Here is a 72,089-nt window from a genome sequence, read left to right as displayed (position 1 = left end):
CTGCCACAAGAAAGCAGCATCCATCATCAAAGACCCCCACCGCGCAGGCCATGCCCTCTTCTTGCTTCTGCCTTCAGGCAGGAGGTACAGAAGCCTTAAGGCCTACGCCACCAGGTTCAGGAATAGTTATTACCCTAAAACCATCAGGCTCGTGAACCAGTGTGGATAACTTCACTCACCTCAGCTCTAAAACAGTTCATGTTTTCAGTATTCTTTTATTTATTTGCAAATTTGTTCTCTTTTTGCACATTAGTTGTTTGCCAGTCTTTATTTATGTATACTTTTTTCATAATTCCTATGGTTTTTAAAAAATTTTCCTCTCAATGCCTGCAAGAAAATGAATCTCAAAGTAGTATATGGTGACATATATGTACAGTACTTTGATAATAATTTTACTTCATCTTTGACTTTGACTTGCCTTGGTCTTAAATTTAGATTTAGTACAGCTCCAGATAGGTGATAACAAGGGACATAAAGCACAGGTGGGTATAGTTTACAAGCAGCTGTACCATTGGGCAGAGAATTAGTTCAGAACTAAAATGAGTGCTGCAAAAATAATGAAATAGTTGTGTTGGGCTTCAATCTTCATAATGACTGGGCGTATCAAAATAGCAAGGTAGTTTTGGAAGTCAAGTTTGTGAACTGTAAGAAAAGACTTTCTCGGAGTAGTACACTACCAATCTAACAGCGAAGAGGCTATATAGATCATGTCTTCTGCAATGAGACAAGTTAATTAGTAAGGCATCCGCAAAGAAAAGTTAGAATAATTTGATAGCATCTTACATTGAGTTTAGAAGTTAAAGTCTTGGTCCTAGTCATTCTGAAAGTATGAGTGTGAACGATGGCATTGAGTTGCAAAAACATGATAACAGGAAAACAATGACAAATATGCCTTCAATTTCCTCAATAAATATGTAATCCATTAAAGAAATCAAAAAATAAATTCCATGGTTAACTAAAGAGTAGAAAAATGGTAATAGATTATTAAAAAAAGGATGATCTTTCTTCAAGACGGTACACCTGAGGAACAGGAAAGTTTCAGAACTGAGCATAGGATATTAAAAATTGCCAGAGACTCAATTTTCATAGATCATTAAAATGCTATGGACAACATTGAAAATCTTATGACTACATTCTTAGGAATCCTATGACTGACTGATTCTAAGCCTTGTGTAACTATCCACAGTCCCACCTCTGCCCCGGACTTGGGAATCTCAGTATTATGGGCAAAACATCAGAGAGTATAAGATTTAATAACAGAAGTAAAGTTTTAAGATGGCACTCTATATAAACTCTGATTAAAGTTGGATGAAGGTTTGAGTGATGTTGTCAGTATTATTTTTAAAATTCTATGGTGATGTAACATACCTTTAATGGGCTCTTCAGACATCCCTGAAAGATGAAAGAGCAGCGGGTATTACAGGAGAGCAAAATATCACCATTCCTCTACTTCCCACAATCTTAACTTCCACAAGGAGCTGAGGTCTGTCCTTTTAATTTCCTTGTTTCTCAAAATATATCTCAGATCACCCTTCTGATCGTGATTAATGGCCAATGAGTGAAAATAAAGGGCTGGTGACCACAATGAGATGGATGTGGGTTGAGGCTATTGATGTTAATGTCCCAGTACAGACTAGAGACGCTCCATCAAAACCTGCTAAAATAATGTAAAATCTTTGATTCTGCAGTGTAAGCGTTCTTCGCACAGAGACAGGAACCATTTATTAACTCCAGATTTATTTTTGGGTAAATTTTTTTTTAAGTAAAATCTAACCAGGATTTTATTTCCAAAGGAACAGTGGAGGGGGATGTTTACATTTAGCCTAGACCATAAGGCTTATGAACCAAAGTGGATATCTCCACTCAGTTTCACTCTTCCCATACTTGAAATTTTCTCACAACCTAGGGACTCACTTCCAAGAAATTTTCATCTCATGTTCTCAATACTTATTGCTTATTTATTTACAAACTCCATTTCCAGAAAAGTTGGGATATTTTCCAAAATGCAATAAAAGCAAAAATCTGTGATATGTTAATTCACGTGATCCTTTATTTAACTGACAAAAATACAAAGAAAAGATTTTCAATAGTTTTACTGACCAACATAATCGTATTTTGTAAATATTCCCAAATTTAGAATTTGATGGCTGCAACACACTCAACAAAAGTTGGGACAGAGTTAAAATAAGAACGAAAAGTTCACAGAATATTCAAGTAACACCGGTTTGGAAGACTCCACATTAAGCAGGTTAATTGGTAGCAGGTGAGGTATCATGACAGGGTATAAAAGTAGCGTCCATCAAAGGCTCAGTCTTTGCAAGCAAGGATGGGTCGTGGCTCACCCCTTTGTGCCAAATTTCGAGAGAGAATTGTTAGTCAGTTCAAAGGGAACATTTCTCAATGCAAGATTGCAGAGAATTTAGGTCTTTCAACATCTACAGTATGTAATATTGTGAAAAGATTCAGAGAATTCAGAGATATCTCAGTGCGTAAAGGGCAAGGTCGGAAACCACTGCTGAATGTGCGTGATCTTCGAGCCCTCAGGCGGCACTGCCTAAGAAACCGTCATGCTACTGTGACAATTATAGCCACCTGGGCTCGGAAGCACTTCGGAAAACCATTGTCACGCAACACAGTCCGTCACTACATCCAGAAATGCAACTTGAAACTGTATTGCGCAAGGAGGAAGCCATACATCAACTCTATGCAGAAATGCCGGTGAGTTCTCTGGGCCCGAGCTCATCTCAGATGGACCGAAAGACTGTGGAACCGTGTGCTGTGGTCAGATGAGTCCACATTTCAGCTAGTTTTCGGAAAAAATGGGTGTCGAGTTCTCCATGCCAAAGATGAAAATGACCATCCAGATTGTTATCAGCGAAAGGTGCAAAAGCCAGCATCTGTGATGGTATGGGGGTGCATCAGTGCCCAGGGCATGGGTGAGTTGCATGTATGTGAAGGTACCATTGACTCTGAGGCGTATATTAGGATTTTAGAGAGACATATGTTGCCATCAAGGCGACGTCTCTTCCTGGGACGTCCATGCTTATTTCAGTAGGACAATGCCAGATCACATTCTGCACAGTCTACAACAGCGTGGCTTTGTAGACACAGAGTGCGTGTGCTTGACTGGCCTGCTGCCAGTCCAGATCTATCTCCTATTGAAAATGCATGGCGCATCATGAAGAGAAGAATCAGATAACGGAGACCACGGACTGTTGAGCAGCTGAAGTCTTATATCAAGCAAGAATGGACAAAATTTCCAATTGCAAATCTACTACAATTAGTATCCTCAGTTCCAAAACGATTAAAAAGTGTTATTAAAAGGAAAGGTGATGTAACACAATGGTAAACATGCTTCTGTCCCAACTTTTGTTGAGTGTGTTGCAGCCATCAAATTCTAAATTTGTGTATGTTTACAAAATACAATTAAGTTGGTCAGTAAAACTATTGAAAATCTTTTCTTTGTACTTTTGTCAGTTAAATAAAGGTTCATGTGAATTAACATATCACAGATTTTTGTTTTTATTGCATTTTGGAAAATATCCCAACTTTTCTGGAAATGGGGTTTGTATTATTATTTCTTTCCTTTCGTATCTGAGTGGTCTGTTGTCTTTGGCACGCAAATTGGCGCAGTGTCTTACTGATTCTGTTTCAGTTATTATTCTATGAAATTATGAGTATGCCCGCCAGGAAATGAATCTTAGGGTCGTATATGGTGACATACATGCACTTTGATAATAAATTTACTTTGAACTTTGAACATTAATCTTTGACTGCCATCTTGAGTCCATCTTTTAGTCCCGTCATGTAGATTTTACATGGGGTACATTGGATATAGAACACAGAACACGGAATGCTACAGCACAGTACAGGCGCATTGGCCCACAATGTTGTGCCAACCTTTTAACCTCCTCTAAGATCAATCTAACCTGTCCTTCTTATGTCGCCCACCGTTTTCTATCATTCATTTTTCTACCTAAGCATTTCTTTAATATCCCAAATGTATCTGCCTCCACCACCACTTTCGGCAGCTCATTCCGTGCATCCACCAGTCTGTGTAAAAAAGCCAATATGTGGCAAAGAGTTAGGCCACTTGGCCTTCTTGGCCTATTCCAGTGTTTAAACTTCACTCATGTCTCCTTCCATGCAACCTCAATCAAACCCGTAAATGTGACTCTCTATCCCTTCTCCCAGATTTGCTTGTTCACTCTCCTCTCAAAGGCATCTCACTATTTGCTACAATCACATCCTGCAGTAGTAACACTCTTACTGCTCTTTGAATTAAGAAGTTCTTTCTGAAACCTTTATATACTTCTTGAGGCTGACCTTATATTGAAAAACTCTAATCATAGTCCTCCCCTCAAATGGAAACGTTCTTTCTGTGACCAATCTGCACTGTCACTAAGGTTCAATACAGCTTAACATAACTTCCTTACTGTTTTCACAAATTCAAGTTCAGTCTATTGTCATTCAACAAGGCACAAGTATACCACCAAACAACACAACGTTCCTCTGGACTAAGGTGCACAACACAGCACATATAACTCACACACTTAACACATAAAATAATATATATATAAATGAACAAAAATAAGGTGCATTTACGTTACAAGTCAAAAAGTAAAGAGTATAATGCTACTGTGGTGCTTCATAAGTGATGAGATCTGGGCAGTGGCAAGGAGTTCAATAGTCTTTTGGCCTGGAGGAAGAAAATGTATCCCATCCTAACAGTCCTTGGCCTAACGCTACGTACCTTCTGCCTGATGGTAAGGTGTCAAAGAGATTGTTGGATAGATGGGAGGGATCATTGACAATGCCAAGGGCCCTGCACATTCAGTGCCCCTGTTAGATATCTCTGATGGGTGGAAGAGAGACCCCAATGATCCCTCTCAGCAGTCCTTGCAATCCTTTGTAAGGGCTTGTGGTCAGATGCCTTGCAATTCCCACACGAGACACTGATATAACCATATAACAATTACAGCATGGAAACGGGCCATCTCGGCCCTTCTAGTCCATGCCGAACTCTTACTCTCACCTAGTCCCACCGACCTGCACTCAGCCCATAACCCTCCATTCCTTTCCTCTCCATATAGCTAACCAATTTAATTTTAAATGAGAACATCGAATCTGCCTCAACCACTTCTGCTGGAAGCTCATTCCACACAGCTACCACTCTCTGAGTAAAGAAGCTCCCCCTCTTGTTACCACTAAACTTTTGCCCTTTAAATCTCAACCCATGTCCTCTTGTTTGAATCTCCCCCACTCTCAATGGAAAAAGCCTATCCATGTCAACTCTATTTATCCCCCTCATAATTTTAAATACCTCTATCAAGTCCCCCCTCAATCTTCTGCACTCCAAAGAATAAAGACCCAACTTGTTCAACCTTTCTCTGTAACCTTAGGAGATGAAACCCAGGTGACATTCTAGATGCCTAGGACACTCTCAGTTGTGCTCCTGTAAAAATTGGTGAGAATGTGGGGGGGTCTCACTCACCTCAATCTCCTCAGGAAATGGCGATGCTGTCGCGTTTTTGTGACCAAAGAGGTGGTGTTGAGGTTGTCCTTTGTTTGCACTTGCAGAAGCTTGGTGCTCCTAACTCTCTCCATGGAGGGGCCGTGTATGTGCAGTGAGGAGTGGTCAGCCTGCACCTTCCTAAAGTCCACAATCATCTCTGTGGTCTTGTCCACGTTGAGACTCAAGTTGTTGTGCTCGCACCATTCTACCAGCTGCTCTGCCTCCTCTCCGTACACCGTCTCGTCGTTGTTGATGAGGCCAGCCACTGTCGGCCCATCAGGAAACCTGATGTTTCAGTTTAAACTGAATCGAACAGTCACTCGTGCATCAGCACTGGGCTGAGGCACGCAGCCCTAGGGAACATCAGTGCTCAGCGTGATGGAGCTGGAGATGTTTCCATCAAGGTATAAATCGTAGGGTTGGCTTTGCATGCCTAATAGGCTTGCCAACCCGTGGAGCAGTTTGTGTGACTGATACACTTGTGATCCAGATTTGCACCTTCCAAGTAATGAGTGATTGTCCTATTCCTCCTACTCAACAGGCTACTTCATACTTATTTGTGTTGAATGCCCTTTTCCAATTATTTGTGACTTGCCAAATTGATTAATGACCTCCTGTCATTATTTGCAGTTCACCTCAGTCATGGCTGCCCTCTCCAATTTGGTATCTTCGTCCAATTTAGAAGCTGAGATTTTGATTGCAGCTGCTGAATTGTTAACGCAAATTGTGGAAAAGCTGTGGACCCAGCACTGATCCTTGTGGAACATCACTAGTCATTTTCTTCCACTATGAATAGCCACTCTTCACTTCCAGTCTCTGTGCTGAAGCCAGCTGATGCCACATTCTCTGGTTTGACTCATTCATTTGACTGGGATTCCTTAGAGATACCTTATCAATGCTGACAGTTCCCTTCTGTAGCTTTTAGTTATATCAGAGACACCATGCCGTTCTGATGAAGAGTTCCAACCCCAAACATTGGCTGTTTTCCCCTCTCCATAGATGCTACCTGACCTGCTGAGTTCCTCCAGCATTTTGTGGTTTTTACCATGAGAGGGGATTTTGCTTGTTGCTATTGAATTTTAAAGGTGATAGCAAATTCTAAAACCAATGATCATGAACACTAATATGCAAAATGGGGAATTTGGCAGGAATTTCCTGACTTAGAGCGTAGTGAGAGCATGAAATCATTTTGTGCGGTGAAGGCAACGTTACGGTTGGCGGAATTTAAATAGGTAAATTAGGGAGAAAGAGTTGGATGTTACGTAGTGAGAGTAAATGTTTGTGGAGTACAACCCACTGGGGCTGAATGGGTTATTTCTGTCCACTTCTTACTCAGATGAGAGTTAATGGAGCTAAAACAATCTGATTAATTGTTCAGAAACAATCTGATTAACTGAAGTAAAGATTGGCTCAAAGCTTGGGGAATAAGTGGCCGAGTTTTCATCTCACAACCAACCATTGTAATATTAACAGGAATGAAAGTAATACAAGTCCCCAGGGCCCTGAGGGAAGGAAACAAAACCTTTTGATTAACAGAATGGCAGAACCCTGACTTGTGGTGTGCATGTAGAAAGAAGCCACGTATCGTTCAATTACAGATTTAGAAATTGCATCTTGACTTTTTTTAACGGCAGAACAGCCTGTTACTCAAACAGTGCTGAGACAGAACTTGAGGAAAACAAAACTCAGTAGATTTACTTTAAACCATGAGGCCATTAGCTACAGGAGCAGAATCAAGCCATTTGGCCATTGAGTCTGCTCCGCCATTTCATCATGGCGGATCCGGTTTTCCTCTCAGCCCCAATCTCCTGCCTTCTCCCTGTATCCATTCATGCCCTGACTAATTAAGAATCTATCAACCTCTGCCTTAAATACACATAAAGACTTAGCCTCCACAGCCACCTGTCACAAAGGATTCCACAGATTCAACACTCTCTGGATTAAGAAAATCCTCCTCATCTCTGTTCTAACATAACACCTCTCTATCCTGAGGCTGTGTCCTCTGGTCTTAGACTCTCCCACCATAATAAACATTCTCTCCACATCCACTCTATTGAAACCTTCCACAATTCGCTAGGTTTCAATGAGGTCACCCCTCATTCTTCTGAATTCCAATGACTACAGGCTCGGAGCCATCAAACACTCTTTATATGACAAGCCATTTCATCCTGGAATCATTTTCCTGAACCTCCTTAGAACCCTCTACAGTTTCAGCACATCCTTTCTAAGATAAGGGGCCCAAAACTGCTCACAATATTCCAAGTGAAGCCTCACCAGTGCTTTATAAAGTTTCAACATTACATCTTTGCTTTTATATTCTAGTCCTGTTGAGATGAATGCTAACATTGCACTTGCCTTCCTCAGTGTTGTATATGTGATGAAATGTACTTTGATAATAAATTTACTTTGAAGTTTTGAACTATGAACTTGGAACCAATGTCGGTGTCTTCTCAAAGGGCAGCAACCTCCACCATCGAGGGTGCAATAATTCTCAGTCAGGCCTGACCAGCAGGTCCAACTCTGGACTCCTAACACAGACAGTCTGCTCTAACCTTCATCAGGAGAATACAGTGAAAATGCATCAAAGATGATCTCAAAACCTCCTTGATGTAGTATCCTCACTGGCCCATGGGATCTGTAACCACTCAAAATGATGGAGCATCCAGGAAGCCAGTGAGAACCTCAGGTCAGGAGTACATGGAAGTCTGGTGAATATTACCGATAGAACAGAGCAGTTCCATCATCTGGTACCTACCCCAGCTGTAGCAGGGGTCTAGAAGTTCCCTATAGGCCTGACCAGCCACAGTGAAAGCAAATCATCCTCAATCCATAGGAACTGTCTAAGATGAAGAACAATTGATCAAATTGTGAAGTTGTGACCTGTGGGGAACCCAAACTCTGACCTGTTCGTAGTTTGGGTATTTATCATGAGTTATCCAGACTGACCTGGTCATATCCCGGGTATTTATTACTGATGACCCAGACTGGGACCTCATCATATCCTGGGTATTTATCACGGATTACCCAGATGCTGACCTGCTCATAGATCGGGTATTTATCACGGGTTACCCAGACTCTGACCCAGTCATAGGCCGGGTATTTATCATGGATTACCCACACTCTGACCTGGTCATATCCCGGGTATTTATCACAGATTACCCAGACACTGATCTGCTCATAGATCGGGTATTTATCACGGGTTACCCAGACTCTGATCTGCTCATATGCCAGGTATTTATATGGCAGATCCAATTGTGCCAATGCTGATTTCCCCCTCTGCTTCAGGGATGAGGGAGAGGAAATATCAGTCAGTAGTGAATTGATCCCATAGGAAAGTCCACTATCAACGTGATTTGTTCACAGAACTGCAACTTTCTCTGGTGTCACCCCAGATGCACAATGCTGGTATTCATCATTAGGCATAAAGGGACAAAGGACTCTTGAATTCCGACAATAATTAGAAAATTCAACAGAAAAGTGGAGATTATAGAGAAGAAATTTCTCATGAACAATCAGGTCTTAAATTTACTCCCATGTTTCTTCAGACTCCTCCCTATTAGTGACTCTGACTGACAGCACATCCTGTTTAATTTGACTCCTCTTATTTTAGGACATCAATGATACAAATAAGCATTTCAGGGGCTATAAAGCTGCAAGGAGTCTCTGAAGTGTATTTATAGCAGAGAATTAAAAGGAAAAGAATCCCGCTTCAGGCCTTTGTGTAATGAGTGTTGTACAGCTCTCTCACTAATAATGATCATCTTTCAGCCATAGACAGCCAGAATTAACCTAAGATGTAAACTTATACTATTTGCTCCATTCTCATGCCCTTCATTTTGCAGCTGATTTTCCTGGAACATGCAATCCCAGGGGATCACTAATGTCCAAGCCCCAACCTATGCAATGTAATGTGTAACTCCGACTCTAACAATCTACGTATAGGTAGCTCAGCAGAAATTCCTCTCTCCAGTATTCTGGAGGAGCTGCTAACCCTTGTATGACAAGTACGTTAAAGCAGAACATTACTCAGGAATAAAGAGCCAATCGTCAATATGAGATGGAAGAGTTCTATCTGATCAAGGAATTCTCATTCCTAAGGCCAGTGATGTTGTGGGGATGGAACTGGACTCTCTGACGGTGGTGTCTGAAGGGATGCTGTTCAAGTTGCATGCCATCTTGGACAATGTCTCCCATCCACTACATAATGTACTGGGTGGGCACAGGAGTACATTCAGCCAGAGACTCATTCCTCCAAGATGCAACACTGAGCGTCATAGGAAGTAATTCCTGCCTGTGGCCATCAAACTTTACAACTCCTCCCTTGGAGGGTCAGACACCTTGAGCCAATAGGCTGGTCCTGGACTTATTTCATAATTTACATATTACTATTTAACTATTTATCATTCTATTACTATTTATAATTTATGGTGCAACTGTAACGAAAACCAATTTCCCCCGGGATCAATAAAGTATGATTATGACTATGACTATGACTATGTCTTGGTTCAGCAATTGTAAAGGAGAACATTGGTAGGTTAGTCAATTTGAGAGGGAGAAGATAAAGTCAGAGGAATCTGTTTTAAGACAGCACTGCTGAAGGTGTATGACAACTTACTGGTAATTCAGAAAGCAAGAAATTTGACTAAAACAAATAATAACACTTTTCTGAAGTAAGTTGTGGTTGTAGCGATGTGCTACACACAGCGCTAGAATAATCACACGGAGTCGGTGAGTTGGAGTTGCGATGAAAGAGATTTATTCAAACTTCGCGGCCCGCTTTAAAGCCTTCCCGTTCCCGCCCTCCCTGGGCGGGACTACTGTGGGGAATGTATATTCCCAGACCCTTTCTGCGCGCGGGATTTTCCCCCTGCTGGTGAAGATGGCCTGGCGCTCTTTTTGCTGCCGGCCCTCTGCCTGCGCACGCTGTTGTGAGCCGGTTCGTGTGTGCCAGAAAGTGGGTCGCCACATAACCCTCCCCCCCCCAGAACCGGCAATACCTCCCCCAATGTCCACAGTCTGGATCGGCCTCTGTTTGGGGGGTCTGCCCCTGCGCCGCGGTGCCTGAGCCTGGACCGGCTGTGCCAAGTCCACATGGGCCGGTTTGAGTCTGTCCACCGTGAATACCTCCTCTCTCCCCCCAATGTCCAGCATGAACGTGGACCCGTTGTTCCTGATCACCTTAAACGGTCCCTCGTAGGGCCGCTGTAGCGGTGCCCGGTGTCCGCCCCGTCGTACAAAAAGAAACTTACAGTTCTGCAGGTCTTTGGGTACGCAGGTCAGGCTCTGTCCGTGCTGTGAAGTGGGGATGGGGGCCAGGTTACCGAGCCTCTCCTGTAGTCTGTCCAGGACCGCTGTGGGTTCTTCTTCTTGCCCCCTTGGGGCTGGTATGAACTCTCCTGGGACTACCAGGGGTGCGCCGTACACCAACTCGGCCGACGAGGTGTGTAGATCCTCCTTGGGCGCCGTGCGGATTCCGAGCAGGACCCAGGGAAGTTCGTCCACCCAGTTAGGCCCCTCCAGGCAGGCCATGAGAGCCGATATCAGGTGATGGTGGAAGCGCTCCACTAGTCCGTTCGACTGTGGGTGGTAGGCAGTTGTGTGGTGTAGCTGTGTTCCTAAAAGGCTGGCCATAGCCGACCACAGGCTGGAGGTGAACTGGGCGCCCCTATCAGAGGTAATGTGGGCCGGTACCCCAAAGCGTGCTACCCAGGTTGCGATCAGTGCTTGGGCGCAGGATTCGGAGGTGGTGTCGCTGAGCGGGACTGCCTCTGGCCATCTGGTGAACCGATCTATCATAGTTAGGAGGTACCGCGCTCCTCGTGACACTGGCAGGAGCCCCACGATATCCACATGGATGTGGTCGAACCTCCGGCGGGTGGGTTCGAACCGCTGTGGCGGAGCCTTGGTGTGCCGCTGCACCTTGGCCGTTTGGCACTGCATGCACGTTTTGGCCCATTCACTGACCTGTTTACGAAGTCCATGCCACACGAACCTGTTGGAGACCAGCCAGACGGTTGTCCTGATGGAGGGGTGCGCTAAGTTGTGAATGGACTTGAAAACCCGCCAGTGCCAGGCTGCTGGGATGACGGGGCGGGGTTGGCCGGTAGCTACGTCACACAGTAGGGTCCTCTCACCTAGGCCTACGGGGAGGTCTTGGAGCTGCAAACCGGAGACTGCAGTCCTGTAACTGGGGATCTCAGCGTCTGCCTGATGTGCCTCTGCCAGCGCTGCATAGTCCACCCCCTGGGACAGGGCCTGTATGGTCGGTCTGGATAGTGCGTCCGCCACGACGTTGTTCTTTCCAGAGACACGCCAGATGTCCTTCGTGTACTCGGAGATGTAGGACAGATTTCGCTGCTGGCGGGACGACCAGAGTTTGGACACCTTCGTGAACGCAAAGGTAAGCGGTTTGTGGTCTGTGAATGCGGTGAAGGGCCTACCTTCTAAGAAGTACCTGAAATGCCGGATTGCCAGGTACAGTGCCAATAGCTCCCGGTTGAAAGCACTGTATTTGAGTTCGGGTGGTCGTAGGTGTTTGCTGAAGAACGCCAGGGGTTGCCAGCGACCCTCGATGAGTTGTTCCAGCACTCCACCGACCGCTGTGTTGGATGCGTCCACCGTGAGGGCAGTAGGAACGTCTGTTCTGGGGTGCACTAGCATCGCGGCGTTTGCCAAGGCTTCTTTGGTTTTAACGAAAGCGGTTGCGGCCTCTTCATCCCAGGTAATGTCCTTGCCCTTACCCGACATCAGGGTGAACGGGGGCGCATGGTTCGGGCTGCTGAGGGGAGGAAACGGTGGTAAAAATTCACCATACCCACGAATTCCTGCAGGCCTTTGATTGTGTTGGGTCGGGGGAAGTGGCGGACCGCGTCTACCTTGGCAGGCAGCGGGGTTACCCTGTCTTTAGTAATCCTGTGGCCCAGGAAGTCGATGGTGTCGAGTCCGAACTGGCATTTGGCTGGATTGATTGTAAGGCCGAATTCACTCAGGCGGGAGTAGAGCTGGCGGAGGTGGGACAGATGCTCCTGCCGACTACTGCTGGCTATGAGGATGTTGTCAAATAGATGAATGCAAAGTCCAGGTCGCGTCCCACCGCGTCCATTAGCCACTGGAAAGTCTGTGCGGCATTCTTTAGACCAAACGGCATTCGGAGGAATTCGAAAAGTCCGAACGGGGTGATAAGTGCTGTTTTGGGGATGTCGTCCGGATGTACAGGGATTTGATGGTATCCCCGGACGAGGTCTACCTTGGAAAAGATCCTTGCGCCGTGTAGGTTTGCTGCAAAGTCTTGAATGTGTGGCACAGGGTAGCGGTCTGGCGTTGTAGCCTCGTTCAGTCTGCGGTAGTCACCGCATGGTCTCCAGCCCCCTGTTGCCTTGGGCACCATGTGAAGGGGGGAGGCCCATGGGCTGTCGGACCGTTGTATGATCCCTAATTCCTCCATCTTCTTGAACTCCTCCTTCGCCAGTCGGAGCTTGTCCGGGGGAAGCCTTCGAGCACGGGCGTGGAGGGGTGGTCCCTGGGTCGGGATGTGGTGCTGTACTCCGTGTCTGGGCATGGCTGCCGTGAACTGCGGTGTCAGTACTGATGGGAAATCCGCCAGGACCCTGGTGAATTCATCGTCGGACAGCGTGATGGAGTCCAGGTGTGGGGCTGGCAACTGTGCTTCACCCAGGGAGAACGTTTGAAAAGTCTTGGCGTGGACTAATCGCTTCCCTTGCAAGTCGACCAGCAGGCTGTGGGCTCATAGAAAATCTGCCCCCAGCAGTGGTTGGGCCACGGCGGCCAGTGTGAAGTCCCACGTGAACCGGCTGGAGCTGAACTGTAGCCACACCGTGCGGGTGCCGTAGGTTCGTATTGTGCTGCCATTAGCAGCCCTCAGGGTGGGTCCCGGTTCTCTGTTGCGGGTGTCGTAACTCGTTGGAGGTAAGACGCTGATCTCTGCTCCGGTGTCGACCAAAAAGCAGCGTCCCGACTGCTTGTCCCAGACGTACAGGAGGCTGTCCTGATGGCCAGCCGCCGTAGCCATCAGCGGCGGCTGGCCCTGGCGTTTCCCGGGAATTTGCAGGGTGGTCTGCAGCGGCGGGCCTCTGTGCCCCACTGCTGGTGGTAGAAACACCATTGTTCGTTGGGCTCCTCACTCCCGTCGCCGGGTTTTGTAGGCTCTGCTGCTGGGCCTGGTCTGGTCTGTCGTTGGGCACGTGGCTTGGTGATCTGTGTGACGGATGCCCCTCTCTCTTTCCTGGCATTCCACAGCACATCTACTCGGGCCGCCACCTCCCGGGGGTTGCTGAAATCTGCGTCGGACAGCAGCAGGCATATGTCCTCGGGCAGTTGCTCTAGGAACGCCTGCTCAAACATGAGGCAGGATTTGTGCCCTTCAGCCAGGCCAGCATCTCGTTCATTAATGCTGACGACGGCCTGTCTCCCAAACCATCCAGGTGCATTAAGCGGCGTGCTTGTTCACGCCGTGAGAGTCCGAAAGTCCTTATGAGCAGGGCTTTGAATGCTGTGTGTTTGCCGTCCTCCGGGGGCGACTGTATAAACTTCTCAACTTGTGCAGCAGTCTCCTGGTCGAGGGAGCTCAGCACGTAGTAGTAGCGAGTGGACTCCGAGGTTATCTGCCGAATGTGGAATTGTGCTTCTGCTTGTTCGAACCATAATTGGAGTCGCAGCGTCCAGAAGCTTGGCAGTTTTAATGAAACTGCGTGAACAGATGCAGCGTCGGTCATCTCTGGTCCAAATATTGTTTGGGCCGTCGGGGTCAACAATTGTAGCGATGTGCTACACACAGCGCTAGAATAACCACGCGGAGTCGGTGAGTTAGAGTTGTGATGAAAGAGATTTATTCAAACTTCGCGGCCCGCTTTAAAGCCTTCCCGTTCCCGCCCTCCCTGGGCGGGACTACTGTGGGGAATGTATATTCCCAAACCCTTTCTGCGCGCGGGATTTTCCCCCTGCTGGTGAAGATGGCTTGGCGCCCTTTTTGCTGCCGGCCCTCTGCCTGCGTGCGCTGTTGTGAGCCGGTTCGTGTGTGCCAGAAAGTGGGTCGCCACATGGTAAACTATCACCACAAACAATGAAGAGGCGAGCAATGGTGAAGCGAATTCGAGGAATGAGCCGTGTTGGTGCGTTGCAAAATTAACTTAGGTGGAGTTGGAGTGAGCGATTCAGAGAGGAGGAGTCGAGGCAGAGGAGTTTCGATGCTCACCCAACTAACCCAACTGTGAAGTTGGATCGCTCTAAGCACCGAGCTGATTTAGAGAGAATAGTTTTGGGCTGGGCGACGAAGCCTAGGCTCAGAGCAAATCGCTGGTGCGTTCTCGGCCTGGAGCGTTTTGCGAGGCATGATCCGCTGCTCGGACAATTTAAACGCCGACCCAGGTAGACTGGAAAGTCAGGGTGTCAGGACTGGAGGCAAGAGTCGGGCCGATTTTGCCCACTCTCCTGCAATGAACACCCCTCTCTCCACGACGCTGAGGCTGTGAGACTGCCCCAGCTACTGTGCTTTGTGTCTGTGAGCTTTGAGGCAATTTGCGCCCCCCCCCCCAATATAATAAAGCTTTATGTCTACTCCGGAAATTCGGATCTAAGGACTCAATTTGGTCTGGAATGCTGTTGCTTGCTTCTATTGTTTGCATGATTTGTGTTTTTTTCTTTTTCTCTGCACATTGGGTGTTGGACTCTTTCTTTAATTGGGTGCTTTCGGGTTTCATGCTTTATGACTGCCTGCAAGCAGACAAATCTCAAGGTCATATAATTTATATATTTTTTGACACTTTGAATCTTGAATCCTTGAGTAAAAGGAGTCACAGAAGTATGAGAGAGGAGCTGGCCAATGTTGATTGGAAGGGGTCACTAGCAGCATTACAGCAAGCAGAAATAGCTGGAACTTCTGGGAGCAATTCGGTAGGCGCAGGATAGATACATCCCGAAGAGGAAGAAGTATTCTAACAGCAGGATGACGCAACCGTGGCTGACAAGGGAAGTCAAAGTCAATATCAAAGCAAAAGAGAGAGCGTAGAGTATCATAGAGAAAAAAATTAGTGGAATTGTTAAAATTAAGATTGTTAGAAGTAAGTACATGTTCGGCACAACATTGTGGGGCCGAAGGGCCTGTATTGTGCTGTAGCTTTCCTATGTTTCTGTAAGATTGGTAAGCTTTTTAAACAATAGGCAACTTAAAAAGCCATAAGCAGTGAAAAGATGAGATATGAAGATAAGCTGGCCAATAACATCAAAGAGGATATCAAAAGTTTTTTTCCGGTATGTAAAGTGTAGAAGATAGCAAGAGCAGATTTTGGACCACTGTAAAATGATGCTGCAGAGGTGGTAATGGGGAACAAGGGAATGACGGAGAAACTGAGTAAGTATTTCGCATCAGTCTTCACTTTGGAAGACACCAGCAGTGTGTTGGATGTTTGATTCCTTAAAGGTTAATTTGCAGGTTGAGTCAGTGGTAAGGAAGGCAAATGCAAAGTTAGTGTACATTTCGAGAAGACTAGAATATAAAAACAAAAATGGTGAGGCCTCTCTTCAGAGTATTGTGAGCCGTTTTGAGCACTTTATCTAAGGATGCGCTGACGTTCAAGATTCAAGTACACTTATTATCAGCAAATGTATAAATTATACAACCTTGAGATTTGCTTGCTCATAGTTAGCCACAAAGCAAGAAACCCCAAAGAATCCAATTAAAGAAAAAAAGAATAAAAACAAAAATAAAAGGCCAACACCTGATGTGCAAGAGAAGGAAAAAATACACAAATCATGCAAACAATTGAAGTGAACAACATTCCGAAACAAAATTGAGTCCTTAGATCCGAACCCCAGAGGAACCCAGAGTAGGCCAAAAGCCTTGCTTTACAGTTCATCGTATTAGGCAGGCACAGAGCACAGCAGCTGGGCAGTCTTCATACCCTCAGTGCCATGAAGATGACCATCATGGAGAATGAGCGAAATCGGCTGTCGTCCTAGGTCCTGACATCCCATCTTTTAAGTATATCTGGGCCGGTGTTTAAAATGGAACAGCAACAGGCTCTGGTGCCCTGGAGACAGGAGTGAAGATCCTAGAGAGTGAACAAAATCGACTCTTTCCTCCAATCTGGGGCAGTGTTTAAATTGTCCAGACAGCGAATCGTACCTCGCACTAGGACCCGGGTGCAGCGAAAGGCTCTGGGCCTAGACCCTGTCACCCAGCGACTTGCTTCAGGCCCAGATTTCGTCACCCAACCCAAAGCCACTCTCAAGCTCATCAGATCAGCTCGGCACTCAGAGCACTTCAACCTCACAGCCGAACAGTTTTAGGGGCACCGAATCTCCCCTGCCCAGGCTCCGACTTCTCCTTTCGGCACCAGAGGGATCCAACCTCATTCCCAGGCCAGTTCAGGCCAGGCCAGGGTGTCGGAACTCCATCTGCAACAATTTTGCAACACACCATTTCGACCATATTAGCTCATCCCCCAAACGCACCTTGCCATCGCTCACCCCTTCATTGTTTGCGGCAATAGTTTAACACAATTTGTCTCAGAAAGTGTATTTTTAGTGATGCTTTTAGTCAGATTTCTTAGCTTTTAGACCACCAGAAAGCTGGTGCACATGTTCAGTAGTGCTATCTTAACCGGATATAGCCTTAATAAGATAAGACAGTGGAAAGAGTTCAAAGGAAGTTCACAGAAATGATTCTGGGAATGAAAGGCGTATCATATGATGGATTTGAGCCTGTATTCACTGGAATTTAGAACAATGGTGGCTGGCCGGGGGGGGAATCTCATTGAAACCTCTTGAATGTCGCAAATGGATTTAGGTTCATTCCCAAAAGCCTTATTTAGTGAAGCAAAGAGATCTGGGAGGTGTGTGGGTCTGGAAGAGGTTGTGGAGGTCAGTAGTCATTAGAGGCTTGGGTTGGATGTAGAAAACAATAACATCCTTTTGGTGGCGTGGTTCACATCAGTCAGCACAGGTTCACAGAGTAACTTGAGATACAAGAAGCAGACTTTCAGATGAGATAGAGGAGGCTGATCACTGAAAGAGTCAAACCAATGAGTAACAAAGGTGAGGACGAGGGTTTCAACAGCAGACAAGTTGAGGAAGTAGCTTGGCTATGGAGATGGAAGTAAACTGTCTTAATGGTGGAACAAATGGTCTGGGTCTGCTGTAGGCACTTCCTGGAATGGACATGGTGGCCACTGAGCTGAGTTGATGTAGACATGGGAGGAGGGTGTTTGGGGGCAAATCAAAGATAACAACTACTGGTTTCCTCATGTTTCACTGTCGTCGTCATGGCTATCCCTTGAGGTTGAGGATGATGGTCTTTGTTCTGAAGAAGTGGCCCACAGAACGAAGACGCCTGTGCGTGTATTTGTTTGATGTGTACTTGATGTTACACTCCAAGAAGCACACGATACTTCACAAATCAACCAACTGATTCCAATGGCATGGAAACCACGACAATTGGAGCTGATGGATTTGTTGTAGCCTTCATCTGCCTTCACAGCTGTTGAGTTCGAAGTAACTTCATCTGCCTGTTCCACCGTTGAGGTCTTGGTTGGATTGTTCTTTGTCAGGGACCTCACCCTCGACCTTACCACCATGGGTGACCCTACCAGGAACATAGCTCCAGACGGCATTGCTCTCGGGATCACAGGACCACACAAGCTTCTCCACCACCACAAGGTGACAATCCACGGAGAAGACGTTTCATTGTGAGAATCTGCTGATCATCCAACATATATCTGAGGCAGCAGAATGGTCCTGAAAGAACTGAGAGAGAGAGAGAGCTGAGTGTCATGCATGTCCTGTCGTAGTAATGTTCTATGATGATTGATAAAGCTGAGGGGACACGTGCCAATGAAAAACAGATTGGAGCTCACGAGAGATCCTTGGGGAGCTCTAACAGCAACAGCCCAAGACTGCACAGAGCTGCATCTTCAGCTTTGATTCAGAAATACATATGGACTCAAACAGAGGTGGTGCCACTCCAAATGAGCGTTGAAGGGGTGGCTGTCGGGGAGGATGTGGGGCCAGCTCTGTTGCAACTGGCGGAAAGGAGCATGAGAAGGGATAGTTTATCACCATCAAGCTGGTCCTTTGTGAGCTAGTATGGCGAGAAGTGGTCTCCACCACAAACTTCAGTCCTTCACCAAATATTGTGCTAAGGTCCATGCGTGGTGATTTGAATTCACACTCATCTGATTCCAGAGCAAGTGCTACACACTGAGTTATGGAAGAGAGTCAATAAAGGAGCCAGAGGATTCTTGGTTCTAATTGTGCCTGGCCAAATTAACGAATGAAAGGATTATGTTTACTGCAGGCTGTCTACCTGACACAAAGCACATCTACAGATTCCAGCGAGTCCAATGGACACTGAATGTGACAGGCTTCGACATCAGCCATCACATTATGTAACACTAAACTTCTACAGAGTAACAGCATTCACAGAACGGAAGGAATCTTGATTCAAAGTAACCAGAGCTCCAAATAAATCCCTTGACCTCCAAAAACCAGCTCCAAGTCCTCAAAAGACTTTTAAACTGTCCAGATTTAAACTTCCTCTCTAATCCTGTGGTTTTATTCGACATCCTTCAATTATTTCAGCTAATTACTGGGCTGGAAGTTAGAACGCAAGAACGAAGAGGAATGCACAATTCAGAAAGATGGGTTTCAGTGAACAATGTTATGTAGGAACTGGATGATTCGGCCTCTCAGAACTGTCCTGCCAACCAACCAGAACATGCTGATCTGCAATTCAAATTCATAACTGTTCATACGAAACAAATATCTATCAGTCTCAATCTTGACAGGTTTGGTTAATACTCTTCTCAACATTTTTTGAGGAAGGTTTTATCATTCCTTTTTGTTGGAAGACAGCTATGCTGAAAGGACGAGTCTAATTCCATGCATCCACTGTGAGTTCTGCAATGCCATCATGGAACACAGTGTTTCTCAACTAATCTCCTTTGTCCTCTATGCTTATAGAAATACAAAGCTAGGAGCTTATTTAGGATAGTGATATAAGAAGGATTGAAAAGTATAACTGATGTAGCCTTTGATCTTTTCTTTAAATCAGTAACTAGTTTATGACCTGATGGGTAGGACAGACAGGGTTCTTGGCTTTTATTGGAGTATAAATTTACAGTTCAAGATGTCATCTAGTGTCATGTCCATTGGCTATTGTATGATTGTATTTAGATACAAGTTACTTTTTAAGCTGAACCAAAAGTTGTGATCATCATGTAAGCATGTGCCATTTGGGACTTGTAACCCTGTTTGATTTTGTTTCTAGATCCCTGTTTGCTTAGTACTGAGGCTATCTTAGATTTTAATCATAAGGAACCAAACACAAGCCTTTAAAACACCGACCAAATCTCACTAGACCAATATTGGCTGTAGCAACACACGCAAAACACTGGAGGATCTCAGCATCTATGGAAAAAGTACAGTCGGTGTTTCTGGATGAGTCCTGCTGGAGGGTCTCGGTCCGAAAGGTCGACTGTACTTCTTTCCATAGATGCTGCCTGGCCTGCTGAGTTCCTCCAGCATTTTGCGTGCGTTGCTCGGATTTCCAGCATCTGCAGGATCTCTTGTTTACAATATTGGCTGCGGTCTCTTTAGCTACTTTGGACCTAAGTTCTGGAGCAACATGCCTAAATATCTTCTTTTTAAAAATCACTCTTCCAAACTCGTTTTTGAGTCCAGCTTTTCATTCCTGTAATTTACACACCATCCCATCATCTGTTCATTTTGCATGCTTTCCTTCCATTCCTGTAGATCATTGTAGAACCCCTGACATGATCTTCATCCTTGTTTTCAATCCCAAAATATCACAGGTGCTTCATCAATGTCTGCTGTTGAACTTGTGATCTTCTTGTCCTGATCCATTGGACCTAATCTGATATTTCCAGGTTTCTGCAGTGTAGCACAGCCCAAAATCAGAGTCCCGGCAAATGCTTGATCCTTTCCTCCCAGTTTCCTTTCACGGTACCTCTGGCAGCCATGTCCTCAGTGCCCTGACTCCAGGAATTACTTTAATAAATCTCTTCTCCTTCATCCCCTTTAAAGTATTTCTTTTTGGCCGGGGTTTTACTCAAGCCAATCAATTCGTTTGTTGGGTTCGTATGCCTAACCATTCTGAGGTATGACAGGAGACTTGATAAAAGTTTGTAAGATTATGAGAATCATCAATAGGTTAGACTGCTGGTATCTATCCCCAGGGTCAAAATACTAAAGGCATGCATTTAAGATGAGATGGGGAAAGTTCGAAGGAGCTGTGTGAGACAAGTTTTTTACATAGAGAGTAATGGTTGCCTGGAATGCACTGCCAAGGATGGTGGTAGAGGCAGGTATGAGGGAGGCATTTATGAAGCTCTCAGGCATGTTAATGTGCACAGAATAGAGGGATATGGATCATGTGCAGGCAGAAAGGGTGTTTTATTAGCTTAATTAGTTCGGCAAAACTCTGTGTGCAAAAGATCCTGCTCCCGTGCTGGACTGTTAATCAATGTTCTAGTAGAATATGAACATCACCCTCCACCAATGCCATTCTGTCGAGAGATCTCTGTTCTCTATGACCTCACAGATGGTTGCTGCTTTGAGTATATCCCTTCCTTGTTGCCAGTGTAGATTTAGAGGTTCTTTATTATATTGATGTCTAGCAAGAGAGAGAACAGTAAACAATACTCAACTAATGCCAACTGCAGACGCAGCAATGTAACCACGATCAAAGTTCAAAGTTCAAAGTAGACGTCCTGCCTCGTCCCTGTGCTGAAGACGCCGCGCCCCAGCGGCCTCAATGACTACAGACCTCGGACTTCAACTACTGCACAGAGTCTTGTCATCTTCAGAAGTTTTCTGATGACTCTGCCATAGTTGGATGCATCAGCAAGGGAGATGAGGCTGAGTACAGGGCTACGGTAGGAAACTTTGTCACATGGTGTGAGCAGAATTATCTGCAGCTTAATGTGAAAAAGACTAAGGAGCTGGTGGTAGATCTGAGGAGAGCTAAGGTACCGGTGACCCCTGTTTCCATCCAGGGGGTCAGTGTGGACATGGTGGAGGATTACAAATACCTGGGGATACGAATTTACAATAAACTGGACTGGTCAAAGAACACTGAGGCTGTCTACAAGAAGGGTCAGAGCCGTCTCTATTTCCTGAGGAGACTGAGGTCCTTTAACATCTGCCGGACGATGTTGAGGATGTTCTACGAGTCTGTGGTGGCCAGTGCTATCATGTTTGCTGGGGCAGCAGGCTGAGGGTAGCAGACACCAACAGGATCAACAAACTCATTCGTAAGCCCAGTGTTGTTGTGGGGATGAAACTGGACTCTCTCACGGTGGTGTCTGAAAAGAGGATGCTGTCTAAGTTGCATGCCATCTTGGTCAATGTCTCCCATCCACTACATAACGTACTGGGTGGGCACAGGAGTACATTCAGCCAGAGACTCATTCCTCCGAGATGCAGCACAGAGCGTCATAGGAAGTCATTCCTGCCTGTGGCCATCAAACTTTACAACTCCTCCCTTGGAGGGTCAGACACCCTGAGCCAATAGGCTGGTCCTGGACTTCTTTCATAATTTACTGGCATAATTTACATATTACTATTTAACTATTTATTACTATTTTTCTATTACTATTCTATTACTATTCTATTACTATTTATTATTTCTATGACTATTACTATTTACTATTTACTAATAATAATATTACTCACTATTTCTATTACTATTTATTATTTATGGTGCAATTGTAATGAAAACCAGTTTCCCCCGGGATCAATAAAGTATGACTATGACTATGTATGTATACATTATACAAATTTGAGATTCATCTCTTTAGAGGCAGCCACAAAGCAAAGAACTCCAAAAGAATCCACAAAAAAGGAGGAAGAATAAAAACAAACTGCGCAAACAATAAAAGTAAGGAAATAGCATTCATGACAAAAGTGAATTCACAGACACGAAGCCTGGAGCAGCTGGAGCAGGCCACAGTCGGAACCTCAGTTTAGTGCAGAGCTGAGTAAATGTCGCAGAGAAGTGAGCAGAACCAGTCTGACCCTCATCTCGTGTTCCAACGCCCGGCCTTTTCAATCCACCTGGCCTAGCGTTTAAATTTTTTAAACATTGGGCCTTTCCTCGCATTAGGGCTCAGGTCCTGTGGCATTGATATACTCCGGGCCTGGACCCTGCTGCCAAGATTTCGGCCTGTACCCAATCTTTCCAAATCAGACTGGCACTTAGATCGATCAAACCTCACTCTCGGTTTAGGTGATAAGCATAGTTCTTATATATATATACGCACACACAAACTATGTGCGACATTGATCTTCGTGATGGAGGAAATTGGACATCCAAGAGGAAATCCATGGGGGTTCACAAGGAGAGCGTGAAAACTCCACACACAAAGTGATAGGAGTCGGGACTGAACCTGAAGCTGTGAGGCAGAAGCCCAACCAAGTACATCACCGTACTGCCCAAATTTTAGTGTCCACAGGAACATTTCGTGCATACCGAAGTTCACAAATTGCGGTGAATGGGTATCTAATTTAGATGACAGAATGAGTGAGGAATGTTGTCAGGAACATCAGGAAAACTGTTTCTTCAGACTAAATTGCTTTGGTCTATTTTGTTTTTGGCGACTTAAAAAAAATTTCATTAATTGGATTCTTTCGGGTATCTTGGTTTATGGCTACCTGTAAGCAAACACATCTCAAAGTTGTATAATTTATACATCCATTGATAATAAATGTACTTTGAATCTTTGAATCGAATGTCTCATCCACAGATTGGGAATCAACCACTATCTCACTGCTGCCCAGCACAATCAGCCCAGAAGCTGTGCTCATATTTTGGAACGAGTTTGTAATCCACACCTCTGTGAGCGGGGAGCAAGTGAGTCAGGCCACCAGGACAAGTTGGTGGTATCTGCTCACTTCTCAGGGACTCATTACCAAAACCAGCTTGTAGTTGTTTCATGCAGAAAGTCTTTGGGCCTCCTCTGTGGTCTTCAGATCTTATAGTCTGGCTACTGGATTGCATCAACAGGAAAATGAGCCTATTTCTGACCTATCGAGCACTCAGCACTTGGTATAAATCAGGTCCTAGTGTTTTGCCAGCAGTAAAAAATTTCCAAGATGGTTTAGCTCTGGGGTAGATGGCAGGGGTCTATCAATTTATTTCCTTGAAAACTGATATACCAACGACATTAAGACATTGCCCAGCATGATGTTATACTTTGAGGCCAGGCATTGGGCTTGTCCATGTAGCCCCCACACGCAAATAATTGGCCAGGGAAAATGACCAGTACCTGATTTGAGACTTTTAAGCAAGATAATTGGAAGGTGAGATGAAAATAAAAAGAAGCAAATGTTTGTTTAATTTGAGATTTGATCTGGACTGTTTTCTTGTATTAAAAGAATTATGATCAATAATCTAAAAAAGTTTTTTTTATTAAAAGCATCATGCTGTTCTTCCTCCATGAACAAAGTACATAGGCGACAATTTCTCAGCCATTCCCCATTAAACTCCTAACTAAATATATCACAAAGATCTGGATTCCTTTTAGATGAAAGATCTCATTTGCTGGCACCAGTCCAAGCTGTTTAAAGTTGGTATAGACTGAATGAGTCTTAAGCTTATCCTGAGTCTGCGTTCATTCCAGCTCCCCCCCGCCCCACCTCCCTCTTCTCATCATCCACACCCAGCCTCCTTCACTGCAAGGCGTCATCATGCTTCATACTCCTATATTTCCAACCCAAATATATAAGAGACTGGCGGATACCAGAACCCCTCTCAGTTTCCACACAGACTGTTAGCAAAGTTGATCAAGTCTGGTTTGAAAGTTTGCTCTGCAATCTTGCCTTTCAAAAATCCCGAGTGTTTGGTCCATTTTCATTCTGAAGCTGAAAAAGCAGTTCTTTCGTACTAAAAAGGGCAAAAAACGTACAAAATGGGCTTCAGGCACTTGATTCTCCTAGCACTGACTGCTTTCCTCTGCATTTCTGCCCAGACAGGTAAGAAAATTTAGTTTTCGATTGTGGAAAGGTTTTAGTGACTGACTCTGATGTAGTTAATGTGGAAAATACTGTAATGTCAGACACAGAAGTATTTTAAGAATGTGTTTCATGACAAAAAAGGAAATTTGATTATGTTCAAGGTTTTACAAAACAGTTTCTTTGGATGATTATGATTATGAATGGTTCCATTCTCTTGTACAAAGAGATTTCCATTTTCTGTGAAATACTCTGCTGATGGAGTCTAGGCTTCAGTTTTACTTACAATGGAAAAGGTTGACAGAATATCAGGACTGGGAGGCTTTGTTGAAAAATCCTTACAGTGAGTGGGACATTTCTCATCATGTTTCTAATGGTGAATTTTACAGCAATTAGACCAGACTGCAAGGAGTAGGCACTATTCTCAGTGAAAAGTCTCCAAGTTAAATTGCAATATGAATCACAACTTTGAAATGACTTTGTGCACGCACATACATTGTCACAGTTTGGCTCACATTTTTATCCAGTTTCTGACAACCCCTTCTTTTCTGAAGTGACACTTATAGATGTAAATAGAAGCATTTAGGAATGCTAATATTAACAGACTAATATCGATGTTTACACCGCGATTAATAATTCGAAGAGCAAATATTATATACATGTCTCAATAGCTTGGATGTAAACTGAAAATGCTCTCATCTTTTTGGATAGAGCCACACGAAGCAGCCAAGTCTCGGGGTCATTTGGGTGTTTGTGACGTCCTTTTATTGATCACAGCTTGCTTTCATTTGCCCTCGGCGTTTCTGTCCATGTTTCTACTGGGAGGTCCATGTAAGTGGATGCTGAGGAGCAGTCACACTTGAATGGCCACTGAGATGTGAGCACCTCAGTGTCGAATTGTAGAACAGCACCTTCTGCAGAAGAGGAAGGAGAAATGGGAACTCCATTGTTAAGGGGGAATGATGTCTGGTAGGTGCAGGTCAGGGCTGAAGGTGGGCACAAGAATGTGAATATAACAGATATTTTCATTGGTCTGAATATCTCCTTCATCCATCTCAGAGTGAACTAGAAGGTATAGAATTAAATTTGGACTGCTGCCATTTTGTGTGGTAATGGTACATGATTCATGGCCCCACATTGAGATATTGGGCTTAGCCCTTCAGTCTGATGTGCCTGGTGAAGCTTGGGAGCTCATGGGCATAGAGAAGCCCAGGTTTGAATCCTCAGCTCGAGGGACAGGCCTGCCTGTGCCATGGTACAATTCTGGTGCAAGAGTCGGGAAGTGGGATGGGCCATGGACCAGAACTCTGAAGAGTGGATGTTAGTGTCTTAAAGGGGGGCACAGGCTGAGGGTGGCAGGCTCTGGGATTGGCATGGGCATGGGGTATTAATCACTGGGTGAGTGCTGGGGATTTCAAGGTCAGTGCCAGCAATAACCTGGGGCGGGGAGGCTGCGAGTCATAAGATCAGGTTGGAATAGGGAGGGGAAGGAGAGCAGTGGGGATAGGGAATGTCTAGGGAGCAAGGATGACAATTAAGTTCTTTAATATGGAGCATGTAGATATTATCCTACACCCAGCTCCACGTCCAGAGGGGTGCATGAGCTGCCACGATGTGAATCAGTCATGCAGTAGACCTCAGACGATCCGAAATCCCTCGTGCAGGGTTTAGGAATGAGCAAGGGGCACCTCTTGTTTGTCCTTGCTGATCATTGTGGGGGGCTAGAAATGAGCTCACATTTTCTGATCACCAAACCGATCAATGTGCATGGGCTGTTCTCCAGGCCAGGGTAAGCTGGTAGCCTCTCATCTTCGGGCCAGATCATTGCTCAAGGTACAGGCCAGGATATGAGCACAGAACATGGGATAGAACGTCAGGCTGTATTGAAGGATAGATTTTGGCCAGTTACATTGAGGTGTTGTTTATTTAATTTTTGAAATACAGCACAGAATTGGCTCTTCCAGCCACAGCACCAAGCAACCGCCAAACTAACCCTAGCCTAATCACAGGACAATTTACAATGACTAATTAACCTACCAACCGGTACGTCTTTGGACTGTGGGAGGAAACCGGAGCACCCGGAGGAAACCCTTACGGTTATGGGGTTAACGTACAAACTCCTTACAAACAGCAGCGGGAATTGAACCCGATCGATGGACATAAAAGATCCCACAGCACTGCTTAAGGAGAAAGGAATTCCTCTAACTTCTACTAAAACTCTCACAAATAAATTCATGGTCCTTTGTCTCAATTACTTGCAGACAGGCCTTTTCAATTACCTCTATGATGCTAACAATGGCATAATGAATTGAAAATTTTTAATGAAACATGAAATGGTTTGAGAAATCCCTTGGTATCCTGCTAGCCTGATGATGAACAGGAATGGAGCCTTAGATGTCCATCACACTTACTACCAAGTTTGGCTATTTAAGGAAAAGATGATAATGAAGGACGTCAGAGCAACAGATTGAGCACACCTCATTAAGATGTTCAGACTTGCCAGCCAAGATCACTGGATTTTGTTTAGAAGGAGAATACCTGTTGAATTTTCTCCCTTTTTTTGAAGGCAACCTTCTTTATGTTCCTCATGTATTTGTGCTCCAAAAAGAGATGGCTAAAGACTTCAGCTAAAGCCTTTCTAGCAGCTAATTGCTGATGGTATTGGGTCTGTACAATGTTTGCCGGCTTACAGGAGAGAGACAGATCAGCAGGTTGAGTGGTGTTTTAACAACAACCTTGCATTCAATGTTAATAAGACCAAGGAATTGATTGTGGATTTCACTAAGCAGAAGTTGAGGGAACACACACCAGTCCTTATTGAGGGATCAGCAGTGGAATGGGTGAACAGTATCAAGTTCCTGGGTATCGACATCACTGAAGATCTCTCCTGTGCTAACATATTGATGTAATTACAAAAGCCTTGGTAGGTCACCAAAGAGTCTTGCAAATTTCCACTGATGTGGTGTGGAGTTAGCATTCTAACTGGTTGCATCACCATCTGGCATGGAGCAGCCTCTGTACAGGATTGGAAAAGGCTACAGAAAGTTGTAAACTCAGCCAGCTCCATCTTGGGCACTAGCCTTTCCAGCATCGAGGACACCTTCAAAAGACAACGCCTCAAAATGGCAGCATCAGTCATTAAGGGCCCCTATCACCCAGGGCATGTCCTCTTCTCATTGCTACCATCAAAAAGGAGGTACAGGAGCCTGAAGACACACCCTCAACATTTCAGGAACAGCCTCTTCCCCTCCACTATCAGATTTCTGAATGGACAATGACTCCATGTACACTACCTCACTATGTTTTTGTTTTTTAAAAAATCTCTTTTGCATTACTTTTTTTATATCAATATATATTTCTTACTGTAATTTGTAGGTTTTTGAAAATTATTATGTATTGCAATGTACAGCTACCACAAAACAACACATTTCACAGCATATGCCAGTAGTATTTAACCTGATTCTGATTCTGACATCCTTGTGTTTCCACCAACTACGTTAATTTGAGTTGCATCAAAGTGACTGTCATACCGAATCTGGGAACAGAAGTGTGACTTGGTCTCAAATTGAATGGCTGATAATTTCTCAGAGTCTGCAGAGTATCCAAATAGAACTGAGGAAGCAGACTGTGAAGACGATGCAAAGAATCTGTAAAGGGGCTGAAAACAAATAATGTGAGTGACTATGAAGATGAGAATTATGAGGAACCATGAAGGTATTAAATTTGGCGGAAAAGGCAAACCAAATTTTATTTTAGTTGCTCAATGAATGGGAGGATAGCACAAGGAGATAAGGAACACAAACAAAATGCTGGAGGAGCTCAGCAGGTCAGGCAGCTTCTGTGGAAATGAACAGTTGACACTTTGAACCTAAACCCTTCTTCAGGAGGGAAGGAGGCCTGAATGCACATCAGAAGATCTCCTGCTTCAGTTGTACATGTCTTTGGTGAGAGTACTCTGCGAGCACTGTTGGAAAGTACTGAGCATTAAAACTGATATGTGGTGGCAGGTACTTTGGAAGTAGTGGATAATAGATTTACGGGATCGATTCCTGAGGTGATGCTTTAATCCTAAAGGGATAGCTGGAGTAATTGGCCTCGACTCAGTAGAATGTAGAAGAATGAGATATTATTGACAGATAAAAGATTCTGAAAAATGTGGACAGTTCATCGAGTCTAGAGTTTAGAACTAGGGGAAATGGCCTCAAGGTAAAGGGCTAACCATTTAAAATTAATGAGAAGTTCCTTTACTAAAGTGGCTATAAATCAGAATCAGAATCAGGTTTATTATCACCGGCATGTGACGTGAAATTTGTTAAAAGCAGCAGCTGTTCAATACAATACATAATCTAGCAGAGAAAAATAATAATAATAATAAATAAACAAGTAAGTAAATTACAGCATACATATATTGAACATATTTTAAAACTGTGCAAAAACAGAAATACTGTATATTAAAAAATTGTGAGGTATTTTCCAAAGATTCAATGTCTATTTAGGAATCGGATGGCAGAGGGAAAGAAGATGTTTCTGAATCACTGAGTGAGTGCCTTCAGGCTTCTGGACCTCCTACCTGATGGTAACAGTGAGAAAAGGGCATCAGAATTCTCTATCCTAGAGGGGTGTGAATCCTCAGACACTGAGATCAATAAGTTTGCGAACTCTTGGTCTCTGTGGATAGGGCACGTTCAGACATAGTCGTACTGAAAATGGGGCTGATGTGTTCCATGTGTTAAACCACTAAAATAATTTGAACTTTCACCCAAAGCCATGGTTGAAAATCTCCCCTGTGGTCACTTGTAAACAATATACTACATTTTAAATAGGGGGTCAAAATAGCAATCAGACTGTATGTATAAATAAGAAGTGAATCTTTCCATTTCTATATGTGGAAAAACTGGGAGTGCTTTTGGTGGTTGTGTACGTTCAGGAAGATTGTGCATATTTGGTTGTTAAAAAATACTTCGGCCAAGAGATATATCAAACTTTAATCTCTCTGAAACACAACAGGATTAGTCAGTCATAACAAACTAGTCAAGGTTTACTTCAGCTATATCTTTATTTTCTATCATGTAATCTTCTGCTAAACTTTTTTTTGCTTCCTTTTCACCCACCCTTTTATTAGACGTTTCCACCTACCACTGATGAGTGCAAACCACTAACATATGACAGAAGCTACGTTTGGCATTTCGAGAGCAAAATTAAGGAAAATCTAAAATCTACATGTTGGTCACTTATTTCTGGTGCAGTTTTATTGGCGAAAGGAGCAGTAATTTTCCAGATGAGACTTTGAAGATTTTCTTTGTGTGATTTTAATTGGTTGAAAGGGGAAAAAAATCCAAGCCACAAGCATGATGTAAACATCATTCCATTTCTGCATTTTTAGACCCTGTGGGTTCTTTTCTTTTCCTGCTTAATACAGCTCACTTTGTCCTGAGACTTTGCCATTTTGGTTAACTCCCCATCCCCAGATTAAACATGGCAAAAGCAGTCTCTGTTTATCTGGTGTCTCATATCCTCCTGGCCTGGCTCTTGTCTCTTTCTTCATAGCCTCTGCTCTACACTTGCGATAAACGTCAAAACGAAAATAAATAAATATATATATAAAGAAACAGCTTGTGAATTTTACATTGACCTTGAACAAATGTTTCTTCTTTGAACCTGGATCTTATCTGGGCTCATATCAATGGTATTTGCTTGCACTGAAGGAGATATCAGACTCTTTTCCTGCTAAAAATTTGTTCAAGGATACTTATAATTTTAAAAATGGCTCTAATTTGTTCGTCTTAAATTTGTTCATCTAACCTGCCTTGATCCACTTCTCTCTTGTCCATCTGAGATGTTGGACCAGGCCCATCACAATGCACTCTCCACATTTTGACGAAAGTTGTGAGAGAATGAATGTTTCATCCCAGCCATTTGGTGGCTCTTATAAAAGTTAAGATATATTCTATCCCATACCACCTAACCACACCTTTCACCTGTCCCAGTTAATGTAGATTATTAAGTACACCCATCTGATCACATCAATCCCTTGTGGCAAGCCAGCCAAGCAGCCAGAAGGATGAAAGAGGCTTAACTTGTCTTCAGTTACTTGATGATAAAACACTTACTGAGATTTTTCCCTGGATTGACCAGTGTTCAGTAACACCCTGGGATAAGAAAACATGTAGGTATCGGGAACACTCAGGCCTCGCTCATCGTCAGCCAGAACACGTTGGATGGATTGCTTTGCCATTTAGCACAAACCCAAGAAGTTGTCATACATTTGGAAATGCAGAAAACACAAGGGGGAGGAATTTTGTTTCGGTCACCAGCTTCAGGGGGTGGAATACTTCGCCTTTCAGCAAAATCCCAAGAATCTGCCATACATTTGGAAATGCAAAAATACGAGGGAGTGGAATTTTGTTTCTGTTGCCAGCTTCAGGTGTTGACACTCGGTGCTCTCCCACGGCTGAGGCACTGTGGTTAAACTATTTATGGACACCTTACAATGAACTCCTTTTAAAAAAAGACTTGAGTAGGGAGTAGGATTACAGATCCTTAGATTTAGCTGTATGTCAAGATCCTGAAATTCTCCATGGGACTGGTCCTTGTTTTACATCACCAACAAGATGTAGATATTGCTGAGAAGACCAACGTTAATGGGGCATTGCTAGTTAGATCATTTCAGAGGTCGGCTGGAAGTCAACAGCATCCAAGAATCTGAAATCAGAAGTCAGGTAGACATTGGAGTAGAGAAGAACAGCAGAACTAGAATTAACTACATGGACGCTGGAACCTGGAGCAGAAAACAAACTGTTGGAAGAACTAAGTGGGCCGGGTGTCATCTGAGAAACAGACAGTCGACATTTTGTGCAGAGACCCTCCATCTGTCATAGAGTTGTACCACAATTCAGCAGCTTCACAGTTGACCGGTTCATTTAAATACCCTGGTTTCCATGTGGGGTAACTCCTTGCCTCTGGAACAATAATCTCTTAATTGAATTATCATGCCACAGTAACCCTGCTGTTGAAATGGGGAGCAGGTTGGAGAAAGGTGGAGGACAGGGAGGCAGCTGAACAGAGCTCCAGAATGCATGGATACACATTGTCCGAGGAATGTCATTGTTTGCAAGCTATATGGAGCGATGGGGAAACAAGGTCAATGCTTGACATTGTGATTTTCCCTCAATCTGATCAACGTTTGTCAACAATTAGATCCTTGCCTTTGTTTGCAGAGACCGACTGATCTGCTGTATATTTCCAACATTTCCTGAACTTATGTCAGGTTTCCATCATCTGCATTAGTTCTATGGAAGTATTGGGTTAATTTGAATGAATGTCTTTTCCTTGCTTGCTGATCTTGGTGAATTGCAACCAGACACATTTGACATCCGTGTGGCATATGGCCAAGTGGTTAGGGCTTTGGACTAGTGATCTGAAGGTCGTGGATTCGAGCCTCGGCCGGGGCAGCGTGTGTGTCCTTGAACAAGGCACTTAACCACACAATGCTCCAGTCTACCCAGTTGTGAATGGGTACTGGCAAAAAATGCTGGGGGTTAACCTCATGTTAGACTGGCGTCCTAACCGGTGGCGGGGGGGGGGCTGGGCGGAGTCTCATACTCTCAGTCGCTTCACGCCACGGAAACCAGCATAAGCACTGGCCTGATGGGCCACAAGGCTCGTGACAGACTTTAATAATAATTTTAATACATTTGATATCCAACATTTTAAAGCAGCAAGTCTAATAAGGTATCAGTGCTAACCACCAAATGATCAATAGTAGCAACGAAGATTTACTTCCCGTGTAAAAGCAAATTAAATCCAGATGCATGTCTTCTCAAAGTAAACAAGAGTCTGGGGAGATCATTACATGATTGATGTACGCTTGCATTTTAAGCAATGCCATATATCTTTCCAGGCAGTTTTGGCTGCTGCACAACAGAGGCATTGGTTCTGTTGCAGTGGCTAAATAACCAGCTTTCCATGCTGCCATTATGTGATTAGTGAGGTGCTAATGTTGTTTACAGAGCTCTGCTTAAAATGGGAGGTACAGAGCTCGGAATTAGCTGGTCTAACGTAGCCTAACCAGTCACTGTAAAAGGGACTACTGAAGCTGTTTTTTTTTAACTGCCTTTATGTGGAGTCAAGAAATTCTCAACTACGGGGCAGCACAGCAGTTGAGCCAGTAGAGTTGCAGTCTCAGAAACGCAGGTTCGATTCTGACCTGCGGTGTAGCTCCCAGTAGTCATGTGGGTTTCTCTAGCTGCGCTGATTTCCTCCCGTGTCGCAAAGAACTGTATGTTGTTACGTTAATTGGCCAGAATAATATTGCCTCTGGAGTGTAGGTGAATGGTAGAATCTGCAGGGAGTCAATGGGAATGTACGAGAATAAAACAGAGGGACTAATGGAGCACTAATGTCAAGTCAAGTTTATAGTCATTTAACTATATACATGTACACTGCCAAACGAGACAACATTTCTCTGGACCAGGGTGTAAAGCACAGTAGCACACATAACACATATATTACACACAATAACTTAGGAAAGTAAGAACTAAATCTTCAAATGAATAATGCATATATAAACTAAGTGAAGTGCATAAATTAAATATTGTAGCATACAGTACAAATTATCCGGTGACACTTTGAATGCGATGCGGCAGAGAGTTCAGAAGTCTAATGGCCTGCGGGAAGAAGCTGTTTCCCATCTTGACTGTTCTTGTCTTTATCCATTGGAGTCTCCTGCCTGATGGTGGAATGCCGAAGGGGATGTTGGATGGATGGGTGGGATCCTTGATAGCACAGCACTCCTGATAAATGTCCCTGACGGATGGTGGGGCGAACCCTGTGATACCTAATAGTTGGCATGGATTGAATAAGCTGTATCTCTTGATTCCATTTCCTCCTTTGCCCCTCCCAGAACTTACCTGAGGGTCAACCCCAGTGAAGCAGTCTCGCTGGAGCAAGGTCTGCTTCTGGAGGCAAGGCCACTCACATCCCGGGGAAAATGAGGCCTGTCATCTAACCTCAGCAAGCCCAAGGCTGAATGACCGCATGCTGGCTCCAGTTACTAAAGCCTTCAGGAGCAGCCCACTCCTGTTCATAGAAGGCCTTTGATTCACTCTCCCCTATGGATGATAACGCTGCCTCTGTATTCGAGGATCACACAGAGTTCTGTCTCAAAACAGGACCCGGCTCTGTGGAACGACACCAATGTCAAATAAAATTCCTAACCATAAACAAACAGCATCCTGAAATACTTCCTGAGAGTATTTCTAAAGCACATGCAAGATACATTACAGGCATTTTCACATTAATGTTCTGCGGCTTGAGGGTCACAGGTGTGATCTCCGATTGAGGTACCAGCTAGTGCCACATAGCCCAGCCCCTGCAATCCAACACAATGTGCTCCTTTCACTCACCATCGGTTCCCCTCCTCATTTCCTGAGAGCCTCAAAGCATTGCCTCGCAGTGTAGCGTTCTGTGGGCCCAGTAGACAAGCCTCCCCCTTGAGAAGAAGCAGTGAGCGTGTCAGGTACTCTGCAAGCCCTGAGCCAGCCCTCACCTAACATCTACACCGTTTCCAACATGGGACACTAGTTGGCAAAAACAAACACTGAAGACACTGTTACATTTGATATGTACAGACAAACTCATTATAGACCAGAGATTCACCCTTGGAGTGAATGAGCTCATTCTCACAGCTACCGTTGAGCAGGAGGTACAGAAGCCCCACAGTGTCCGGCTCAAGATGGTGTTGCTGAAGGCAAGCGACTACCTACTGGTGGTTACCAAAACAAGGAATATAACTAAATATTTTATTAAAAACAATTTTTCTGTAAAAAAAAAATCAACTATGGTAAACCATCACCACGAACAATGGAGAAGTGAGTGAAGGTGAGGCTGAGTCAAGGGTCAAATCGTGTGGGTGCGAGGTGAAGTCAAGGTGAGGTCGAGGCAGATTCGAGGCAACGTCAGGACGAGCGGAGTGGAGCAAAGTCGGAGCGGAGGAAAGGCAGATTCGAGGCCTGTCCACCTAAACCGAAAGTAAGGTTTGATCGATCTAGGCACCGGGCTGATTTGGAAAGGTCCGTTACGGGCTGACGCGTGGTGGCGAGATCCAGGCCCAGGGCATTTTGACGTGACAGAGCTCTGGTCCTAGAGCGAGGAATGACAATTTAAATGCCAGGCCAGATGGATAGAAAAGGTAGAGTGTCAGGACTTGAGGTGGGGGTCAGGCCAGTCCTGCTCGCCGCTCCGCGATACTTACTCTGCTTTTTGCTGAACCGAGGCTGAGGCTGTGGCCTGCTTCAGCTGCTCTTTGTCTGTGGGTTCCGTGACGTTTACTCTGCTGTGAGCTGATCTGAGCCTGAGGCCTCCTTGAGCTTCTTTGGGCTTCGTGTCTGAGGTCTCACTTCCGTTCTCAATGCTATTTGCGTGATTTGTTTTTTTCTCTCTGCACAGTTTGTCCTAGAACGAACCTGCACAACCCTAAACTCTATCTCTGTGTAGCAACACTGTAACCACTTTGATGACTCTGCACCAGAATTAACTTGTTTTTTGTTCTAATTGTGTTTTTTCTGGCTATCTTTGCATGTATTCTGTCTTCAATTCAATTGTTTTCTTGTGATTGTTGCTTGTCTGATGTTACGGTCTGTGATGTTGTTGCAAATGGAGGTTTTAATTGCACCTGTGTATACAGTATGTACATGTACTTCTGTGCATATGACAATGAACTTGACTTTGACTTAATTCCAGTTTAACGTGACCATGGAGGCTTCATCACGCGACTTCCTGCCTCCAACCAGCACATCTTCAATGCTTTAAAATTATGCTCAAAGGAATTCAAAAACGGGACACAAAGCAGATTTTTAAAGGATTTTTAATCCCCTGCGTAAGTCAGCAGGAAATTAATGATCCACTTCTGAAAAATCCAGGATAATCCTCGAAGACATGGAACCCTTCTTTTGTTCAGCTGGTCTCAGCTTTGTTGTCAGTAACGCACTCCCCGCCAATTCTTCCGAGCAGACCCGACGGTCTTCTTGAACTATTTATCCGACATTTGATATGATCTGCTCAGTCAACTTCAGCTGAGCAGAGTGCACCTGAAATTGATCAGGCGTTCTTGAACCTGGAGAGGTCACAGGGTTAGGTTCAGTGTGGTTGAAGAGGCTGGAAACAGTCAGTCACAGGATGTGCTGAGACCCTCAGGGTAAACAGTCCTGCAGGCAGTGGTTAAACTGCCATGTGGGGCTCATAAAGCAGGTTTGTTTTATACAGGATCTGAGTTCAAGCCACTGGCATCTAATATCTACACATTTGGCATCGCTCCACAATGCTCAGCTTATCTGTACTCCCTTGCTGTCCGTTCTGTAGATTAACAGCACTTTACTTCCAACCACTTCCTTCCAGATGGAGACACTTCAGAGGGGAGGAATGTGGTGGGAATAATTGAAAGGCAAAGAGGGTATGAAAAAAAAGGAAGAATTGCATTCACACAGCACCCTCAGGACTCTTTTACAAAGCTCTTTACAGCCAACAGTGCAATCAAAACTCTAGTGGGAGAACAATACGAAGCCGTGGAATCAGACCATCAGCTTCGACAATGTTGACTGAGTGCCAATTACTAGCCAGGACACCATGGGTCTTTTAGATAGGGCCATAGGTCAGCATCGTTTGAAGGACAATGTCAGAAATTCATAATTGCTATAGTTTGCATATAGTGATATATGTAAGTACACAGATGTTCCAAATTTAAGAAAGTATGTAAATGATCTCCACAAACAAGGTTATAATAATGAAAGATGAAAGCATAATTGTGAATATCCCAAGGGCGCGGCCTAGAAGGTGAACCTGCCTTCAGGGTACCAAGGCTTTGCGGCCCTGTGGCTGAGCTGATTCTATGCTGGTGCTGCTGACTGAAGCATCAAAAGTGAAAACGGAGTATTGGGAACAACGGATCAGCTGTCACTGTCCTCGTCGAACCTCTCTCTCTCTCATTGGTGGGGGAGAGTTTGCCGCTGATTGTCAAGTCGGAGAACTTGGGAAAAGCGACGCAGCAGACCTTAGCACCGTGGATCAGCGGGTTGTTTTGTTTTTGTTGGTCTCCCCTCTCGCTGTGTGACTCCTCTCTGCTCCTTTATTAGGGAGAGCGAGAGAGAGAGAGAGAGCCTGTGGCATGTTGAATTGGTCAGGGAAACAATTAGCGTTTTCCATTCTGCAGATCATGGTCTCTCTTGGAGACTTGCCAGTGCTTGCTTGATTGATGGTGGGTCTGATGCTTTTTGCTGAATTAAGTGGGGGAGGTTTGATGCTTTACTGCTGCTTGTGTGCAAGGTGGGAGAGAAGGGTGCTTTGGGCTTCTAACGTTTTTACTGTCACTCGTTCATTGGGGTATCCTTCTTTCCTCATGGATGTCTGTGAAGAGCAAGAATTTCAGGCTGTATAGTGTACATTCTCTGATATTAAGTGGACTATTACATTATTGAATAGTAAAACATTTACGATGGCATAAAATAGAAAATACTGAATATTCACAGATCAGGTAGCACTTGCAGAGGGAGAAAGAGACAAAGTTGGTGTTTCAACTCAATGACCTTCTATCAGAATAGGGAAAAGTCAGAAATAAAGCAATCTTAAAGCAGCAGAGAAAGTGAAAATCAAAGTCAATTATCAAAGTACATACATGTTACCATTTACTACCATGAGATTCATTTTCTTGCAGACGTTTACAGGAAAATAAAGAAATACAGTAGAATTTATAAAAAACTATATATTAACAAAGACTAACAAACAAGCAAGATGCAAAAGAAGTCAAAATGTGCAAATGAAAATATTAATACTGAGACCATACGTTGTAGAGTCCTTGAACACAAGTCAGTAGGCTGTGGAAGCAGATCAGAGTCGTGTGACTGAGGTTATCCATGTCGGTGCAGGAGCCCAATGGCTGTAAGGTTTTAACTGTTCTTCAACCTGGTGTTGTGAGAAAGGAGGAGAAATGCCATGCGTAACAGGATTGCATCCAGGAGAAATGACACAAGGAGAGGTGGGCTGGCTGACAGAGAAGAGTATTGAATAACAAAAGCACCAAATTCACCAAGTCTCCCCACCCTTCCCCAACTCTCTCAGAAATCTTGTTTGATTCCTGCCTTTTCCCATTTCTGATAAACCATCAAGTTGAACATAGAACATAGAACAGTACAGCAACAGAACAGGCCACTTGGCTCACAATGTTGTGCTGACCAGCTAAAAAGCAAATCTAAAACACACAAACACTGATCCCTCCTACCTACACCTTCCACATCCCTCCATCTTCCTCACATCCATGTGCCTATCCAAACATCCCTTAAAAGCCTCTAACTTATTTGCCTCTATTACCATACCAAGTGGCACATCCCAGGCATCCAGGACTCTCTGAGCAAAAAAACTTACCCCTCACAACCCCCCTCAACCTAGCCCCTGTTAGATTTCTCTCTGTGGAGACCTAGAGTCACAGAACACCACATGCAAACAGCCCAGAGAAATCCCTTTAGCTCACTGATCACGAGTCATGCCAGCTCTATGCTAGAGAATTCCCACTAGTCACATTCCCATAGCCCTGCATTTTACACAAGTTGATCCAATTCCTTTTAAATATCAGAATTGAATTTACCGCTACTGCTCCCTCAGCATTGCATCATTAGTTGTGTAAAATATATTACCTGCTGAGACTCCACCATCTTTCTGGCCCCCCTAGGGAAGGATTCCGTTCAGTGACCATCCAGGTTCTTCATCCTATGTCCTCTGGTCGTTGGCCTTGCACCAACGTGGACAGCTTCACTCCATTTAAAATGCTTTGACCCTTTGTTATTTTAAATAACTCTATCAGATTCTCTCTCAGCCTTCCCAGCTTTAAAGAAAACAACCACAAATTCTCCATTTTATTAAATCCTTCATCCCTGGAATTATTATACTAAATACTTCAATAATCGCCTTGCTCAGTTTCACTTCTGCTGTAATGTCTAATGTTAATATTTATAGTATATTCACCTACCAACTGTTTGAAGCACTGGTAAGCACTCTGCAGCATTTCTACTGAGTTGTTCTTCCTTTCCGTGCCTTGTGGCACCATCAGGTGGTAATCTTGCCATTTCTTTCGCCCTTTTGTCTGTTTTTTTACGAGGCGGAGTTGCTAGCTCGATGCTCAACTCAGCGCGGATTGAAAGCGTGCAAGGAGCCGGCCACTCACCTCGAAGTCTGGTGCGTATGCCACTACACCACCGACCGGCTATTACCTATCGAGTATTCCCAGGATTTTCTGGGATTTTTTTTCTGATTTCTAGCATCTGCGGTATTTTACTTTTGAAGTACCTTTTGTTATCAGCTCTATTTAACATCATGAACTTGCTATTTGCACCGAGTGTTGCAGTTCTTTTTGGCTCTTGTTATGTTCTCACAGGGAGAGTAGAATGGAATAAGGTCTAGTTAATGGCTCACTAAAGAGAAAGTCAGGGGTTAACGTTCTTTAAGTAGATATCTGAGGGACGTAAGTTCCGCAGATGTGAGCTGCAGGCATGGAACGAGTTAGAACGCAACCTGGTACTGAGCATTGATTCATCGGCTAAGTAACATGGTTGGACCCTGAGAGGAATCCTTACCTAGAGGGGGGCAGAAAGGATCACCATGAGCTTGCATGACAATATTGCCAAATCAGAAGCAGAATCTGCTTTGTTGTCACTGATGTATGTAACGTGAAATTTGTTGTTTTGTAGCAGTAATGCAGCGTAAAGACATAAAATGACCATGAATTCCAAAAAAATAAATAAATAGAAAAGAAGTCACGAGGATGGGTTCGTGGATCGTTCAAAGATCTAACGGCAGAGGGGAAGAATCTGTTCCTGAATCGTTGAGTTGCACAGCAGTTGCAATTCTTTTGGGGTTCGGCTGGTCCCATGCTGTAGGCCCCTCCTACTGTGCTTTAGCAATTAGTAATGTTACCTGGACTGGAGGACATGAATGCCCTTGCCTCATTCAGTGTGACTTATACTACCCCGTGAGCTCCGCAGCACCAACATTCACTTTGCAAATCTGATTGAGTGAAACAAACTGCAGGCAAAGTCATCATAAGTTGTTCTCCTTGAAAATTCTTTGAAGTACGTTCGGTTCCTTTTTTTTGTCATTTCTGTTCTCTCTTTCCCAGGCTGGAACTTTCTGGCATGTATCCACCTTTTCCTGATTTGTTTCCACTGAGGAAGTGATGCTTATAGTGATCACTCCCACTATGGAAATAGGCTTCAAGCGTAAGGCATTTGCCAAATTACCTCAGCCCTAATACAGCTCCATTCTAAATCAGATAACGTTAATCGGTTAGCTTTCCCAGTATGAAGCATGGGTAAACAAAATCCTTGAATCATGTCTCCCAGTGGGTCAGGCGGGTCAGAATTTTATTTTCTTTTAAATGATCTATTCATGGGATGTAAAATTACCAACAATGTAGGCACTTACTGTCCATTCCTAATTCCTCTGGTTTGAAGTAGTTTGCGGTCAGCCGGTGACTCAAAAAGCACACATTGGCAGACTGGATAAGGAAGGCATATATATTTCCAAGAAGAAAATCAGTTCTTAACGACAGCCCCAGGTTTTTGTGGTTACTAAACATCGTTTATTTTCTCCAGCTTTATTTAATTACCTGCATTTTAATTCTGCTCTTTCTTGGGATACAAACTCCTGTCTCGAGGTCAAAGATCTATGCTTAGTAACGGGGCCTGTCAAGACATTGTGGGGAGGAGGCTCAGGAGGGGATGTCTTCTGCAGGTTGGCAGCAGCAGACGTGCCTACCAACAACGTAGATGGGAAAATGATGGCCAGAATCTTCAGCCTGGGAGTGGAAGAAACGACATGCCCCATACCTGTTATCTGTTTCCATGGTGACTGGCAGAGTCTGACAAAACTAATGCTCAGTGCCTGAAATTTGACTAAAAAAGAACACTATTTTCAGAGTTCTAGAATCAATTTGTCAAGTAAATTAAACTTTAATAACTGGAAGAGAATGTTTTTACAGAACCCTCCTAGTGTTGACCCTGCCTGTACCAATCTGCTCTCCTCAGATGCTGTGTAGTTTTAGCTCTTGTTTAAGAAAATTAATAGATGACCAAAGCTGTAACTGTAGGCACTAGCTAGATGGATAAAAAAAAGTTTAGAGGGATATTGACCAAACATAGGCAAATGCAACTAGGTTAGATGGGAATTTTGATCAGTTGGTCTGAAGGTCCTTTTTCTCTACTGTAAAACTCTTTGACCCTTTAATATAGTTGGTGTTACAACACAAGCTCACTATCATGTCAAATTAAATCTTTCTTCTTCGGCATTCCCTCAGTACTGGAGATGAATTGCCCTAACGCTGTTCTTGTGGGTTTTCTGGTGGTTATTGCTTCAATATGTGAACCACAAATTCTGCTTTAAAGAGGGAAAAGGGGAGCTGTTTGGTTGTTTGTGAGACGGGCTCTTTCTGCAGCTTACAGAGTGTTCTGAATTGAATTGAATTGAGTTGACTTTATTACTTACATCCTTCATACACATGAGGAGTAAAAAGCTTTATGTTATGTCTCCGTCTCAATGTACAATGTGCAATTTATAGTAATATATAATAAATAGTATGTACAACAGGACAGTCAATATAACATAGAAATACAATTGTATCAGCATGAATTAATCAGTCTGATGGTCTGGTGGAAGAAGCTGTCCTGGAGCCTGCTGGTCCTGGCTTTTACGCTGTGGTACCGTTTCCTGGATGGTAGCAGCTGGAACAGTTTGTGGTTGGGGTGACTCGGGTCCCCAATGATCCTTTGGGCCCTTTTTACACACCTGTCTCTGTAAACGTCCTGACTAGTGGGAAGTTCACATCTACAGATGCTTGGGCTGTCCGCACCACTCTCTGCAGAGTCCTGCGATGGAGGGAAGTACAGTTCCCATACCAGGCAGTGATGCAGCCAGTCAGGATGGTCTCAATTGTGCCCTGTAGAAAGTCCTTAGGATTTGGGGGTCCACACCAAACTTCTTCAACCATCTGAGGTGAAAGAGGTGCTGTTATGCCTTTTGCACCACCCAACCGGTATGTACAAACCATGTGAAATCCTCGGTGATGTGTATGCCGAGGATCTTAAAGCTGTTCACCCTCTCAACCCCAGATCCATTGATGTCAATAGGGGTTAGCCTGTCTCCATTCCTCCTGTAGTCCACAACCAGCTCCATTGTTTTTGCGACGATGAAGGAGAGGTTGTTTTCTTGACACCACTGTGTCAGGGTGATGACTTCTTCTCTGTAGACTGCCTCACTATTATTTGAGATTAGGCCTTGAGATTTTGCCTGATGCAATGCCTTGAGATTCTTAAAGCCATTCCCAAATTATCCTTTCCCCCTTTAAATGGGCTGTGGGGGCCTATAGTTTCTGAGCAGTCAATGCCGGTAAATAAAAAGCTTTGAGCTGTGGATAATATCCTGGGAGACGATGCTAATGTTGGTTTGCTTTTGTTTCCAGTCAACTTGAAGACAGCTCTGGCAATATTTCTCCAGTGCTTCGACGGGGCTGCTGTAGATAGTTGAAATCTCAGAAACATATTGACTATCAGAAATTACTGCTGCCCAGAAGTCTAGCAGCTGTTGACAGGATGAAACATTCACCATTTAAGACCTAAATAGACAGAAAATATAAATGAAATGATATAGCAACAGGACTGACACAAAGGATTAGAAATTTGTGGAGATTCAGCATGATATCTAAAACTTGGACAAACTTCAATTGATGTGTAATGGAGATTATATTGACTGGCTACATCACAGCCTGGTATGGAAACACCAATGCCCTGGAAGGGAAAATCCTACAAAAAGTAATGGATACAGCCCAGCCCATCACGGACTTCTTCAACTTCATTTGTCCCATCAATGAAAGTTCCCATAACCAAACAACTCTCTTTCAAGGATTCTTCAGCTCATGTTCTTGATATTTATTGCTTATTTTTTATAAATTATTATTTCTTCTTTTTGTATTTGCATGGTTTGTTGTCTTCTGCAATCCTGTTGAGTGCCCTAGTTGTGCGGTCTTTCATTGATTTTGTTACAGTTATTATTCTATAGATTTGTTGAGGATGCTCACACAAAAATGAATCTCAGGGTTGTATATGGTGACATATATACACTTTGATAATAAACTTACTTTGAAGTTCGAACTTTGAACCTCGAATAACCACTCCTGTGGAGGACAAACACTGCCAAAGAGTGGTGAGGCTTGATTTGCTTCCATGTTGTACATACCACGTAATTCAAGAGATCTCAAGTTTTAAAGGAAATGTGCAAAATTGAATGAAACATCTTGAAAAGGTAACACTCCACAGATTCAGGCAAAATGAAGAAGGTAATGTAAGAGCAGCTTTTACCCAAAATTTGCTGGAAAGTCATTGAAATGGATGGAACAAGCGGATGCAAGAGATAATTGTACAAGCTCATGCGAAGGGAAAGGACTGCTGGATACTCTAAGAGCAGCAAATCAGCCTGTATCCCATTGCTCTCCAGGGCAGTCACCCCTACAGTGAACCATTCGAACAAAGCCCCACCTGCCAAGCCTACAGAATGGAAAAGATTCACTGATTCTATTATGAAGAAGATCAAGTATTTTTGTTTCAAACTAACATCTGCCCCTTCACCATGACCACCACCTCATTTATCTTATTGCTGCTTGTGGAAGTTTGCTGAGAGAAAATTGCCTGCAACTGTGAGAGAGATTATATTTCAGAAATGGTTTCAGGATGTCTGGAATTTGTGGAAGGTCTATGTAAATGCAAGCCTTTTCTATTTAAGAAGATATGCAGAGGGTCCTGAGAACAGGCCTGTTGTCATAAAATGTGGACACATGCCCTTTGGCCCATCAAGTCTATGCTGATTGTCAACCACACATTATACTAATCCTATTTTCGTATCTCACATTTCCAGCAATTTCTCCCAGATTCTACCACTCACCTGCACACTAGGGAAGGTTCTGTGGTCAATTAAGCCATTAATCCAGGTGTTGAGAGATAGAGGAGGAAAACCATTAGGTCACAGGGACAATGTGAAAACTTTATACTGCCAGGATTGAACTTGAACTGTGTCCCTCTGCTTCTCCCTGGGCTTCCTCTGTTCTGCCACATTCTTGCAACAGCTTGGAATGAAACTCCTTATTAAAAAGATGCCAACAGACAATCCTGACAGCAGCTCACGTCTGTTGTTTGTTATGTGCCATGTTGTACGTCATGGATGACCATGGTCTTTCCATGAACGTGCTTGTTCTTGGCAAATTTTTCTACAGAAAGTGGTTTGTCATTGCCTTCTTCTGGGCAGTGTTGTTTACAAGACGGGTGAGCCCAGCAATTATCAAGGACATACGGATTTATGAACTGGACTGTCAGTTTGTGAATGAGTACAACACAAGAAGTTACAGGAGGCAGGCAGACTTGCTTTATTCAGATAACATCACAAGCCGTGAGAACGAGTTGAAGCAACTTGCGGAGTTATATTTTCCTTGACACCAATTTACAACACACAGTCTTCCTCGTTTACTTTTTGTAACTTTGCCAGACAGTTCTTGGGAGGTGCTTTCATTAGCCCTGCAGCTGGTGGTATGGTAGCCACTTAAAAATAGGAATTACAAGACAATAGAATTTCAATTTGTCTGTCTGATTTTCTGTCAAGTTTGTTGTCATGTGAGATACAGCTTCAACAGAGCAGCATAGACAGCCTACAGAACAGTTTGAAACAAAAATACTTGATCTTCTTCATAATAGAATCAGTGAATCTTTTCCATCCTGTAGGCTTAACAGGTGGGACTTTGGTTAAGTGGTTCACTGTAGGGGTGGCTGCCCTATAGAGCAATGGGATACAGCTTGATTTGTGTACCTCCTTCTTTACCTCCTTCTTGACAGTAGCTATGAGCAGAGGCCATGACCCACACAGTGAGAGTCCTTGATGATAAGTGCCACTTTCTTGAAACGGCATTCAGGGCTGTGCCCATAATGGACTGGGCTGTGTCTACTGCGCCCTGCAGCATCCAGCGTTCCTTCTGCTGACAGCACCATGAAACAGTGACAGACTTGTTGACTTGCCCACGGCTATCAATCACTATCAATTAGTCTGCAACAAACCAGACATCGGGCATGAGAAAACCATGGGTGACAGAGAGATTTGGGAACTGGGACATACCATACTTATAATGTGTCCTGTCTCAAATGACTCATTTCCTGAATTCCAAAATGCAATTTTCGACAGGAAGCGTGTCCAATCTGCATCTAAGTGAAGTAGCAACTTCTGTGGCCATTGTCTCCATGAGGGCATCTATGTCGTAGGTTTACCACTTGCTCAATAAACTAAGGTTGCCAGAGAATTGAAATGTGAACACCAGCCATATCCCTACCAAGACTGTTTTGGATTAAATGAAAAAGGTTATCATGATGTACATTATCAACTCAACTCTTTGAAATCCTAAAGGTGGCAACTGAATCTCCTTTCGATCATCCCTTGCCAATGGAACCACACTAATTCCGTTTAAATCGAATCCCTCTATTCTGTCAAGTATTCTGGTTGGTCAATATTGCATCCTCTCGACATGTTATGCTGAGGACACCAGGACCGGTGGGCGAGTAGCTCCTTTGGCAGTGAAAGGAGAGATTTGGAGAAAAATACACTTCAAGTTCAGGGTCAAGTTTATCGTCATTTCAACCATGTACGTGCATACCGCCAAACAAAACAATGTTCCTCCAGACCAAAGTGTACAACACAGTCCATATAACTCACTGACAACGCCTGAAGTAATATTACCAGAAATAAATTAACAAATAACAAGGTCATCGCAAGTTAAAAAGTGAACAGTATAACGCTACTGGTGTTCAAACGTGGTGAGACCTGGCAGGGAGTTCAGTAGTCTCTTGGCCAAGGGGAAGAAGCTTTTTCCCATCCTGACAGTTCTTGTCCTAATGCTACGGTACCTCCTGCCCGATGGTAGAGGGTAAAAGAGATTGTTGGACAGACAATGCTAAGGGCTCTGCAAAGGCAGTGTTCCTGGTAAGTATCTCAGATGAATGGAAAGGAGACCCCAATGATTCTTTCAGCAGTCCTCACTATTCTTTGTAGGGGCTTGCAGTCAGATGCCTTGCAATTCCTGTACGAGACAGTGATGTAGCTGGTCAGGACACTCAATGGTGCTCCTGCAAAAATTGGTTAGATTGGGGGTGGGACGAGATGCTGCCTCCCATTAATCTCTTCAGGAAGTGGAGGCACTGCTGTGCTAAAGGTGGTAGTGAGATTATCCACAACGTGCATTCCCAGAAGGTTGGTTCTCTAAATTCTGTCCACGCAGGAGGAAGAAGAAGAGAAATTAAATAGAATTATTTTAAAAATATAGAAATTAAATTGATGAAGCAATAACTCATTCAAGTTCAAGGGAATTAGAAAGAAATTGAGAAAGAAACTGTAATTGTTGTGCACTACATTACATGATTGCCTTCCTAAGTCAGCGAGGAATTCCCCAGAGCTGTTCCAACATTGATCTAAATGGCCTTTTGTCTGGGGGAATAGTGTAAATAGCGGGGTGCTTAATGTATGGAGAGCTTTTACTATTGTCTGGATGTAGTTAGAGAAGCGATAATTTTTTAACATCTCTCTTTTCACATTGATGCTATAAAAAAGGAGGGCATTTGGCCTATTGTGTCCATACTAGCTAAATATGAACTCTAGGTTCATATGAATCTATAGAGAACTACAGGCATCATGGGATATCGTCCCAGCTCTTAGACAAGGTCTTGTAAGTTAGGTTTCTTTAAGTGCTTATCCCAGTAATATTTAAGCACGTTGAGAATATCTATCCCCAGCACCTTTCAGGCAGTGAGTTTCAGACCCCCAGTATTAGTTGAATGTTTTTTTTTTCTCAACACCCCTGCACAGAAGGTGCAATGGGATGGATAAATATGACAGAAAAGTACAAGCTTAACTTATATTGATAGTAGCTTCCAGTGTTGCCTGGAGAATTGTGATACTACCCTTCAAGACTAAAGCTTCCCTTAGATTCATATGAACCTATAGTTCATATATATATGGCTAGAATGGACACAATAGGCCAAATGGCCTCCTTCTTTATGGCATCACTGCGAAAAGAGAGGTGCCAAAAATTATCAGTCCTCCAACTACATCCAGACATTAACCACCCCTCTATCTACACTCTTCCCCTCGACAGCAGGCCATTGATGTCAACGTTGAAACAGCTTCAGGAAATATCCTCACTGACTTGGAAGGGTAATCTTGTAATGTATTCCCCAACAATTACAGTTTCTTTCTCAAGTATCCCTAATCCATGATAAACCATGCACTGAGTCATCATAGCAAGTGATTTTAAGTGGAGAACTTAACCTCTCATCTCTGTGGTAAAATTACCAAATGTTTATGTGCATGAATATATTTTAAAATTCTTGCGTGGATGGAGAAACACATTTAATGTGTGCCTGTGGGTATACCTTTGGATCTCTGCTTGCCTGCATCTAGCCAGGGTACTGGATGGAGGAAGAGCATGAAAAGAAGGAGTCAATTATTAACCGCGCAAAAGTGCTAAGTTCATATATTTATATATTCCGCAATTGTCTGCAGTAAAATAAATGATTATTTTCCATTTTGAGATCTGTTCCAGTGACGTCACGTCAGAGATATGTGATGGGAGCGTGCTGTTATGCATCTGACCATGTCTTTTGTGATCTGTGAGCATTAATTCTTCCTCACTAGACTGATAAACCCTTTACCGTATGCTGAGGTTGTGCTTGGCAGGGTAATGAGAAACTGCGAGGCAATCGGGCACCAGCTAATTTCTTCCTGAGACAACCAACTGCTCTGATAGTTGAGGGGAATGTAACAGATGAAACTCATATCACACATCCTCTGTTTCTGGCAAGGATCCTGGATACCTCAATTTCCAGCTCTGAAACACCACATTGCCTTTGTAAATAGTTGACTGAGCACCCTTGAGCTTGAAAGAAAGCAGGTGAGCTCCTAATCCTCCTCTGGCACTGCAGTGTGACTCATGTTGGCTGTGACGCTGGGAATCTTGAGTTCGGTTAAAACCTTGAGGAAATGAGCTTTGATTGTTTGGAGGGCAGTGGAGAAAGGAAAAAGGAACCAAGCAAGTCACAGCTTTGAAGAAAGTTATTGCTATACCAAAGACTGGAAGGTTTTTAGTGTTAATTCTGCCTTAATCCCACCACTGTCTTGAGGAGCAGATTGATTATAATTAGGGCTTGGTGCTGGAGAAATGATTCTGGGAGAGAGTGCAAACTTCATTTCACTTCTCCTACAAGTAGATATGGGGAATTTTGTGGAGACAACATTTTGGGAGTCTGACAGCAAATATTGATCTCTCATTAAATACCCTAAATACTTGTCTAATGTGAGGTCTACTATATCAAGAGTAGCACAGTAAACTGCTGCATCACAGCTACAGTTCAGCCTGAGTTCAGTTGTGATATCTGAAGGGTCTGATTCTGTGCTGTATGACTTTATGACTTTACGATTAAGGAGATATGGTGTGTCCCTCCAGAAGCCAGCAAATTTAAATTCCCTTGCTTATCCTTGTTTCTGTCAGAATTTCAGGAGGACCTTGGCGGAATGGTATAAAGTGCCGTCAATGGTACAGTCTCTCTTGATTACTGTCCTGAGTAGAACTTGTATGCGATGAGGAATTGCTTTTCCCAGACAGTGGTGAATCTGTGCAAGTCTCTGCCCAATGAAGCAGTGGAGGCTACCTCAGTAAATATATTTAAGACAAGGTTGGATAGGTTTTTGCATCGTAGGGGAATTAAGGGTTATGGGGGAAAGGCAGGTAGGTGGAGGTGAGTCCATGGCCAGATCAACATGAACTTATTGAATGGCAGAGCAGACTCGACAGGCCAGATGGCCTACTCCTGCTCCTATTTCTTATGTTCTTATGCTTTTGGAAAGGCTATCATTATTTTCCAGTCTGCTTCTCTCTCTCTCTCTCTCTCTCTCTCACATATTAAAAACTGCTTCTTTGATGACTTGGAATCCATGGGTGTTGCCACTGACTACCATCTTAGCAACGTACTATTATCCATGTGGAGTACGTGAGCCTGTCTAGTGATTCCTTGCTGACTATCCAACAACAAGAGGCATTGCAGCCAAGCCAGATTCTGTTCTCAGCCCAGTTTCCTGGAATTTCAGTGGGTATCACCAGATGGTAGTCAAGGGAGTGCTGACTATGAGTTAAGGCCAATTGTGATGCTTGCTATCATCTTGACTTCACACAAATAATTCGGCTACTAGGGTTCACCCCAGGCACCCTAGGTGTTCTGTTTAGTTAAGATAAACTGAAAAAGTAAAAATAAGGAAAATTATATTCATGGTAATGTCTAAACTCATGATGTCCCTGACGTCTTAAATGGTATTTATAACTTTTCTGCAGCTTGGCTCTGACACAGAATACTCAGCTTTCCCACTGTTTAGCAGTCCTTCTGACACAGGACTCAGTTGTGCAAATCGAGGCACAGTGAGAGAAGGCTGTACTATGGTGAGTTAGCAGTTCTGTTCAGTAGGTGTCAAGCACACTGGTGCTGGGGTGTGTTGTATATGTAATTGGTGCACTGGCCAATCGACATTGGCCAAACGAGATACGCAGAGCCGAGTCACATGGTTCAAATCTAGATTTGCCATTTGTGACAGATGGTACACAATTAAACATAGAGTTCATCTAATATTTGCTTCTTAACAGCATGGGAGGGATTGGAAGATGCAGGATATGCCCTCCTAGTGTTCCTTCCGACATGTCGGTTCAAGAAAAGGCCACCCTCAGGAAGGAGGAGCAACACCTTATAGTCCACCTGAGTAGCCTCCAACCTGATGGCATGAATATTGATTTCTCCTTCCAGTAAAAAAATTCACTCCCCCTCCCTCTTCTTCTATTCCCCACTCTAGCCTCTTATCTCTTCTCACCTGCCCTTTACCTTCCCCCAGATCCCCTCCTCCTTCCCTTTCACCTATAGTCCATTCCCTTCTCCTATCAGATTCCTTCCTCTCCAGCCCTTCACTTTTCCTACCCATCAGGCTTCACCTATCATCTTCTAGTTACCGACTCCCTCCCCCCTACCTTTTCATTCTAGCATCTACCCCCTCCTTTCCAATCCTGAAGAAGGCTCCCGACCCGAAACATGGACTGTTTATTCATTTCCATAGATGCTGCCTGACCTGCTGAGTTCCTCCACCATTTTGTGTGTGTTGCTTTGGATTTCCAGCATCTGCAGACCTGCTCATGTTTATGCTCTCCCTCTCCCTTTCTGACATAAATTATATGCATCTTCCCCTCTTTCCTCCCAATAACGTCCTTCAACTCCTGATGTCTGGCTTATTCCTAACCGGAGGGAAAAGAAACATTTCAGCTATCAGAGGAATGCTTCATTTCATTCCACACATCACTGAAATAAGCTGCATTTTTACGCCCCTCCAAAGCAACTTGAGCCTCATCGTGAATGAAGTAAAGTGACCAAAATAGACCCAGACTGGCCCGGACCCAGAACGAAGGAACAAAGAGTTTTGTGTGAAGTACCCCAGGTCTTACTTCCTCCAGTCTATTGTTTCCTGGATCCGATTCTTCTCCATGGGGAATAATATTTTGTTGCTAGTGCTGCAGTCAGATCAGAAAAGAATATACAACTGGAAATCTGTGCCTGCTCCTCTATTTTCTCTCTCCTTTCTTCTCGGATCCAAAAGTCTTCACCTTTGGCAGTGGACTATTTGTGTTGAACTGATTTATGACCTATTTACACGGAAGATCAACATAGAGAAGGGCTCCTGTATCAGTTACCTCAGGCTCTTTGAACATCACAATTCAGGATTTATATAACCTTCCAGCTGCCACAGCACCAGATTAAATTCATACCAATGAGTTTGTGAAGGTACTGTTTCTTTCAACATCATTCCTGCCTTCACGGTATTGGGGTTATGGTATTGATGTGGATAGAGAATTGGTTGGCAGACAGGAAGCGAAGGGTGGGAATAAACAGGACCTTTTCAGAATGGCAGGCAGTGATTAGTGGGGTACCGCAAGGCTCAGTGCTGGGACCCCAGTTGTTTACAATATATCTTAATGACTTAGATGAGGGAATTAAATGCAGCATCTCCAAGTTTGCGGATGACACGAAGCTGGGCGGCAGTGTTAGCTGTGAGGAGGATGCTAAGAGGATGCAGGGTGACTTGGATAGGTTGGGTGAGTGGGCAAATTCATGGCAGATGCAATTTAATGTGGATAAATGTGAGGTTATCCACTTTGGTTGCAAGAACAGGAAAACAGATTATTATCTGAATGGTGGCTGATTAGGAAAAGGGGAGGTGCAACAAGACCTGGGTGTAAATGGTACACCAGTCATTGAAAGTGGGCATGCAGGTACAGCAGGCGGTGAAAAAGGTGAATGGCATGTTGGCATTCATAGCAAGAGGATTCGAGTACAGGAGCAGGGAGGTACTACTGCAGTTGTACAAGGTCTTGGTGAGACCACACCTGGAGTATTGTGTACAGTTTTGGTCCCCTAATCTGAGGAAAGACATTCTTGCCATAGAGGGAATACAAAGAAGGTTCACCAGATTGATTCCTGGGATGGCAGGACTTTCATATGATGAAAGACTGGATCGGCTAGGCTTATAGTCGCTGGAATTTAGAAGATTGAGAGGGGATCTTGTTGAAACGTATAAAATTCTAAAGGGATTGGACAGGCTAGATGTAGGAAGATTGTTCCCGATGTTGAGGAAGTCCAGAACGAGGGGTCACAGTTTGAGGATAAAGGGGAAGCCTTTTAGGACTGAGATGAGGAAAAACTTCTTCTCGCAGAGAGTGGTGAATCTGTGGAATTCTCTGCCACAGGAAACAGTTGAGGCCAGTTCATTGGCTATATTTAAGAGGGAGTTAGATATGGCCCTTGTGGCTACGGGGGTCAGGGGGTATGGAGGGAAGGCAAGTACAGGGTTCTGAGTTGGATGATCAGCCACGATCATACCGAATGGTGGTGCAGGCTCGAAGGGCCGAATGGCCTACTCCTGCACCTATTTTCTATGTTTCCATGTTTCTATGTTTCACATTGGTGTTTGTCCAAGCCAGCTCATGGAAAGCTGCCTTCTGGGTTTGTGCGGGTGGAATCAGCTTGGTAGTGGGCAGAGGAAACAGCCGGCAGTAATATATCTGCCAGCTAGAACCTCAAGGGATGGCGAAGAGTTCTGGACATCAGAGGAAGCAGCCCTCCCTCTATGGACTCAGTACTTCTCACTGCCTCAGTAAAGCAGCTAGCGTAATCCAAGACCTCACCCACCCCAACCATTCCCTCTTTTCCCTTCTCCCATCTGGCAGAAGATACAAAGACCTGAAAGTACATAGCACTAGGCTCAAGGGCAGCTTCTATCCCTCTGTTTTCCGACTCTTATTGCAACATAGTGGACTATAGAACTTCGCTTCCAGATGAGCTCAATTCCTTCCATGCTCACTTTGATCACCAGAACAGGGAGGAATCACTGTGCACCCTCATGTCTCCAGATGGTCCTTTGGTCTCAGTATCTGAAGACGATGTGCGGGCAGCCTTCAAGAGAATGAATCCAAGGAAAGCATCCAGCACAGACAGAGTACCTGGTCGAGTACTGAGGGCCTGTGCTGACCAACTGGCTGGTGTATTCATGGATATCTTCAACCTCTCGCTCCAGCAGTGTGTGGTGCCCACCTGTTTCAACCAGGCTTCAATCGCACCGGTGCCCAAGAAGAGCAAGATAATCTGCCTAAATGACTTTCGCCCAGTGATATTTACAACCACGGTGATGAAATGTTTTGACAGGCTGGTGTTGAAGCATATCTGCTTCTGCCTGAGTGGCTTCTTGGATCTGCTCTAAATCACCTACCAAAGCAACAGGTCTACGGTAGATGCTATCTCGGCTCTTCACACATCCCTGAAACATCTGGATAGCAAAGATGCATAGACCAAGATGCTCTTTATCGATTACAGCTCAGCATTTAACACGATCATCCCCTCAAAACATATCAGTAAATTCCAAGTCCTGTGCCTCAATAACCCCTTGTGCAATTAGATCCTGGTTTTCCTCACTTGTAGATCCCAGTTAGTCCGGATTGACAAAAGCATCTCCTCCACAATCTCCATCAGGAGAGGAGCACCACAGGGATGTGTGCTTATTATTATCTTTAATAATACGAAGGGCCCTGCGTAAGCAGTGCTCCTGATAAGTGTCCCCAGTGGATGGTAAGATCCTCCCAGCCGTTCTCACAGTTCTTTGTAGGAATTGCGGTCCGTTGCTCGGCTGCTCCCATAGCCGATGAAGATGCAACTTGTCAGGACACTCTCTACAGTGCTCCTGTAAAATGCAGTTTAGATGTGGGGTTTGGGGCGGGGGAGGGTCTCGCTTTCCTCAATCTCCTTAGGAAGTGGAGGTGCTGTTGTGCCTTCTTGTTCAGGGAGGTGATATTAGGGGACCAGGTGAGGTCATCTGTGATGTGAACTCTACTGAGAAGCGAGAGGGAGATGGTTCATCTGCACCTTCCTGAAGTCCACAACGATCTCTTTGGTATTCTAGCTCAATGTACTGTGTAATGATTTGATTTGTATAAACAGTGTGCAAGAAAGCTTTCTGTTATATCTTGGTAATGTGACAATAATAAACCAATGCCAATAACAAAGTAGAGGGAAATCCTCTCACTGGGACAGATATCTGATGCTCCATCATTCATAAGGGTGGTTTAACGAGTTGCAAGTGTCCCATAACCCACTGTCCACAACTGACAAGATGCAAGAAAGTCAAGGAGGAAAACTTCTAATAGTAGATTAAATAATGCTTTGTAGTTCCAGCAGATACTATTGATTCTTCCTGCTCCCTTTTGTTTATCTTCCTTCTGGATTTTGGTTGGATCAACAGCTTTCAAAGTCTCATCCTGGTTATTCTTTACAAGTGAGTGGTGGCAGGTTACCCTCAAAAAGGCTCTTTATTTCTAGTAAATAACAGAGAATTGGTTTTATTTGACCATTATGATTGGGAGCTTGATATTCTCTTTGGGTTCATGGGTGACTTCCCATAATGTTAGTTTCTGTTATCTTCTGTAAGCTTCCTGTGGCATTGTCTGTACAGTATTTGTCAAATCCAGCCTGTCTTGGAGTCAAAAGGAAATACCTTGGTCTCTTGAAATATATCACACACTATCCTGTAATCTTATGTTCTGCAGATTATTCAATAGCATAGGTCAGAGTTCAAGTTCAGCTAATAACCATCAGGCACCTTAAATGATTAAATATTACTGAACACTAGTGATATATTTTAGCAATTACAAATCATAAAAGGTTTAGTAAGGTACTCTGGCCCTGGGAATGAAAGAGTTATGCATGAAGAGCATTTGATAGTTCTGGGGGTCTCTACTCACTGGAGTTTAGAAGAATGAGGGAGATCTCATGAAACCTATTGAATATTGGAAAGCCTAGATAGAGTGGATGTGTTGAGGATGTTTCCTGTAGTGGGTGAGTCTAGGACCTGGGGGCACAGCCTCAGAATACAAGGACGTCCCTTTGGAATAGAGATGAGAAGGGATTTCTTTCGCCAGAGGGTGCTGAATCTGTGGAATCCATTGCCACAGATGGCTGTTGAGGCCAAGTCATTGGGTATATTTAAAGCGGAGGTCGATATGTTCTTGTTTAGTAAGGGTGTCAAAGTTACAGGGCGAAGGCAGGAGAATGATGCTGAGAGAGGGATAATAAATCAGCCATAATGGAATGGTAGAGCAGACTCCGGAGGTTGAATGGCCTAATTCTGCTCCTATGTCTTATGGTTTTATGGTCTTATGTCACCATTCAATCAGATCATAGCTGACTGATTCCCCAACTTCATATACCCATCTTTATTCCAGATTTCTTCCCTTACAAAACCACATGCAGTAACACTCGATCTTAGCTGGATTTAAGATATAATTCTCTTCCTTACTCTGTGGTTTTGCTTCATTGACTTATGTCTCTGCTCAGTTTAGATCCGCTGCCTCAGACAATAATTCAGTTGAGTTGCCAGTTTGTATTCCCTTGCAAGTATTCTAGAATGAATGGTATTTCCTGTAATTGCCTTGGATGGCCATCCATTCACAGGTTACCACAAAAATGTAGCAACATTCTGAAGTAGAATTCAGAGACACTCTAGGTCATCACCATTTGTCTGGTTGAGATGACAATCTGACAAAATTGATGCACCATACTGAAAAGAAAAATGCAGACATTTATATGATGTGTTTTGCTACCTCAGAATGTAAGAAACACGATGCAGCCAGTGAAATATTCCTTGAAGTGAATTCCTTGAAATCACTTTCAGATTTCCGTAGGAAACTTGGAGACCAAGATATCCACAGCCACTTCGCACAAACAGCAATAAAATAATCTGTTTGAAACAAAACTGATCAAAAATTGTATCCTGTGCCTCTCATATATAGCATTATCTTACAAAGTGAGTCTATTCCAGGCCTTAGAGCAAACTCATTAACCCCATTCCCTCAAATTATTTTCTGACACTGTTTTTGTTCACACATTTCAATTTTCACCATCTGATTGTACCACCAGTAATACCGGAGGTGATTTAGAATTGCCAAATGCCCAGTCCCAGGATGTGGGTGGACACTAGAGTACTGAGGCAGCCCCACATGGTGATAGGGAGAATGAACAAACTCCACTCTGATGTCACCAGGGGTCAGAATTGAACTTGGTTCCTCGGGCTCTGCGCCACTGTGATATTTAAGTACGACTCAACTCTTGCCCCTATCCTTGTTGGGATCATTTCTTTCTTCTTTTTGCTCTCACCTCACACGTGAAAAATGAATGATGGAAGGCACAGCCTCGAACAACCAGGGGAAAAATTTGCTGAGCAAATGATCAGCGTTTAAGAAAGTAAGGTTCAGGGAGGATTAGCAGGCTTTTATAAAACATAATGGTATTCATTGGTATAAACCTATCAAACAATTTGGCTCAGGTCCTGAGCATGGTCCAACATCCAAATAGTAAGTAGTTTTGATAGTGAACTTTTCACCTGCACTGTTGCTAAAGGTCAATAACTGACTCTCCTGTTGAGAGGAGGATTAGTTGCACCACAAAAGAGGTTAACTAACCAAATGAGTTGCCCGATAGCTACAGTGAGCGATCAAGCACATGGATGGTGTATTTCCCTTCTGTCCATTGGGGTGGAAGAGAAGTAAATTGTATGTTAGAGAACTTGTCAGGACAGTTTTTGCATGCCCACTTGAAGAAGATTATATGGGTTAGGCATTTATTAATTTTGTTGCACAATAGTAGAGGAAGAAGGACAATAATGACAATGATATTTCATTTCCTGATACAGATAAAGTGTCAGATGAAGATGAGCTGGTTACAGTTGGTGGAAGTGAAGATAAAAATGATTCCACAATGTCTGGGCTGCCTGTGACTCCAGTACCAGGAAGTAAAAGGACTGAATCTGAAGAAGACAGCAGAGAACCTAATGCCACGTCCTCAACGGAGTCAAACTCAACTGAAGAGGAAGGTCTTGAAGCCAAGGACTCTGAAGGTATTTTATTCAATGAAGTACCTAATGCAATATAACATGTTGATGTGCTAAAAGGATGATATTCTTTTCCACAAGAAAATCACCTGGAAATTCAGCTATGTCATTCTCAGCACTGTGCATTAATCTGGTTTTTATAGAATTCTCAGTAGAATTGTACCACTCTGGAAACTTGACTGGACAATTCCTATTGGGAATCAAATACAGTATGTGCAAATAAGTGACTTCCACGTCAGACTCCATGTAATGACATCATTCCACATTGACCCTTTGAAATGACATCATTCCACATCAGACTCCATGTAATGACATTATTCCACATTGACCCTTTGAAATGACATCATTCCACATCAGACTCCATGTAACGACATCATTCCACATTGACCCTTTGAAATGACATTATTCCACATCAGACTCCCTGTAATGACATCATTCCACATTGACCCTTTGAAATGACATCATTCCACATCAGATTCCATGCAATGACATAATTCTACATTGGACCCCAAGTTGTGACACCATAGTGCTTACTGAGGCACGTTATTTCAAGATGTTTCCATCATTATCACTCACATCCCAAAGAGGTGTTCATGGCATGGCTTGCTCTGCAGAAGTGTGTTTTCGAGAAGGGTTTCAAGAAAACTCAGTCTGTTGCCAAGAGCGCCTTTAAGGGTTTAGCAGCTCCATTCTAGCTCCCCACTTCACCCCGTCCCAAGCAAACAACACCGCATATCACCCAATCACTCAAAAATCCTCACTCACCCATTACCTGAGTCCATCACCCCCCCCCCCACCCCCAGGAACAGATCAATTCCCATCCACTTTTCATCCTAAGCACACTCTCCCACCCACCCATTGCTTCCACCACTACAACAGGCCCTAATCTAGCAATTGCTGCCTCGACGTCCCACTGTTTACTGAAATCTTCTGTCTGCCCAAATACTCATCCTCTTAGTCTCCAACAATGGCCAGACCTTACCCTTCTATTCCAATATCCTACATCCTCTGGCCTCTCTCCATGGCAATCCTCCTATCCCTGCTCCTTCAACACCTCTATATTCCTCTGATGTGTTTTCTACTGCAGTAGCTTGCACTGGAGGGGCCATCCGCCATAGGATAGAAGACGTCATGGCAACGTAGTGGCTAGCATGATACTATTACCGCTCAGGGCAATGGAATTCGGTGTTCAATCCCCACGTCCCCTGTAAGGATCTTATACGTCCTCCCTGTGGAATGCGTGGGTTTCCTCCAGATGCTCTGGTTTCCTCCCACAGTCCAAAACTGGTTAGCAGATTACTGTAAATAGTTATTGTCAATTGGCCCGTGATTAGGGTAGGGTTAAATCGGGGGTGGCTGGGTGGTGTGGCTTGAAGGGCTGGAAGAGCCTATTCCGCACTGTATTTCTAAATAAAAAAATAAAATAAATAAACATGAATAGCTAAATAATATTTTGCTGAAGTATGTCCCTGAGAGAAGCACCAGGGGTGCCTCCCTCTGAAACTCTGGCAGCGTTTTGATCGCTGGTGAGATCGCTCTGTTATGGAGAGGGATAGGCCTGCTGCTGGACCCGGAGAATAGTACCCAAGTTTTCTGCATTTTGGATATCGACTTGGACTACAGACTTCTTTTTCATTCTTATAGTTTTTTATACTCTGTGTTTGTCGCCCAATCTTTCTCGGTTTTGTTTCATGTGCGGGGAAGGAGGATTTGGGGGTTGATGTGCCTGTTCTGGTTTTGTTTGTTTTTGTGCAGGGAAGAGGGATTTGGGGGTCGATGACTGAGCTGTTGCCCTTTTCCTTCAACACACATCAAAGTTGCTGGTGAACGCAGCAGGCCAGGCAGCATCTCTAGGAAGAGGTACAGTCGATGTTTCGGGCCAAGACCCTTCGTCAGGACTAACTGAAGGAAGAGCTAGTAAGAGATTTGAAAGTTGGAGGGGGAGGGGGAGATCCAAAATGATAGGAGAAGACAGGAGGGGGAGGGATGGAGCCAAGAGCTGGACAGGTGTTTGGCAAAAGGGATATGAGAGGATCATGGGACAGGAGGCCCAGGGAGAAAGAAAAGAGGGAGGGGGGGGAAACCAGAGGATGGGCAAGGGGTATAGCGAGAGGGACAGAGGGAGAAAAAAGAGAGAGAGAGAAAGAATGTGTGTATATAAATAAATAACGGATGGGGTACGAGGGGGAGGTGGGGCATTAGTGGAAATTTGAGAAGTCGTTGTTCATGCCATCAGGTTGGAGGCTACCCAGATGGAATATAAGGTGTTGTTCCTCCAACCTGAGTGTGGCTTCATCTTTACAGTAGAGGAGGCCGTGGATAGACAGGTCAGAATGGGAATGGGACGTGGAATTAAAATGTGTGGCCACTGGAAGATCTTGCTTTCATCTTTATAGTAGAGGAAGCCATGGATAGACATTACAGTAGAGGAGGCCTACTGATATGTCTATCCACGGCCTCCTCTGCTGTAAAGATGAAGCCACACTCAGGTTGGAGGAACAACACCTTATATTCCATCTGGGTAGCCTCCAACCTGATGGCATGAACATTGGCTTCTCAAACTTCCACTAATGCCCCACCTCCCCCTCGTACCCCATCCGTTATTTATATATTTATTTATATACACACATTCTTTCTCTCTCTCTCCTTTTTCTCCCTCTGTCCCCCTCACTATACCCCTTGCCCATCCTCTGGTTTCCTCCCTCCCCCCTTTTCTTTCTCCCTAGGCCTCCCGTCCCATGATCCTCTCATATCCCTTTTCCCAATCACCTGTCCAGCTCTTGGCTCCATCCCTCCCCCTCCTGTCTTCTCCTATCATTTTGGATCTCCCCCTCCCCCTCCCACTTTCAAATCTCTTACTAACTCTTCCTTCAGTTAGTCCTGACAAAGGGTCTCGGCCTGAAACGTCGACTGTACCTCTTCCTAGAGATGCTGCCTGGCCTGCTGCGTTCACCAGCAACTTTTATGTGTGTTGCTTGAAATTCCAGCATCTGCTGGTTTCCTGGTGTTTGCTCTTTTCCTTTCTCTTTTGGTTTTGTAGCTCTCTGAAGAAGAAGAAGAAATTCAGAGTTATATACTTTGATAATAAAATTAACCTTTGAACCTTTGAGCAAGGATGAGCAGAGGCAGACACAAAGGAAAGCAGTTGTAGGGATTGTAGATGTGAGTCCATTCCATTCACTACAGATGGAATGATGAGGAAGCCAACACTTCAATCACTTAATCATCTAATGACTTAACTTTCTGTCTCTTCTTCCCAGGGAAGGACTTCCTAGAAATGCTCACCTTGATTGGGATAATAGTGGGTGCGATCGTAGCTGTAATTGTTGTCCTGACCATTATTGTTGTCATCATCAAGAAAATGTCTGGTGGATACACGTAAGTAAACATGTATTTAGAAAAATGAAAATGTTTGGTTGTGCCCTGAAATATTCAAAGGTTTTAATGTCAATGCTTTCACAATGGGATCAAACGTTCATGCCTAGCAGGACTAAGGGAAGCACAATTATTTGGCTGAGACAATAAATAATTTCCCTAACCACTGGTTACTGCAGCCAATTTAATTCAATGGATTATTAGATGTTCCTTTTCAAGGACATTTTAAATGAGAAGTTGGCATGGGGTCAAGGAGTCAGCTGCCTGGTCAGTGGACCCATAGTGCCACTTTCTCTGGAGTTTCTGAAGTCAGAGACTTGATCCCAATTACACAAAGCATGTGTTTCCATTACAGATCCCCTTGGTGATGCCCAGAGGAGACAGGAGTGCGACTTTCATGACCATGACTATTTCTGGGATGTTTGGAGACATCCTAGATATTTGTGTCAGTCTCAGACCACTTACGCAGAAGCTGCCTTTCAGCACACGTTGAGACCTTTCTCTCCCTGACCTGCCCAGCGCCCAGCCCCGAACCCTGACATGCTCCCCAACCCTGACCTGCCCAGCGCCCAGCCCCGAACCCTGACATGCTCCCCATCCTTGACCTGCCCAGTGCCCAGCCCCGAACCCTGACATGCTCCCCAACTCTGACCCTGATCCGTGACCAAATATCGTAGCAGCTTTGGAAATCTCTGAAACCTAATGACTCACCAGTCTCCTTGCTGGACACATAACCACATCACCCACTCCTACTGCCACGCTTCTAACAGATCCTGGTCTACGGCCTTCCTTCTCCCCTCCGGCAACTTGTCTCAGGCTCACAACACATCTAAATCTCCGAGGAAGCAAAGGTTTCATCTCGTATAAGTCTTGTTCAATAGCATGGCCATGCAAAATAACTACCTAGTAAATCTCTAACACGGCAACACACACAAAATGCTGGAGGAACTCAGTGGGTCGGGCAGTGTCCTTGGAGGAAATTAAGCATGCAATGTTTTAGGCTGATACCTTCACAGTTTTTATTAATTAATTTATTTATTTATTGAGCTGCAAGGTACAATAGACCCTTTGAGCCACACCACCTCACAACTCTCAATTTAACTCTAACCTAATGTTGGGGCAATTTACAATGACCAATTAATCTACCAGCCGGTACATCTTTGGGCAGTGGGAGGAAACCCACATGGTCACGGAGAGAACGTACAAACTCCTTCCAGATAGTGGTGGGAAATGAACCTGGGACACTGGTACTGTAAAGCATGGTGCTGTGATGGAACTCAGCCAGAAACATCAATTATTTCCCTCATTGGATGCTGCCTGACCTGTTGAGTTACTCCATCATTTTGAGCGTGTTGCTCTCAAGACTTCCAGTATTTGCAGATTCTCCATGAAACAGTTTAACACATCTTTGGAGGAAATGTTACAATTCAAGGCTGGTTTATGTTGTGCTATTTGTGAACTGTTCAGCCAGGGGTGGTAATGGGACAAGCTCCCACTACCTATTAAATGCTCTCAATGGCTTAAATGCCTCAAATAGCCTCTGGCAACCGTCCAGCTCCCGGCCTTCACACGAGGCTTAGTTACTGAGCCTGGCAGAACTGTTTCTACTGACAGGAGAAGGGGCGAAGGCAGATTACTGGCACGTTAAAACCAGTTACTTCAGGCAGATGGGGCTCATCAGCTGTGGTTGGCAGCTCATCGAGAAGGAAAGCTCTGATCGCAAACCTCTGCTGCCCTGCGACTATACCCACTCTTGGGGAAGGCTTCGGGAGTAAACCCCGAGGGAAAAGTCCGGAGCTGGGGTCACTAAGGCAGCCCTACATTGAGTTCAATGCTGGCTGGGAACTCTTGCGATGCTGCTGGTACCAAACTGTGTTGACCTCTGCCGTTCCCTTGGGTTCATTAGATGTGTGGAGAGGGGGAGCTTGCTACATGGGCAACAGTTTGCTCTCTATATTGTACTGCCCAGGCTGGCTTATCTAGACGGCCAGGATTCAATATGGTCAACTCGGACCGACGGAGGCCTCAGCAGCAGTCACAGTCCTCAAAAGAGGGGCTAATTTTTGGTCATTATCCAGGGTGTGAATCTGGGCTCTGATAATGACAGGAAGAACCTTGTCACTGACAAATCCAATAACAATTCAAACTCAAGTCTAACCCCACTGGGCAGGTAGAGGGCCCCAGCATGGGTGGGGGGGAGAGGAATTGTCAACACATCATCTTGAAACCCTGCATCAGGATGGAGAATGGAGAGAGAGGGAAGATGGCCGGCTTGAACAGGAGAGGGTAGAGATGAGACAGGTGGCCAAAGTGATTGGTAGACTGAGGAGTGGTGAACGATGACAGGCAATTTGAACTAGGTAGAGTAGGAGAGACAAGGCGAGGGAAGAAGTGGAGTTGTGAGACAGGTAGGTGGATAATTGATAGAGACAAAGAGAAAATAAAATTAGAGGTCATGGAAAGGGAAGTGAAGATGGAAGACAATTGCTGGAATCTGTTAAGTATGGAAGGTGATAATGGGAACCATTGTGGGAGAGATGAATGACAAGTGGAACGAGAACTTTCCCTCAGCAGATGCTGACTGACCTGCAGAGGTTGCTGCTCCAGCTCCCAGCATCTGCAATCCCTTGCATGTCCAACATAAGCATCACAGGGAAAAAAAAAATCTTTAATACTCTTCAACAAAAATGTCAAACTTACAAACGTTCATTTGCGTTTAACAGAACACTGTTGTTGTTGGCTGGAGTATGAATTATTTTTTTCATATGTTTCTCATTGAACATTATGGTAACAATTATCCAGTTCACAGCTGGTAACCGCATTGACAAGTGTTTGCCATTGTACATTGTTACGTTGCTCTAACGTAATCTTTCTAAATGTCCGCAGGCCCTGATCTGCCAGAGTAAACCAAAATGGCTAACTGGCGGTTCCGAAGGGAGAATGAAGTCATTTAAATCAAGATATCCAATGTCACACAGATTATGCTTGAATCACGTTCTGTCAACTTTTCTTGAATCCTCCACCATCTGACTCTCAGAAAACTGGGTAAAAACTGCCTCCTGCTCCTTAGAAAGGCTGGAAACGTCTATGGTGGGCTGTGGTGAATGAAGCCATTTAGTGTAGAATATATTGTACGAGGTGCAAATCAGAGTTTGTCCTACCAAAGTACTATCACTTTAGGTGTGTTGCTTCTTTGTTGAATTTATTCTATTCGTTTTCATGAATGTGGACAGGTTTGAAGAGGCTTGACACTGTGTTGCAAAGACATGGTGATTTGTTTTAAGAATGAATGGGATAGAAAAGCCGAGAAGCTTTTATCCTTTGGTTATGGTAGCATCTTCTGAGAGTGTACCATTGAGCTGGATTAATAGAGGAGTGTGTTAGGGACTGAGGAACATCTTGCCCATGCTCTACCCCAGAAAGTGCTGGATGCTGTTATGGGATGAGGGCTGAAAGCGAGAATATTCTCCAGAGCCAAGTGACTGCAGACTAGTAGATCATGGAGCTCATTGGACACAAACTCATCCCAATGTCATTAGCCCGTTGACCATTAGCCCAGTAGGTGCTCTACCAAATGTTGAACATTTGTAGCAGTGAATGAAGCAAACAGCTGGGTCCTCTCAGTGGCAGGAGACACGGGGGGTTAATCCAGATTGTTTCTGTGGGAGTAAGGTAACAATTTCCTCAACAATGTATAGAACTTAGACCCTTCAGCTAATGAGTAAGGTGGGAGATTTCTCCTCAGTTTCCTTGAGATGTCCTAATATTCCCATCCGTAACCCACTACCTGTCAGTGACTGACTCTTTCAGAGGACTCCAGAATAAATCATTATCATGCTTCAGGAAGTGCAAGGGACCACTCCTGATCACACTTATAAAGTGTTTGAAAAATAACTTTACATCCTTTTGTAAAGAGTTGCCATTATATGATTTGCAATCAACAGTGTTTTTATAATGTCTTTATCTATTAAATATATTATTGTTATGAATATACACTTGTTTTTACTTTTTGTTCTTTATTAATTTCCAATAAGTAGGTTAAAAAATGCAAAATGTGATGATCCGGTGATTAAGTTAGACTTTTAGACCAGGAGGTGCACGTGCACTCATCTGAAACGGATCTGTTGGGTTATTTCACATAAATCTGTGCATGACATGGATAGTACAATTGGCAAGAGGTCGGTGGAGAGGGGTGGGGTGGGGTTGCTTTTGCTCTTATGGAAATGTTTTCACTGTAAATTTTTGGCAGCAGAGTGACCACTTTAGAGACGCTGCCTCACAGTTCCAACTCCCTGGTTCAATCCAAACTTCTGGTGTTGTTTGGATTTTACAGTCTCTCTGCGACGCTGTGGAATTTCTCTTGGTCCTCCACTTTTCTTCTATATCCCAAAGCTAGTTGGCATATTAATTGGTTACTGCAATTTGCCGTTGATGTAGACAGGTGGCTGGGGAATCTGGGTAAAGATGGACATGTGAGAGAATAGGTTGCCATGACATACTTAGGGGGTTGGGGACTGATGGGATTGAATGGTGGCATAACAAAGTGGCTGAATGTCTTGAGAAATATGAAATAAGATATGACACTTCTCTCTAGTAACCCCTACAAGTTGCACAATGGCACTGTGGTTCACAGTCAATATTCTTAAAAGAGGCTGAAAGAAATTAAACCTGTAAGTAACTTCCTTTTCATATTTCTAACGAGGGAAAGAGTTTCTCTTTGGAGAATCTTTCACGCTGATCTGTCCTCCACCTTAAGTTCAGAGACAATGATGTTCCCTGATAACTACGGACTGTTGATTCACATTTGTACATCCCTCAAGTAACAAAACTATTTGTGGCTATCTTTTGCTAAACTAGGCACAGTCCAGGCTTGGGTTGGTAAATAAATATTGTGCCTAATAATGACCATCTCAGGGAAGATCTGGCCACCTCATTTTGTAATCAATGATGTCATGATTATCATATCGTCATCAAAAATATTAAGAAGTACAAAAAGCTAACTAAACCAGCCAACCTCGCTAAAAAATTATGACAGGCTAGCTGCCTTGGTATGAGTGATTCACTTAAAATTCCTCAGATCCTTTTCTACAATGCCCAAGATGGGACTGTAATGTAACACGGTGTATGACAATCATGAGTATAGCTTCAACAATGCCTAAGAAGTCCAATGTCTTCCAGGGCAAAGCAGCTATTGACTCTCATTTTTGAGCAAGAATAGTCCATCATAGTCCTGGGCTGTGCAAATCTAAAGTGACTTATCCTCTTGATTGATACCAATCCGCCTGTCTAAACATTTGTTCCCTCCAACATGTATGTAACGTAAAACATGCAAACCATCAACAAGATGAAATGCAACTCTATTCTGGTAGCATTTCCAATTTCGAGAACCTCTACCATCAAGGACACGGGCATCGAGCATTTGGGAATGCCACCTCCTGCATGTATCGATCTATGTCATACTTCAAATTGACTTGGAAATGTAGTGTAGCACCTTTATCATCCCTCGATCTGTATTCTGAACTAACTCCTCCCTAACAGCAGAGTGTAAGTGTCTGTTTCGCACCTTTCTCTTCTCATGGACAAGTAATAGCAGTGCATTACCCTGGATCTTTGCAGGCATTTTCACTTCTTCATGGGTGAGACCAGAACTAGAGGTGACAGGCTTAGAGTGAAAGCAGAAATGTTCAAGGGGAATTTAAAAGAAACTTCTTCATTCAGAGAGTCGTGCAACTGTGGAACGAGCTGCCAGCGGAAGTGGTAGACATGGGTTCCATTATAAAATATAAGGGAAGTTTAGATAAGCATTTAAATGAGAGTGGTTTGAAAGGACTAGGCAGAAGATTGGGTCAGCCTGGATTAGATGGGCTGAAGGGCCTATATGTACCTGTACCTCAGTACTCTGACTCAATGACTCTATGCTACCTCTACGGTTTGCTGTATATTTACTAATGACTTGATGAAAAGTGTGATCGATTTTTCTGACAAAGGATAACATTATGATGCACAACATATGCAAAGCTATAAAGTGTCTTTTGTAAGGGTTAGGTCCCCATAAAAGACCATCATTTAAAGCTTTTAAAGAGCTTATAATAAGGGATGTCTGAAATGTGCAGTCACACATATTAGAACATCCCAAGAGATCTACACACATTCCAGCTGTTGAAAGCTTGGTCTGTTTATCTGTGAGCACCCTGAGCCCACCAGGTTGTTCTAACTGGAGACGGATACGGAATAAGAGAACAATTTCCGCCAACATCTGGAACCCGATGCAGAAGCTCTCCCCATCGTGAAACCCTATCTGTAGCATCACCTCGGAGCTGAATAATCCCACTGTCTGTTTGTTCTACTGCAGAACAGAAGCATCAGTGTAAAATCAAACAATTTACACACTGCCAATGTGTATGCTAGTCAATGGCATGTAGGTTTAGGCACAAATCCAACGCCGAAGGCCCCCCCCCCCCACCCCCGAACCCTCGGCACTGCTGAAAACAAAGAACCATATTCATGACTTCTCTTCCCTGTCTGGAACACAAAATGTTTGACTTAAGCTGCAACTTGTGACCTGGGAAAATTCATCCTGCGTCAGAACTGAATTCTGTGCCGTTGCCAGAGCCGGGCATATTTTCCAGTGTGTAGGCAATATTTCATGTACCTTTGTGTTTCATGCCTTTCCTGGATTACTTACCCTTGCAATGGGGAAATATGTGGGCAGTTAGTGAAAAAGGATGGTGCTTTTTGGCCGGGGCTTTTCACACTAGCAGCTTGGTGCTTCTGTTTATTAGCGGAAATCAGAACACGGTTGTTTATTGGCTTGAGATACAAGAGTTCCCGTTTTAAATTACGAGAAGCAGCAGGGTCTGAGACCAGTCGCATCTCAGTCCAAAATCAGTCCAATTTAAGAATTAAACTTTCATTGCTGATAGTACTAACTCCTGGGGGAACTGAGAAATTATATCTAATTTATTTAACAACATTATTTCTGATCATTGCTTCAATCATGAAAGAGTACTGACAGAAGGATTCTATAGTATAACTGACCGTCACTGCCTGTATTTTTCAAGTTTATTGCCCACCCTAAGGAGGAAGGGCTGCTCACCTCCAAACGACATCGGAGCAGAGTTGGTCCATTCAGTCAATTGAGTGCTCCACAATTCCATCGCGGCTGAATTACCATCCCTCTCAACACCATTCTTTTGCCTTTTCCCCGCAATCTTTGGCGTCCTTACTAACCAGGAACCTGTCAATCTCCACTTTAAATATATCCAAGGACATCGTCTCCACAGCCATCTGCGGCAATGAATTCCACAGATTCACCACCCTCTGAATGGACGAGACAGTAAGGGAGTGCCAGTTGGTGCAAACCTTCACGGCCCCAGCCATCACCGGTCAGTGTTCAATTTCTGGCATTGTCTGTAAGGAGTTTGCACACTCTCCTCATGCCAAGTGGGTTTCCTCCCACATTCCAAAGGTGTAGGGGTTAGGCTTTGGATTAGTAAGTTGTGGGCATGCTATGTTGGTGCAGAATGCATGGCAACATTTGCAGGCTGCCCCCAGCATATCCTGGGACAGTGTGGGTCATTGATGCAAGACACACTTCACTGCAGGTATTGACGTTTTGATGTACATGTGACAGATAAAGCTTTATCTTTAAAATCTTTGAAATAAATTCCTCCTCATTTCTGATCTAAAAAGGGTAGCATAGTGGTTAGCACAAAGTGATTTACAGTACAGGCGACCCTGGTTCAATTCCGGCCACTGCCTGTAAGGAGTTTGTACATTCCCCCCGTAACCGCACGGGTTTCCTCCGGGTGCTCCAGTTTCCTTCCACAATCCTAAAATGTACCAGTTGATAGGTTAATTGGTCATTTAAACTGGCCAATGATTAGGCTCGGATTAAATCGGGGAACGCTGGGCGGTGTGACTTGAAGGGGCGGGAGGGCTTATACTGCCTTGTAGTTCAATAAATAAATAAAATAAAAAGCGATGTTCTTGTATTCTGAGGCTATGTCCTTTGGTCCTAGACAACCCTGCTATTGGAAACATTCTCTCCATGTCCACTCTGTCTACGCTTTTCAATGTTCAGTAGGTTTCAGTGAGATGCCCCACCCTCCCCCATTCTTTAGCACTCCAGTGAATACAGGCCCAGAACTAGCAAACACTCTCCATACGTTAACTATTTCATTACTAGGATCATGCTCGTGAGCCTTGTCTGGACTCTCTCCAACGCCAGCATATTCTTTCTTCGAAATGAGGCCCACACCTGTTCACACTCCACACTCCACAATGATGCTCTGCATCATTGCCTTCGCATTCTGGCATAGAAAGAAAAATATAGCAGAAGTTGTTGGATGTAGGACTCTGCAAGATGAACTCATCATTCAATGAGATCGAGACTGTCCCAATCCTTGCCTCAACTTACACTCCCCTAAAATCTGAACAGATCCATGTATCTCTGTATAGTGTACTTAATATTTCCAATAATATTTAAGTAACATTGTAAATATATTGTTTGATTAAGCATTTTGGTCATTTAAATAATTCATTATGTGTTATATGTAAAAGTATGTGAATGGCATACGTCATCATGCCATCAAGTTATTTATGCTTAAAATAAAAACAAAGTTAGACTCACATTCTGGACTCCCTCAGTTTTCTTCCAATTATTTTCATGTTTGGAGTTACAAAACATAACAGTGGCAATGAGGTATTTTTAAAATGAACCTGAGACGACTACTACCTACAGTGCAGTGGGTCATTTAAGTTAACTCAAAGCAGCGCAACACAATTCCTTTTGGATGGGAAAGAGAGAAATGGTCAAGTATTTTAAAAAGGCAGAGAATGGACAAATGCATGAGTTCACAAACAGTGAATACCAGTGATACTAATCATAAATTAAGTGGTTTCATTGGAAAGATAGACATGTTCGACTGTACAACAGATAACTGGAATATGTATACTGAGTGAATTGAACTGTGTTTTGAAGCAAATGAAACAGCCAATGAAAAGTGAGTACAAATTTTGATGAATGCATTGGATTTAAAGGTATACAGTTTGCTCAGAAGTTTAACTGCTCTAAGCCAACAAGCTGAAATGAGCTTTGTTGTATTGTGAAAGTAGAACAGGAACATTTAGAACCAAAGCCATTATTGATTGCAGAATGCTTCAGGTTTCATAAGTGGAATCAAAAGGAAGGGGAGTCCATTAAAGATACCAAGGAACATCTCCAAAATCTCAAGACAATGTTAAAAAGATTAGAAGATTATGGGCTCAGAGCTCAACACAACAAGTGTAAATTCTTTAAACCAAGTATCTCTTATTGTGGTCACATAACCAATGCACAATGATTACACAAGTGAACTGAGAAAATTCAAGCTGTGTTGGATGCCCCAAGGCCAAATGGTGTGTCACATTTACAGTCCTTTTTAAGATTTGTCAATTACTATATGAGGCTCCTGCCAAACCTGACTACTGTGCTTCACCCACTGGACTCATCACTACAGACTGGAAAGAAATGGCAATGGACAAAGCAGTGTGAGGTGGCTTTCAAAAAGATAGAGGGAATGGTGACGTCAGACACTGTACTCACACAGTATTATACATGTCATTCAGTGAAGCTTGCTGTACACTGTTCAGGCAACCCATACATCCAGAAGAAAGGTCTTAGGAGCTGTCAGAACCACTTCCGGCAGTCCCAGTGTCAGCCCCTACAACCATCACAGCCACAAGTCTTTCCTGCCAAACTGAGTGGCCTCCCTGTCAGAAAAGACATTATTCCACAAGAGTAAGAAATCCCCCACCGTGATTAAATTGCTGACTAGAGAGCAATGCATACAGTATTTGAATTGAACTGCATTCTACATTGAGCTGAAGTTTGTAGCTAAGCAGAGGAGCACAGTGTATTTAATACTTCAGTAATCTCTGAGTAATATCATAAATAAATTGTTTGAGTAAGCATCCTTGTCCATTTAAATAGTTTGTTACTGGTTATATGTCAAAGTGAATGGCACATGGCATCACACCACCACATAATATCCGATTACCTCACTTAAACCAGTGCTTCGGGTAGATGGAGCTCGTCAGCCCGGGAAGGCAGTCCTTCTAAGAGAGGAAAAACTCTGATTTCAAACCTCCACTGCCTTGCGGCCATACTCACTCATGGGAAAGGCTTCGAGAGAAAACCCTGAGGACAAATCTGGAGCTGGAGTCCCTAAGGTAGTCCGATATTGCCTTCAACCTCGTTCTGGCAACCCATACGACGACAGCGGTGCCAAGCTGTATCAGCCCTAGTGCCCTTCCCTTGGACAACATCGGTGGCGTGGAGAGGGGAGACTTGCAGCATGGGCAACTGCCGGTTTTCTATACAACCCTGCCCAGGCCTGCTCCCTGGAAACCTTCCAAGGCACAAATCCATGGTCTCACGAGACTAGCGGATGCCACCAGTTCACGTAAAGTAAAAATGAAGCTGACTCGTATTCTGGACTTTCTTGTTTCTCTTGCAATTAGTTTTATGTTCTGGGATAACAAAACATAACTCTCTACTCAACAATTTTTTTGTGGTTTTCCCTTCATGGCTTTTAGAGATAAAGAATGCCAAAGAATTATAATTCTCTGCGATAAGAAATTCCTCCTCATCACAACCATAAATGGTAAGGCCTTTATTCTGAGATCATTAATCATAGTTCTGGTAATTGGTTTATGATTACCATGTGTACTGAAGTACCATAAAAACCGTATGTCTGCACACCATCCAGACAGATCACTCTATACATAAATACATCAAGGTACTTAAAAAATGCAGAATACAGAATATAATGTTACTGTTACAGAGAAGTTGCCATTCATTTAAGTAAAGTGCAAGTGAATTTCCCCAGGAGTGAGTGGAACAGCTACTTTATCATACCCCTCAGAATGTTACATAATTCAATATGATCGTCATCATTCATCTGGAAATCATAAGGGCAATATACTTTTCCAGTGCTCAGGGGACAATTCCTTCATACTTACTGCCTATTATACATTGAGGGCAACAATGAAGGTCCTTCATCTCTGGTGGTGTTCAGGACTTCCTTCATCATATCAGTAGCTTCCTCTTGGTTTTCAACACTGTCAGTCATGCAAGCCCCAGGCAGAGACTCAGGAGAACCGTTGCACTCAGATGTAGAAGGATTCTTTATCGCTGTTTGCGTGATAGTTTTGCTTTACTGGCCCTGAACTGAACCCCCAAACCTGGAGGTCAGGTGGACCACTCTTAGTCTGGCCTCTACCCCTTGACCTGTTTGACATGGTGAGTCTCCCAAGAGCCAAAGCACAAGACCCCGACTTCAGCCAGCACAGGCTCTCTGGGTTCATTGAGGCATGCAAGCCTCCAAACCATGATAAGGTTGTTGTCCTCTTGGAGAAACCCCTTCATACCTAAAATAAATCAGAACTAAATCAGCACTGCCTCCAAGCCATCATGACTTTCATGGAAGAACGTTACTGAAACTGCATGCGACTCTCCAGGGTTGGGGATACATAAATTCTGTAGAGTTGAAGCAAGACTGCCATACTCCATCTCCCTTGCATTAAATTCACCTGGAGGAGAGGGATGCTTATGTGAGAATGCTGTTCTTGGACTACAACATTCAACACCATAATTCCCTCCAGGCTCGACAAGAAGCTCAGAGACCTTGGGTTTCACCCTGCCTTGTGTAGCTGGATCCTGGACTTCCTGTCAGATTGCCTGCAGGCGGTAAGAGTCGGCTCCCTCACCTCCACCCCTCAGACTCACAACACAGGAGCCCCTCAGGGCTGCTTAATGAGTCCCCTCCTTAACTCCCTGTATACCCATGACTGTGTCACCACCCACAACTCCAATCTGCTAACTAAATTTGCTGACGACACTACACTGATTGACCTAATCTTAAATAATAATGAGGCAGCCTACAGAGACCGAAGTTATCACCCTGACACGGTGGTGTCAAGAAATCAACCTCTCAAGGTGCATCGGCTATGATTTATAATATTATTATGAAACTTAGGAAAGCTCCATTTGATAAGATTAGGGTAGATTGGGAACAGGAATTGGGGTTTATCATTTCTGTGGATGACTGGGGGCAGATTTTACAATTAGTCAATACTTCCTCTATCTGTGCTAAACATTCCCTAATTCAATTTAAAGTTGTTCATGGAGCACATATGTCCAAAGATAAATTAGTGCGCTTTTATTCTCATATTAATCCTATTTGTGATAGATGTCCGGGGCAGATAGCCTCTTTAACTCATATGTTTTGGTCTTGCCCTACTCTGGAAACTTTTTGGAGAGACATTTTTAATATTATCTCCAAGGTATTGAATATAGATATCTCTCCTCACCCTATTACTGCTATCTTTGGACTACCTAAAATTTCCAGTAATCTTTCCCCTTCAGCCCGTAGAATGATTGCATTTCTTACTTTAATGGCAAAAAGATGTATCTTACAACATTGGAAAGAGCTCAATGCTCCATCTACCTTTTTTTGGTTTTCTCAGACGATATTATGCTTGAATTTGGAGAAAATTAGAAGCAATCTTTATGACTCCTCATTTAAATTTGAACAGACCTGGAGATCTTTTATTCAATATTTTCATTTAATGTAATATATACCCTTCTTGT

General features: G+C 43.8%; 1 protein-coding gene across 1 annotated transcript; it reads left to right on the top strand.

Annotated features, from left to right (window-relative positions):
* Positions 1–24,268: 24,268 nt before the first annotated feature.
* On the top strand, positions 24,269–63,448 carry LOC134337778 (podoplanin-like). The gene is made up of 4 exons (XM_063033013.1): positions 24,269–24,520; positions 55,883–56,086; positions 59,341–59,458; positions 62,342–63,448. The coding sequence occupies exons 1-4, from the start codon at positions 24,457–24,459 to the stop codon at positions 62,346–62,348; spliced, it is 393 nt and encodes a 130-aa protein (XP_062889083.1). The 5' UTR covers positions 24,269–24,456; the 3' UTR covers positions 62,349–63,448.
* Positions 63,449–72,089: the final 8,641 nt, after the last annotated feature.

The sequence above is a fragment of the Mobula hypostoma genome, chromosome 25 (genome assembly GCF_963921235.1).
Source record: "Mobula hypostoma chromosome 25, sMobHyp1.1, whole genome shotgun sequence".
NCBI lineage: Eukaryota > Metazoa > Chordata > Chondrichthyes > Myliobatiformes > Myliobatidae > Mobula > Mobula hypostoma.
This window is presented reverse-complemented; position numbering and strand designations above follow the sequence as displayed.

Excerpts from the sequence above, each read along its gene's own strand:
- LOC134337778 (XM_063033013.1), top strand. The coding sequence starts at position 24,457 with ATGGGCTTCAGGCACTTGATTCTCCTAGCACTGACTGCTTTCCTCTGC. Across the intron at positions 24,521-55,882 it reads CTGCATTTCTGCCCAGACAG|ATAAAGTGTCAGATGAAGAT; the intron begins GTAAGAAAATTT and ends TTCCTGATACAG. Across the intron at positions 56,087-59,340 it reads TGAAGCCAAGGACTCTGAAG|GGAAGGACTTCCTAGAAATG; the intron begins GTATTTTATTCA and ends TCTTCTTCCCAG.